The sequence below is a fragment of the Gossypium raimondii genome, chromosome 2 (genome assembly GCF_025698545.1).
Source record: "Gossypium raimondii isolate GPD5lz chromosome 2, ASM2569854v1, whole genome shotgun sequence".
NCBI classification, from domain to species: Eukaryota; Viridiplantae; Streptophyta; class Magnoliopsida; order Malvales; family Malvaceae; genus Gossypium; species Gossypium raimondii.
This window is the reverse complement of record NC_068566.1, coordinates 41,970,432-42,042,520: the sequence shown is the minus strand read 5'-3', so window position 1 is coordinate 42,042,520 and position 72,089 is coordinate 41,970,432. Positions and strand designations below refer to the sequence as shown.

General features: G+C 34.8%; 4 protein-coding genes across 4 annotated transcripts; 1 reads left to right on the top strand and 3 right to left on the bottom strand.

The window, feature by feature from the left end:
* Positions 1-19,727: 19,727 nt before the first annotated feature.
* LOC105789879 (chitinase 2) lies at positions 19,728-20,672 on the bottom strand. The gene has a single exon (XM_012617194.2). The coding sequence runs from the start codon at positions 20,670-20,672 to the stop codon at positions 19,752-19,754; it is 921 nt and encodes a 306-aa protein (XP_012472648.1). The 3' UTR covers positions 19,728-19,751.
* A 15,692-nt stretch (positions 20,673-36,364) lies between these two features.
* Positions 36,365-37,285, bottom strand: LOC105788873 (chitinase 2). Its single transcript, XM_012615938.2, has one exon. It carries the CDS (start codon positions 37,283-37,285, stop codon positions 36,365-36,367), a length of 921 nt encoding a protein of 306 aa, XP_012471392.2.
* Positions 37,286-47,927: 10,642 nt separating this feature from the next.
* Positions 47,928-50,377, top strand: LOC105788872 (actin-depolymerizing factor 2). Its single transcript, XM_012615937.2, has 3 exons — positions 47,928-48,110; positions 49,565-49,830; positions 49,933-50,377. Exons 1-3 carry the CDS (start codon positions 48,108-48,110, stop codon positions 50,081-50,083), a joined length of 420 nt encoding a protein of 139 aa, XP_012471391.1. The 5' UTR covers positions 47,928-48,107; the 3' UTR covers positions 50,084-50,377.
* A 1,408-nt stretch (positions 50,378-51,785) lies between these two features.
* LOC105788871 (putative pentatricopeptide repeat-containing protein At5g59900) lies at positions 51,786-55,054 on the bottom strand. Its single transcript, XM_012615936.2, has one exon. It carries the CDS (start codon positions 54,949-54,951, stop codon positions 52,219-52,221), a length of 2,733 nt encoding a protein of 910 aa, XP_012471390.2. The 5' UTR covers positions 54,952-55,054; the 3' UTR covers positions 51,786-52,218.
* Positions 55,055-72,089: the final 17,035 nt, after the last annotated feature.

Genomic DNA, 72,089 nt, shown 5'->3' with positions numbered 1-72,089 from the left:
TTCATATATTGTAAAATAGGTAGTGTCGGTATTAAAAAAGTAATGTGTGACTTAGACGAATCAATTAATGTTCTGCATTTGTCAATTTATAAAGTACTTAACGCGGGTCCTTTGAAGGAAATAGGTGTAATTATTCAGCTTGCAGATAGATCTGTGGTGCATCGAGAGGGAGTGTTGGAGGATGTTAAATGAGCTAATATTTCCTGCAGACTTCTACATTATCAACATGGAGGATGACAATTCAACTAATTCGTCTGACATACTTTTTAAGAGGCCATTCTTTAGTACCGCACAAACAAAGATTGACGTACGGACTGGGATACTCACTATGGAGTTTGATGGGGAAATGGTGAAATTCAATATCTATGAGGCTATAAACTGCCCTAGCATGATTTCTAATGTTTCTAATATTGATATAATCGATCCTTTAACTGAATTACACTTAAAATATCATAACAAAGATAAATTACGAACTATTCTTTGCAGAAGTCTAGACTTTGATGCCATAGAGGAACTAGGGGAGTGGATAACCTTGGAAGAGTCTGTTCGCAAAACAGTGGCTCATATGGAGGCACCACAGTTACAAAAAAATCAAGGTAAAATTTTTGAATTATCTCCTTCACATACTAAGCTTGTACCATATGTTTTGCATGCTCTATAATTGGAACTCAAACCACTTCCAAACCATTTGAAGTACGCTTTTCTCGGTAAAGGAAATATCTTACCGGTAATAATCTCGAGTAAACTCTCGAAGGTAGAAAAGGAAAACATGGTACGAGTTCTTAGATACTATAAAGAGGTAATTGGATGGATGATAGTTGACATTAAGGGGTTGAGCCCCTCGACTTGCATGCATAAAATTCAAGTTGTAGAGAATGCAATTCTTTAAAGAGAGGCTCAAAGGCATCTCAATCCGCCCATGATGGAAGTGGCAAGGAAAGAAGTTCAAAAGTTACTTGATGCTGGGATAGTCTATCTCATTTCTGACAATAATTGAGTCAACCAAGTCCATGTAGTACTGAAAAAAACTGGCGTGACCGTAATTGAGAATTTGACAGGTGAGATAGTTCCCACTAGGGGCCAAAACGGGTGGAGAGTCTGCATCAATTACAGGAAGTTGAATTCCTTGACTCGAAAAGATTATTTTCCACTTCCATTAATTGACCAGATGTTAGAACGTCTAGCTGGGAAGTCTCATTATTGTTGTCTTGATGGTTACTTAGGGTTTTTTCAGATTCCAATGGCACCGGAGGATCAAGAGAAGATGACATTTACGTGTCTATTTGGCATGTTTACTTACAGACGAATGCCGTTCGGACTTTGTAATGCACCAGCCAGGTTTCAGAGGTGTATGGTAAGTATATTTTCTGACTACGTTGAGAAAATAATTGAGGTGTACATAGACGAATTTACTGTGTATGGTGAGTCTTTTGAGGTGTGTTTGTCAAATCTTGCAAAAGTTTTGGAAATATGCTTAGAATTTAATCTTATTCTAAATTATGAGAAATGTCATTTTGTGGTGGATAAAGGATTTGTTCTAGGTTATATCATTTCTACGGAGGGAATTTCTGTCAATAATGCAAAAATTGACATCATTAACTCACTGCCGTACCCTACAACTATGAGGAAGATTCGTTCTTTCCTTGGTCATGTAGGTTTCTACGGCCCGTTCATTAAAGAATTTTCAAAAAATGCGCAACCACTTTGTAATCTCTTATTGATGGACAAGGAGTTCGAGTTTGACCAATCATGTAGGGATGCATTTGACACGCTCAAACATAAGCTCATTTTGACAACCATCGTTCAACTACCAAATTGGAATTATCCTTTCGAAATAATGTGTGATGCAAGTGACCATAGCGTTGGAGCAGTCCTTGGGCAAAGAATCGAGAAAGAACCACATGTTATCTTTTATGCGTCTAAGGATGCTGCCCAAAGCAGTTACTCGACTACTGAAAAAGAGTTTCTAGCTATAGTTTTCGCTTTGGAAAAATTTCATTCGTATTTGTTAGGGACTAATATTGTTGTTTTCTCTGATCATACAGCTCTTAAATATCTGACCAGGAAAAAAGAAGCTAAATCGAGGCTTATTAGGTGGATATTACTTTTGCAAGAGTTTGATCTCGAAATTAAGGATAAGAAAGGAAGCAAAAATTTGGTAGCTAACCATCTGAGCCGAATACCTCCATCGAAGGATGTCACACCACTTAAAGATGATTTTTCGGATGAAAGTCTGCTTGCTACTCAGACAATTTTCCCTTGACACACAGACATGGTAAATTACCTTGCTACAGGTATAGTCTCTTCTAACCTATCACAATCTGAAAAATATAAGATCAAATGTGAATCACGATATTGTGTTTGGGACGACCCCTACCTTTAGAAATACTAAGGTAAAATCAATTCTATCTTTTTGTCATTCTTATGTATGTGGTGGACATTTTGGCCCTAAAGGAACTGCACATAAAGTACTTGAATGTGAACTATATTGGCCACATATTTTTTATATGCATATTTGTTCCGTAAAACGTGAGAAAAGTGTCAAAAGGTAAGAAACTTGAGCCGGAAAAATGAAATGCCTCTAACCCCTGTACATATCTATGAAATATTTGATATATGGGGCATTGATTTTATGGGACCTTTTGTCTCATCATACGTAACATTTATAGTTTACTTTCTGTTGACTATGTGTTAAAGTGGGTGGAAGTAAAAGCCACTCGCCATGCTGACGCCAATACGGTAGTCGATTTTCTAAAGAGTTATAGCTTTTCCAAATTTGGCACACCGCGAGCATTGATCAGTGATTGAGGAACATGTTTTTGTAATAAGGTAATTGACACACTATGGAAAAAATACAGGGTAGTGCAACGAGTCGCTATGGCTTATCACCCTCAATCAAATGGTCAAGTGAAAGTGTCGAATCAAGAAATCAAGTTGATTTTAGATAAGATCGTTAAGCCAGATAGGAAAGATTGGAGTTTGCGACTAAATGATACACTGTAGGCATACTAAACAGCTTACAAATGACCCATAGGTATGTATCTTTATCGATTAATTTTTGGTAAACCATGTCATCTTCCTGTTGAACTAGAACATAAAGCATTTTGGGTGGTCAAGCAATGCAACATGGAGCTAGAAGCTACAGGTAAGTATCGTAAGTTACATATTCAGGAACTTGAGAAAATTTGACGAGAAGCGTATGAAAATGCCCAAATTTATAAGGATAAGATCAAAGTATATCATGATCAGAAGATAACCCGTAAACAATGTGGTAGGGTACAATGTATTACTTTATGACCCTACACTAAGAATCTTTGCAGGTAAGTTTTGAACTAAGTGGTTAGGGCCTTTTGTTATTACTCACGTATTTTCACATGGTGCAATCGAGGTTAAAAGTGAAGAATTCAAAAAAAATTTCAAGGTTAACGGATAGTGATTAAAGCCTTTCTACGAAAATTTAGTCCTCGAAGAATCGATTAAATAAATTTCCAGGTTGTCGAGCTAATGATGTTAAACAAAAGCGCTTTTTGGGAAGCAACCCATGTAATAGCCCGTTTTCAGTGAAAATGAAACAGAAGTTTCAGGACCACAAATTCGAGTCTGGAAAGAAAATTATTTAAATATTATTGCATGGTCTGCATTATGATAGGAATATCGTATGAAAATTTTCGTTAAGAAAATTTTACCGATTACATGTCTAATTAGATGGAAAAGACCAAATCGCATAAAATGCAAAAGTTGAGTTCTAGTAGCTATAGGTATTAAATAGCTATGGGATTCAAAATTTAAGGTCCTTATATGGTAAATAGACTAATTAGTGGACTTAGTAGATAAGTGTGATGGTTCATCATTGGAAATTTAAGAAAAGAAAATGACCATTTCATCATCTTTCCCAAATCAAAATGTATGGAAACCCTACTTAGAAGAGTTTGAAGGTAGCAAACTTATTTGGCTTAATTGAGTAAGTATTCTTGTCTCGTTTTTAGTAATTTTATATTTTTGAAATCGTAATCTAACTATCTCGGGATTAATTTGTAAAGTTATCAAGTACTAGGGTTTTCCATGGATGAGTATGCATGAATTATGAAGTTTTATGGTAGAAAATGAAAGGTTGTTAATAGATAAACAACTTTTGTAAAAGAAATTTTGATGAAATAATGATTTAGGGATTAAATTGAAAATATGTAAAATTCATGGAAAATTTTGAATTTTGTGAAATACATGGACTGCTATTTTGATATGTAGAAATCGGTTAGGCTTGGAATGAAGATTAAATTGCATGGATTTCATTTTCCGAGCCTAGAGACAAAATCGTAATTAAATAAAAGTATAGGGGCAAAATGATAATTTTGCCTAAGATGTGAATTGGACTGAATTGAGTATGATATGTATTAAATTATTGTTAAATTGATTCATATAGATCCAAATAGACCAAATACGGAGTTAGATCGAGGAAAAGAAAAAGCGTCGGATTAGTAGATTTTGCATACACGAATATTGTCGAGGTAAGTTCGTGTAACTAAATTGAGAATTTATAGGCGTGTTTACTTGAATTGTATGTGTGTGATTGTATTATTACCATGACTATAAAATTAGTTACATATCCAACGATAATCGACAAGTGATAAGTTCCGTTTGAACATTGGAAATTCGATGGATACAAATGACATTGTCATTAAGGGTTCTCGATTGGTTATGGTCCTGCATGTGTTGCAGACACACCACAGCTCAAAAGAGCGTCTCGTTATTATCCCTCATGAGCTTCCTGTTATATGGTTTTTGCGATCTTCCCGTTATATGGTTCTTGCGATCTTCCCGTTAACAACTTTTTGGAGCATCCTGATTGGTTGTGATCCTGCATGTGTTGTGGCCACACCGCAAATCTTATGAGCGTCTCGATATATGGCTCTTCGGAGCTTCCCGATTAAAGGCTCTTTCATGAGCTTCCCGATATTGGCTCGCTTAAACCTTCCTGATATTGGCTCGCTTGAACCTTCCCGATATTGGCTCGCATGAGTTTCCCGTTAATGGCTCTCCGAAGCTTCTCGTTACATGGCTTATATGAGCTTCCCATTATATGATTCAGAAGAGCTTCTTGTTTATGTGCTTGTATGAGCATTCTCGAATATGAATTGACAGATTTCAGATTTGTACACTTCGTGTGTACTACCCGGGTATCCTTCGATAATTTAAATGATTCAACAGGAAAAATCCCGATATAAAAAATATATATGAATTCAATGTGAATTATTATCTGTATATACATGAAATACATGGAAAATTGATATTTGATGAGCTCATACAAGTTTTTTTTTATATTCATGAAAAGTAAATGACTAACATGTTTAAGGAGGTTATGTGTGTTTAGGCTATTAGCCAAATTGCTTAGATGTTTTTGGATATTACCTTAAATGCAAATGTATGGTAAGTTAATTTCCTGTTATACGAACTTACTAAGCATTAACTGCTTACTCTGTTTTATTTCCTCTATTTTATAGTACTCGAAAGCTCATTTGGTTGGAAGCTTGGCGGAGATATCTCACATTATCCATCAGCTCATTTCGGTATATGTAACAAACTAATTTTTTGTTATAATGACATGTATAGGCTAAATTTGGCCAATGATGGCATGTATGTGTTTGGTTGAAATTAGCCATTGGTATGACTAATAATTGGTATAGTTTGATATGTACATATATATATAAAGCCTTAATATGTTTGATATGGATTGAAATGGTTGAATGATGGGAATCATATAGGTATATTGATGAATGAATTAAGATAGAACAATTGGTAAGATATGTATATACATATATATTTGTATGGTTATTTTGGCTTTGGTAAGTCATGCATAAAACTTGGTTTTGGCTTGATTTGAATGTTTTATATTGGCTTGTAAATGTGTTAAAATGTTAATGTAGGTTGGTGCCAAGTTGGGTGAGAAAAGTGGCCTTGGAAATGGCATATTTTCATCTACACGGGCAGAGACACGGACGTGTGTTTCAGGCGTGTGTGACACACGGCCTAGCACATGGGCGTGTGGTTTGGCCGTGTATCCCCTGCATCTTAAAAATTGAGAAATAGAATGCTCAAAATTATCTACACGGCCTAGCACACAAGCGGGTAGCTTGGCCGTGTGACCCCTACACCTAATTAATGCAAGTCAGTATGCTTACACAGCCTAGCACACGGGCGTGTGGCTTGGCCGTGTGACCCAAGTCAGAAAGCACCCTAAATTGGACAGGGGTTGGGACATAGCCATGTGCCCTACTTCAAATGCCCACACGGCCTGGCCACACGGGCGTGAGTCCCTTACACCTTGGAAAAAAATTTTGAAGTTTCGCAAAAAATTCCCTGAGTATCTAGTTTAGTCCCGACTTGATTCTAATGCGTATTTGGGCCTCGAGGGCTCATATAAAGGATGATATGATTGATTATTTATTGGTTTATGATATGAATGTGTAATGATATGAAATTATCTGTATTTGATCTTTAAATCCCGGTAATGCTTCGCAACCCTGTTCTGGCGACGGATAAGGGTTAGGGGGTGCTACAACCCAAATTTATTTTCATTTATTTAATTTTGAGTTTTAGTAAGATTTAGGTTGTAAACAAATAAATTTTTATTTAATCCAGTTAATTTGATGTTTTCAAGAACGTAATGGAGTTATGAATTTTCCAAAATTCAGATAATGATGGTAGCGTGGGCACGACATGCTAAATGGTGACAATTATTTACCTACAAATAAAAATACCAATATCCCTAACCTTTATAAAAACCCTAAAACCCAAATCAAATACCCAACCACCAACCCATTTAACCTGCCTACCCCATACCCAAATACCAACCCAAACCACACAATAAACCCAAAATAAGCCCAACACCCAAACAAACCCAAGATGAGAAAAAGAAAAAAAATGAAAAGAAAGAAAATTGGGCCGAACGCCCTAGCTGGCCCAAAGTAAAGAAAAAAATAGACAAGAAGGCCCAATCGGCCATAAAAAAAACAAAAGAAGAAAAGAAAAAAATTTTAAAACAACCAAACCCCCACTTTCCCTTCCCCATTTCCTTCATTTCTCTCCATCCTCTTCAAAACAAAAAAACCCTAACCCCACACCACACCGTCGTCGCCTAAACCATCGTCCACGCCATCGTCAAGTGTCTTCGCCACCATCATTGTCCACGGTTACCGTCGCGCATGGACTTCATGAACTACCATGGCCCGGTTTTTGAAACATCGCTCTTCTCCTTTCTCCATTCGCCGCTCCCTCACCACATCAACTCCGCGTCATTGTCGATCGGAATCCCCACCCACGCCGATCACCGTCGCTCCATCCTTCCTAAAACATCATCTCTTTTTGTTTATTCTTTTTCTCTATAATCACTAAAACCCCAAACCATCCCTCTTATCACCTTAACTGACACCATACCTAAAACCCTCACTGTCACCCTTAAAATTTTTTTGACCCAAATCATGCCGACAGTCGTACACTGCCGTCATTGCCGTACGCCACCATAAGCTGCCATCTTTATCGAATGCCACCGTATCCACTGTACGCTGCCGCCGTAGCAAGTAGAACCATTTATTCATGAAGCTTGTACGGAAACCATGGTTCAAACTCGAAAACAAACAGCCGTCAACATTTTGGCTTCACTCAATCAAAGTCAGCATCGATTTTCAGAACCTCCAGTCGTCGATTTAGCTGATGACGACTAAGAACCTTCTTCACCTCCTTGAAGACGAACGATCGCACTAATGAGAACTCGTCACTGATAAAGTCCGCCTCCGATCGAAACAGAACATTTGAATAGTAGCCCCGCTACTCCCGAAAGGTCCATCCCTAATCCTCAACCTATTTTACCTTTACTAACGATTATGCAGGTTACTCGGAGGAGATCGGGACTTCTAACGACCATGTCGAAGGTCCCTCAACTACGAACGAGCGTGTTTCTCAACATCGAACACGATCATCTAGTACTCAAGCCTGTCGATGACCGACACATGAGTTAGCAACACCTTCACATAGCAGTACTGACGTTGCTAGAAATTCAAGTACACCACCCGACTCCCCTAACGAATATGTTCGACCATCACGAGACGGTCAACGTAATGAACGAGGTCGTGCAAACACTATTCTTACCAAATAACGATTATGAAGGTTTATAAACTTTTCGACCTCGGAGCATCGCACAAGATACGACGACATCTGACAACGTCTGCTCCCAGTTTGTAAGAAAATCGATCTTTCCACTCTTGATATGTTAAACATTCGCGATTGATTGTCACTAAACTAACTCTAAATACAACTAAGGCAAACACACCGATCGAAAAATGGTATAGTTACGGTGAGTAGGGAATATCGTATCCACGAGGACTAAAAATACTAGTAATTACCATTTTTCTATTATTTAGCCGACAAATTAGAGTGATTGTTTTTAATCTAAAATTACTAAACTAATTTAACTAATAACCTAACATAGAATAAAATAGGAAAATAACCAAAGATACCAATGAGAGAGACAATACCCAGGAAAGAATCCACCTAGACTTCGCTTATTATTATGAATCTGAATTAAATAATTTATTCACTAGTGCCTTGATCCGTAGAAATCCCTAAATTATGTTAATATATCTTTCGAGAGTAAGAACAACTGACTCTAGGTTGATTAATTGAAATCTTTTTTCCAATTAAAACCCCTACTGTCGCATTAACTCGATCTATGAATTCCCCTATTAGATTTGACTCTAATCCGGTAGATTTATGTCGTCCTATTTCTAGGATTGCATGCAACTCCACTGAATTATGCTAGATTTATTCTTAAACAGGGACTTATCATGTAATACGCACATTAAAACATGAATTAATATCCTTAGATTATTAAAACATGAAATAATCATACATCATTGAGAACAAGAATCAAGTATTTATCATGTAAATCAGAAATCAAATAATAAGATTCATCATAGGTTTCATCTTCCCTAGGTATCTAGGTAATTTAGTTCATAATCCTAAATAGAAACATCTCAAAGTTAAGATAACAACAAGATATAAAGAAACCCAAATAAGCTTCTAAAGAAATTAAACAGAGATCTTCAGTCTTGAAGGAGATTCACTTCCGAGATGATTCCGATGGTGTTCTTCGAGTCTTTTCTTCAATCTTCTCTGTGTGCCCCCTTAGGTCCTCCTCTAATATGTACTTATAAACTTCAGAATGCTCAGAAACCCTAAAAATTAAGTGTTTTCACGTAAAAGAGAAGTAGGGTGCAAAATTGAAATGGGCTGGCACATAGGGGTGTGGCCAGCCCGTGTGGCTCACACGGGTGTGTGCCCAGCTCGTGTGGAAATGCCCAGGCCATGTGGATCTTGAAAACAACTCTTTTTGTCTAATTTTGGCCCGTTTTTCACTCCTTTCACTTTCCTATGCTCACCTAAGTATAGAAACATGGATTTAAAGGATTAGGAACATCAAATTCACTAATTTACATGATAAATCATCCAAAAACGCATCAAGAATGAGATTAAAAACATGTTACTTTTATGGCTTATCAGTGCTGTTGTGATTGGCTATTTTGATGCTATTGGTTGGAATTCATTTGCAAATATTTCATGTAGTGCATATTATGAGTTGATTTATGAATTCTACACCACATTTAGCTTCAATATTAATGCATTACGAACTGTTGAAACACAAAGCATTATTTGTTTTCGGTTACTTGGTAAGGACTTTAGGATGTCAATTTCTGAATTTAACATTGCCATGGGTTTCATCGACCCTAACAATATTCAATCTGATTCTTATCATTCTACTCTGTTAGATATTCAAAGTAACTTTGATGCTCAAGATGTTTATTGTGCTTTAACTTATTTTAGAAATCAACTTTATAATCCGAAGACCACGAAAGACTTATTGGTGCATGAGCATGCTTTAAGATATATTCATCGATTTTTAGCCTTTAGTTTTTCAAGACGAAATGTTTCGTCATCTGTTCTAACTAAAATTGAATTGTTTTTTTTTTTTGTGTGGTGTATGCATTCTGGATTTAAAGTTAATTTAGGATATTGGTTTGCATGAAAATTTCATGCTATTTTGTGATGTAATTGTCCACTAATACTTGGGTCATATATTATGAATTTAACCTCTCGACTTTTTCCCTCTGAAGTCGATTTCTTGTCCTCAACATGTGCATGTAGTATGGATAGCCTAGATAAATATTGTTTGGATTCGATGGGTTTGCTTGTCGGCACCCCTACTGTGTGTTATTTTGTTCCTCCAGGTACATAAACTACTCGCGACAATATGGTCTTTCGCCAACATCCACACTTCACTACTAAGGAGCAAGAAGAGCAACCTCTATCTGTAGAGGCACGTTTAAGCCGGATCGAAGCTTGACTTGGAACAATGGAAACCCAAGTCTCTACAATCCTTGACATCCTGCAAATTTGTTACCACCAACACTAACAACATCGTTAAAAGACACATGTGGAGTATTCTTAACTTTTCTTTTTACTTGTTATTTGAGCTGTTGTAACAACTCGATCTTAACCCTAATCCGACAAAGTGGTTTCGGGACCACAAATCCAAGTCAAAAAAATATTTTAAAATTAATTTTGATATTTGCAGTATGTGAATTACTATGTGTAAAAATTTTGTATAAAAATTTGATCGTTTGAGTGCACAATTTGATAAAAAGGGCTTAATCGCGTAAAATAAAAATTTAAGGGTTAAATTTAAAAGCACCCAATTGTTGTTGTCTTTTAAAAATAAGGGTTATAAATGGAAATTAGGTCATTTAATAGTTAGTGGGCTGCAATGGTCTAAATTACCCTTAAGTTATATGTTTTATAATTAATTAAACTAAGGTTAAAGTAGTCATTAAGTAATTAAAATATATATTAGTTAAAATAACTTAAGAAAAGATGATTTTATCATCTTCTCCAAGCCGAATGTTAAGCAAAAAGAAGCTCAACTATGGCTTTCTAAAGTTCGGCCATATCCTTGCTTAATTAAAGGTTCGTTTTTATTTGGTTTTTGAAAATTTTTACGTTTTTGAGATCGTTGCTTTGTGTACTACAAGACCCATGCTTTAATTTTAGAATTTGGTGTTGATTTTGTGATATGCCATTGATGAATGCTTGAGCTTTGTGATAGTTGATGATGAAATATGAAAGATATGTGAAAGATTAACATGTTTTGTCTTTGAATTTTTGGTGAAATTGAGTAATTAGGGCTAAATTGTGAAATTAAAATTTTGAGGGACTAAAATGTGAAATAAATGAAATTTGTGGACTTGTATGAGCACTAGGGACATTCAGCCCTTGTATAGTATGGGCAAATTTTGTGTATTTTGTGTTTTATGTAATAGGGACTAAATTGCAAAAAATGTAAATATTAGGGGTAAAATGGTAATTTTCCCATTTATGTGTTTTTGGACTAAATTGAACGTAATAATATTTAATTTATCTCATTTTGAATATATTTAGATCAAGAACCAAAGAAATCGGAGTTAGATCGAGGAAAAGTTAAAGTAAATCGACTAATCGTCCGGTTTCGATTTTACCTTGTCAGAGGTAAGTCTATTAGCTATTTAATGTCATAAAAATCAGTATATAGGTATGTATATGTGATGTATTTTGATGAATTATAATTTAAAATATGTTGGTTGAAATAATTAAAAGCATGAGTGAATTATATGCATTATTGTTACATGTTCGAATCATAGTTATATACTTATATGGTCATTTAAATTTAGTTAAAGTATGAAGGTATATAAGGATATACAATTATAAATGTTATCAAATTTAGTTGGAGTATAAAAGTTTTATATTTTTATATGTACAAGTTTTGAATTTATACATGTATATACAAGTATAAGGTATTGGTTTAATAAAAAGTATATATATATATATGTGTGTGTGTGTGTGTGTACTTAAGATTAGGAAATAAACATAGGTTTATATTGGTATAAAACTTTGTATTGGATCTATAATATGCAAATATACATGTATATGTCCTTGTATTGAATTCGGTATGCCATTTATACAAGTTTATATGAAGTTCAATTATGCAAATATGCATATATATATATATGTTTTGTAAAGAGTTTAAGTATGGAATTTATATATGTATAAGGGAGGTTCGATTATGTATGTATATTCATGTAAAAATTCTTGAATGGAATTGAAGATATGAAATTATTAGTTTGGAATATCATAAGGTGTTGAATGCATGATATTAGGTAGTATGCTTTAATGTATTAAGTTATATATATATATATATATATATATATATATATATTCGGATGTATAATTAAGTTATTGAGCTGAATTTGATGTACGAACTTTATATACCTATGTGGATTAAAGATATAGTTTATAAATTATTGAGTTGAATTTTTTGTGGATAATATATACAAATATGAGATATAACTTCTGTGAATTGAGATTTTAGGCTCAGTGCCTATCAGGCTTAATGCCGGTGAAATAATTTCAGACTTTACGTCTAGCAGGCTTAATGCCGGTGAAACATTTCAGACTATATGTCTAGCAGGCTAAGTCTTGGGTGTCTTGAATCGAGCTTTAAGTCTAGCGGGCTAAGTGCCGTGAATCTGTTTAAAGAATGTGATTAAGTGTACAGTTATATGATTTTGGTTATCTTTAATTGATGAGCATATATACCTTGACTAAGTGTGTTTAATGAATATGTACATATTAGGTCTATGCATTAGTAAAAATATAAATACATGTTTTCGATTTATGCGATCGATAAATGTATACGTATAAATATTAGGTATATGTATTTGATAAGTATCTACATATGCATTTGAAATGTATACACCTCTATTTATAATTATTTGATGAAGATGAATGCATTTGGTCACATGTATTGGATTTGTATTTGGTTATAAGTTTATTATGAGTATACATACAGTTGGATATGATATGTGTATAACATACATATATGCTCGGTTATATTCATTTGGTTGTAATGTTGTTTGGTATAAATATATATATTCAATTGAGCGCATTTCGACGGTACATATATTTGACTATAAATAAAATGGTCTGAGTACAGTAAATGTATAAATATTAATTATATGTGTTAATTGCAATCTCAGTAAATTAAATTAAAAAGTTATATTATTTCTATATATATATTTCATTATGCAATAGACTTACTAAGCTATAAAAGCTTACTTTGTTTGTTTATGTCTTTCTGTTTTATATACTTAAAGATCAAGCTTCAAGCTCGGGGATCGTCAACAAGATCATCACTCTATCTACTGTCTCGGTATTAAACTGTTTAAATTTTAATTATGGCATGTACGGGCTAGATAAATGTTTTGGAAAGTCGTACTTTGATATATTGTATATGAAATTAATAGTCATACGAAAATTACTTATATTCTTATGCTTTAACTGGATTGTAATTTTAAAGAGAAGTTTAAAATTTTACATGTTTAATATTAGACCTAGCAATTTATATGTAACGTTAAAATTATTGAACTATCTTGAATATACATTCTAAGTTATGTTTTGATTAGTAATGCCTCTTAACCCTAATTCGATGACGGATACGGGTTAGGGGTGTTACATTTGTTGTCTTTTATTTCATATAAAACATGCTTGAGGACAAGCACAGATTAAGTGGGGGTTGAAATGGTAAGTAAAATGGTAAATATGCACGATTTTTGTTGCATGTCTCTCTTTTGCATATGTTCAATCTTATGCTAGATTTATTCGATAGTTTATTTTGATACTGAGCCTCTAATCTCATTACTTAGTCAATTTGGACAATTAGGCAATTTCTAAATTTAAGTGTTCAAGTATCTAGATTAGTTGACAATTGTGTTTTAAGGTTGATATATGTAACTAGATTTTTCATATAAATTGATTGTTTGAAAAAAAATTTACTTGTACATAAATTAATAAATAAAATAAAAATAAATAAATAAATGAAGGCTCAAGTTATGAGTGAAAGTTTTGAAAATGTGATCGAATTTAGTAATCGGGGTAAGGTGCTTGGGTTGTCATTTCATCTCGCGTAAAAAAGTTTGAGTGACAAATCGAGAACTTACAAACATTCCGCTAACCGAGCCTAAAAAAAAAAAGACTTTTTGAACTAAGTAATCGGGATAGGGTGTCTGGGTTGTCATCCTAGTTCGCGTAAAAAGGTTTGACCATGTCTAAAATTTTTTATTACTACGTGATTAATTAATAATATAATACCTTGCAAATTTTGGATTCAAACTCAATTTAGTGAAATGATTTAGTTCACATATTTCAGTTTTATGACACTTGTTGATCAAACTATGTATTCTGAGCATTTATTTATTTTTGCCTATGTTGTTTGCATTGATTATGGATGCGGAAAAGAGGTCGATTTTTAATAAATTGTAGAATAATTTATAATGTTTGAAAGTAAATATGCTTGAGGACAAGCATGAGCTATGTAGGGGAGATTTGATAACATGTTAATTTGCATGACTTTTTGTGTTTAATTTGGTTAATTTTTGAATTGATCCCTATTGAATTAGTGTTTTTATGTTTTAATCTTGTCAGGGATGCAATTTGGACGCTAAGAGTAAAAAATGAGCAGAAAACGACCAAATTGAAACACAATCAATGAAAAGAGGCCGAATAAAAAATGTGGAAAAAGCCAAGGACTCATCAGATTCTTTTGACTTTGTAAAAGCCAAAAATAGAAAAAAAATCTTATTTTATTTATTTAATTTTAATTTTATGTTGAAGTGGTTAAAGCCAAAATTAGTAAATACCATGTGTATAAATAAGGCTTTAATGTACTTAGGAAAGACACATTTAATTTTACATATTTGATTTTCATTTGGAATTTAAGAGAAATTATTCTTTTTCTTCCAATTTGGGCATGAGCATTCTGTTACATCCATTTCCATTTCTTTGTTCTTTCAAAATTCATTTAATTGCCTTTCAAGTCCTTCCCTTTCCCAATTTCCTCCATTATCATCAAATCACCTTTCATAACCTACCAAGCATGATTAAGTCCATGCTTCACTAAATTCCATCTTAGTTTAGGCCGGTGTTCTTTCCAGTCGAGAACCATGAGATATGTATCCATACTAAAAATCCTTCCAATCAGTATTCACATTTTTCTTAAGTATCGAGATTGACAACTCATCCCTTAAAGTTAACTTGATTTCAAGTCAAAAAGTGCATGTTGGGTTGGAATCGTGTTTGCTGACAGTTGGAGAAACAAGTCGGTCGTGCTGTATTCGGATCTCCGAGAGCAAATCAAGGAAGAGGTGATCAAGTTTAAACAACCCACGCAGTTGAGGTCATTAATTCGAGTTGGGTTCTTCAGAGCGCAAGGTTGCCAGAATCTTGAATCGAGAACACATGTATCTCGGTTAGATAATCGGTAAGGGTTGGTTTGCAAGTCGTACCGGGACCAGCTACGAGAGGAAGAATTGGTGGTTAAGACTTTCTTAACTGCTATAACCAGCTTGTCCTTTGGAGGAGAAGATCAATTTTAGAGGATCGGTTCTTAATCTGGAACCTACCGAGTCTAGGACTAAGGCTTATTATCTCTGTTCACAAAAATCCAAATTTATTTCTCGATTTAAATTTATTTCCAATATTAATTAATTGTTTATTTACGCTGATTCGATTATTTACTTTCTAAACCTTTTCAAAACCCTCTGATTTATTTGTTTATTTTTTTTGCAGGTCCGTTTGGAGTCGTGGGCATGAATTTTGCCACGACTTTCGACACGACAAACCTTCTGTTCACAAGTTAAACGCGAAAGTTGATTATAACATCCAATCCCTGTGGACTACCCTATTACCACTCTTTAATACTATTTAGAGTTATTTTGTAGGAATTATTTTTGGTGGTTTCGATGCCCATCAGTTCAACTATGATTAAACTTAATCACTTTAATATTAAATTAATATAATATTTATTAAGATAAATATTAGATTAAACTTAATATTAAATCTTATTAAATTAATAGAATATTCATCTACAAGATAAACATTAAATTTAATTTAATATTAAGATAATCACTTTAATATTAAATTAATAAAATACTATTAAGATAAATATTAAATCTATTAAAATAATATTATTTTTGATATAGTTAATTTGAAATCAAATTCTCTGGTAGAGTCCTAGTAGGAGTGTAATTCTTCCATTGCTCAACTACTGAAGACCCATTGCCATTGACCATTCTTCAGCCATTGGAATGTCGCTGTCGTAGTTTTCGAAACTTCGAGCTGGTTTGATTTTTTTCTATTCGGTCTGAGCCAGTGCGGCCCGACCAGTCCGGTCCAGCAATCGGTTGGATCGTCAGCCTGGTTTCACATACCAAGCTTGGTTCGACTAGTTTTTGGGTCTTGGTCTTAGTTTTGGGCTCTTGGGCCCAATTTACGATCTCAGATCCAATTTTCAAGTTCAATTACCTATTGGTTCAATTGTCTGACTTGAAAATTTATTTACAAAAATATCATATTAATTTTAATTAATTTGATTAATTTAATTTTACTTGATCAAAATTAATTTTCTCAAAAATCATTTAGATTTTCCAAATTAATTTTTGAAGAAAATTCTTTAATCAAATTCTCTAGTTGAACAATTCTTACGACCGCCCAATTTAATTCCGCATAAAATAAATCGACCCAATTAAATTATTTCCAAAGTCATAGAATTTTCTTTTAATTCAAAAGCAGTTCAATCGAGCTTTTGTTGAGCTAGCGCATGGACCAATCAGGCATATACAATTAGGCTCTAGTAATTACAATTATATCCAGAAGCATTGTTCTGATAATTCACAATTACTTAATCATGGAGTCAGTTCACAAGAAGTACCATGATTGAAAACTCATTGTATACTCTTTACAAAAACAATTCATCTAATTGCTTTGTCTAATGACCTCGTCATGTGTGTATTACCTTCATATGATATCATTGATTCCATTAAGTTAAATTCATTCACTCAATATTGATTTATCTCTGTGGCTAACTAAAAATACGACAAAGGCAAGTGCACCTATCGATAAATAGTATAGCTACGGTGAGTAGAGATATTGTATCCATGAGGATTAAAAGTATTAGTAATTACTCTTTTTCTATTATTTAGCCGACAAAGGCAAGTACACCTAAAAATTGTGTTTTTTTTGCGTGTTTGGGAAGCAGGTTGCGAAATCGACACAGGTTGGAACGTGGGCATGTGTCTAACCCGTGTGTCTCAGATGGACGTGTGTCCAGCCCGTATGGCTCTTGAAATGTGCTCTTTTTCTTCGATTTTCGCTCCTTTTGCTCCCAAATGCTCACCTAAGTATAAGAACATGAATTAAAAGGATTAGAAGCATCAAATTCACCAATTTGCATAAATAACCATCCAAAAACACATTAAGAATGAGATTAAAATATTTTATTTTTATCATTTATCAATTACTAGACTAATAAGTTTTATATATTACACTGTAAATAAGCATTAAGGCAATTGAATGTATCAAATGATATAGAGAATACAAGAAAACGAGCATACTAGTATGAATGATAAATTGTTGAATTTGTGGTTGTCTGGTTGATTAGAGTTGTGAATATTTAGATACTAAGGGATAACTTGAGGCATTGTTTGGAATATTCAAGAGTAGTTTTGACAGTTGTGTTTACTTTAAAAAAAATAGTGATAGTTCTTTTGTATATCTACTCCTTTATGTTGATGACATGTTGATAATAACAAAAGATAAAGGAGAGATAAGAAATGTCAAAGCCCAACTAAGTGAAGAATTTGAGATGAAAGATTTGGGATCAGCAAAGAAGATACTTGGTAGAGATTCTCAAAGATAGAAAATCAAGTAAATTGTAACTAATTCAGAAGGGGTACATTGAGAAAGTTCTTTGTAGGTTCAATATGTAGAGTACTAAACCTATTAGTAATCCTTTTAGCAGCCCATTTCAGACTTTCATAGGCTTTGTCTCCACAATCAGATGATGAGATTGAGTACATGTCACATGTTCCATACTCTAATGCAGTGGGATCTCTCATGTATGTTATGGTTTGTTCACGTCCAGATTTATCATATGCAGTCAGTGCAGTTAGCAGATACATGGCGAATCCTGGTAAAGAACATTGGAAAGCAGTTCAGTGGATTTGAAGATACTTACGAGGTACTACTGATGTTTGTTTACAGTTTGGAAGAACTAGAGATAGAGTCATTAGGTATGTTGATGCTGTTTTGCTGGAGACTTTGATAAAAGAAGATCTCTCACAGGTTATGTATTTACAATCGGAGGTTGTGCAATCAATTCGAAAGCCACTTTGTAAACTACAGTCGCTTTGTCTACCACTTAAGCTGAGTACATGGAGATTACTGAAGCTTGTAAAGAAGCTATCTGGTTGAAGGGACTCTTTAGTGAACTCAATGAAGACCTTCAAATCAATACAGTATTTTGTGACAGTCAGAGTGTCAGCTTCTTTACAAAAGATCAAATGTTTCATGAGAGAACAAAACACATTGATGTTCAGTATCATTTTGTTCGTGATATTATTGCTCGTGGTGATATTATTGTGAGCAAAATTAGTACTTCAGAAAATCCTGCAGATATGATGACTAAGTCACTTCTTATAACCAAGTTTGAGCATTGCTTAGACTTGGTTGGTGTTCATTTTTGAAGTTAAACCCTTAAGGGGTTTTATGGAATAGGTGAAAAACTTGTTCGTTGAGAATTCGTGTCAAAGTGGCAATTGTTAGAGTTGTATGACCCAAATTCTAAGAGATTGCTTTCAAGTCAAGTTAAACAAAATATATTTTCTTTCTAAAAGATTTAGTATTTATAAGTATAATATATTTAGCATTTTTTAGTATAATATATTTGACTTTGATTAGAATTAGGTTTTTTCAACCTATAAATAGATGTAATCGAAACTTCTCTTGTAATAATTCGAATTTGACATAGTGAATTTTCTTCTCCTCTGCCCGTGGTTTTTTTTCCCGAAAGTGTTTCCATGTACAAATTTAGGTATTCTTTATTTTTATTTCTCTTTATTTTGCGATATATTGTCATTACCAACGTTCTAATTTTACAAGCTTCATTAATATACATCAAACTAGAGGTGTCCATGGCGGCCCGGCCCGACGGCCCGCGCAAAATATGGGAAGGTTTGGGTAAAAATATAGGCCCGAAATATGGGTTTGGGCAAAAAACGAGTCCCGTTTAGAAAACAGGTCGGGCCTCGGGCATTGCTTTTTTTGGCCATGGCCCGGCCCGGCCTGAATATAATAAAAATATATTTTTTTTAATTTTTTAATTTTAAAATATTTTTAAAATGTTTTTATTTTTAAAATAATTTTTTGGTGTTTATTAAAAAAATGAGTCGGGCCGGGCTCGGGCTTAGGAATTTTTTCCTAGGCCGGGCCTGGACAAAATTTTAAGCCATATTTCGGGTCAGGCCGGGCCCGAGCCAAAATTTTTTCTAGGCCCGGCCCATGGACAGCTCTACATCAAACGTTGCTTTTTAATACAAAGAAGGCTGCAGCTCTAGTATGGGTAGAGGTTATAAATACCGGGATTCAAACTCAAGACATGCTGGATGTCGCCTCTTAATTTTAGTGTGATTGCATGAATCAATTGGATTAAGCTCGAGTTAGCCACAGAAGGCTAATATCCCATATATATTTATACAACAGAAAGCTAATACACATATAATACACCACCTAATGCGAATGTTTAACTCATATTCAGTGCGTTAGATAACAGAGAAATACTAGTGGGACATTGCGAGTAGAGCTTGTGATTGCTTTTCATAGCGGAAACCATTTCTCTTAGAGTCATCTGCAGACCAAACAAATATCCCATGGAGTTTGTTCTCACTCCTCAGCCTACTGCAGGCAGTAAAGAAGCCGTTTTCCGGTGTCAAGCCACCGCTGCCGTCGCTTATAAAGCTGGCTAAAACCTTACCACCATTATAGTTAGAGCTTTGGGTGTTGAAGTAACTGATGAACTGAGAGACCGTTGTTCCTTGATCATAGGCGTAAAACTGGAAGTTGACATAGTCTATGAGGTCACCATAGCTTTGCCACAAGGCCTTGTAATGACTTTGAACATCATCATCGTCAAATGGAGCTATGGAAGCGAAAGAGATCACTCCATTATCCTTGAGGGTTTTTACGAGTTTCCCAATGCACTCAGCGAAGGTGTCAGGGTCAGCATTGAAGTGCTCATAGTCAATATCAATCCCATCCAAGTGGTACTCTTGGATGATATCTGTGAGTGAAGAAACTGCATTAGAAACCCAAGAATCTACAGAGGAAGGGTCGAAGTAAGCATAGCTATCTCCCACACTGTCCCCTCCTAAGCTCAAAGCTACTTTAATATTTGAATGGGTGCTCTTGATGGAAGAAACTTGGGAAGGACTGAGGTTATCAGAGTCCCAAAAGACATTGAACTTCCCATTTGTTGGAGAAGGAGAACCTGAGGTGCTGTCATAGTCTATGGCAAATGAAAGAATGAAGTGGAATTCAACGTTTGAATCAATGGGAACATCAGTGAATTTAACGTTGTTGAATTCAGCTCCTATGTATTCTCGGAAAAGGTCCGAGTTCTCGGGAGCTGCTTGGATTGACATATGGCAAGGGAAGAAAACTTGGAAAACGAAAAGGGCAATGAGAAGCTTAGACGACTCCATTGCTGCTGTGATGTAGGCTTGGAGTTGAAGAATTACTCTCGTTAATATATAGGCGTTAGAATGCAGAATACAAAGGTTTGAAGGCATAGGGAGATTAAAAATACAGCAATGCTTTGTTTGCCGTTGTCGTAATTATGAATCTGGGATATTTAATCACAACAAATACGCTACTATTTTGGTCCTGGAGCTGTATCACAAAATACCAGTAATATAAATGAAGCCGGTATCTTCTTGCAGGGTATGATAATGATGTTATTTTGTCTTGCTGCAGGGGTATGATAGTTAACTGATACAAGAACAGTGACTTGCCTTACCAGGCATGGGAGAGAAATCTGCAAATTTTGACCTTTGAATATATGTTTTATGTAGTATTTCAACAGTTTGCTGCTCTTAGATGCCATAAGAAAAGATTTCTGTAGATAGTATAAGAAAATATTATTGTATTCAATTCATTGGTTGACTTTTTATTATTATTTTGGCCCAGGAGATCTCCCACAAAATACCAGTAATATTAATGCGGCTGATATCTTCTTGAACCCAATTAGCAAGGCATCTGAATGTAAACAACAAATATTATTGTCACATACATATTACGTAAACTGTTACTTTGTCTTGTAGTCGACAGTGGTTTGCCTGACAAGGCATGTAAGAGGAATCTGCAACAATTGACCTTTGAATAATATGTTTTTTTAACCCAAATTCTTGGTTTCTAAAAAATATGTTGAACTTTCCATTTGTAGGTGATGGATGATTGTCATAAGCATAGTCAATTGCAAAAAGCTAGAGTGAAGTGAAATTCGACCTTGACCCAACATAAAATGCAGGCTTTTTACAGTGGCATTACTCAGCTTAGGCCTTGATCAAGCATATTACTAACACCAAATGCTACAAACAAAATACATACATAGATATTAAATTTCGTGAGAAAGAAAAAAAAATGAACAATTTATATACTAAACAAATGTAAAATAATGTTTTATAGCACATCAAAGATGCTCACCTGATTAGTTTCCATGCATAAAAAAGCTGGCTTTGGCCTTAAAACCCTTGTTTTTAACTGCCAAAGCCAACAGCAGGTATGCTACTAATCCTGCAAGCTGCCATTTTTATTCAAAAACCAACTTTTTCAACCCAAAAAAAGTAATAAAATGAAGGAGCTTATATATGCAATATAACCCTTCTTCTCCTTCTCGACATCATAGGGACATCGGGCTGTCCAGCCATAACCATAGGCTGAATATATTAAACAAGAGACAAAAATATGTTCGTCTTATTCAAAGGTATATAAGTACATTACAAGCTGTTCGGATTAAATTGGATTAAAAACGAATCGCTTTGCAAATTCATTTTGTCTGAACTCTTTGACTGATCTGATTCATCACTCTTTTCCTGCTGAGCTACATTAGCTTTCATAGGAAGATTACTAACAAATTCATTTTGTCTGGATCACAATCACTCGACATCTCAGTAACTCAAGAGAGACATTAGTTGCAGAGGCTGCAACTCGAACAAATTCATATTCAATTAGAAGTCCAACAAGAATAATACTTTTTCTTGATCAGAAATGCCAGTTCCAGCTGCAACCAGAACATCACAGATGTGTTTGATCTTGAATAAATATTCTTTGATAGACAGCTGCCCCTTCTTTTGAAAATACAGCAGGTGTCTCAGACTTGAAAGTTTAATACTGGAATGAGTTGTAAACTTACTTTCGATGGGCATAACTACATCATAACTAGTTTTGGCATTTAACAAGTACAGTAGAATCTCATCACATACAGTAGAAAGTAACCAGGAGGCCAGAAGCTTATCTCGCTGTTTATATAGCAAAAAATCTGGATTGTCAACCAGATTTCCCATCTGCATCAATCACGAATTGAGAAATATGACAAGAGGATTCTAACACATATTGCTGCAGCCCATACCCTTCAAGATGAGCATAATTTGATGTTTCCACAACAGAAAATTATTCTCAGTGAGCTTAACCGTGTCATGTTTGGGAAATTGCTGAATTCTTTTGACCAATCGATATGAACTTGCCACTCGATCTAAATTAGGAGCGTGAAGTCAATCACCAGCATTCGGGGAAGAATTTCCATCATGACCAGTGTAATACCCAATTTTAGCCCGGGCTCACAAAAAAAAATCAAAGTAATACCATTTGGCCCGATCGGAATTGCCCATTACTTGAAAAGGTTGAATGTCCATCTACAAGCTTATGGAAACATAATCTTCAGGGATATGCAATCTTAGATATGATATGCAATCTTAGATATAATATATAATCTTAAATATGATATGCAATCTTAGATATGATATATAATTTTAGATATGATATGTAATCTTAGAAGATATGATTTTGTAATCTTAGAGATTTAATTTGTAAATACCCTTTAATCTCAGCCGTTGATGTAATTGATCTGTACCGTTGGATTTGGGCAGGCTCAACTATAAATAGAGGTCTCTCCCTTCATTGTAAAAAAAGAAAAGGGGAGGAATAAAAAAGAGAACGATTGGCAATTTTTTAAAGGTGGCTTACTATTTTTTTCTTTTGATTATTTGTTACTTATTTACGATTTTAAAAAAAGGGAAAAGGTGATACCACTGCAAATTTTATTTAGCCCCTCCTCCTTTTAATGTTTTTGTAATTAAGTTTTTTTTATTTTTTTAATTTACCCTTTTATTTATTTTTATTTCAATTGGTCTAATTTGAACGGCGTTGTTTAGAGGAGAAGAGAAAATTGTCCTTCCAGCCCCTCCATATAATTCGAGCGTTCAATTAAGTCCTCCAGACTTTATTTATTTGCGAATTTACCCCGGATCTTTACTGGCGATCCAATTTAGTCCATTTTCATATTTTCTTTAAAAATCAATATTTTTGATAATGCAATTGTATTCTTTTAATTTTTATTTTATAATTCTCATATGCAATTATTTTTTTATATGTATATTTAAGCATGTATTTATGTTTTTTTATACTAAAATTTTCGCATACTTATATTTTATATACACATGTTTAATTTATTTATTTAATTTTAATATTATATTAATTGTTTAAAACTTATGTATTTTTTTTATGTGTGCAAGTATATTTTTTATTCGCTTATTAATTTATGTTTGCATATTTTATTATTATCTTGCCTATTTATTTGATATTTTGCACGTCATTATTTTATTTATTTATTTGTTTATTCATATTATTTCTATGAAATTGTTGTATTTATTATTGATATTTGTTTAAGGGGCATTCATTCACATATTCAACATAACATTACCCTATCTCTTATTTAACTTTAAAATAAAACGCTTCAAAATAGAGGTAATACTCGTATTTAGGATTTCTCAAGGAAATTGAGCCCTAACGTATTGAGTTTCGATTTTTTTTAAAATCTAACAATCGAGAATTTCTCTTTAATAAAAAAAATAAGAACTCATTATTGGGAATTCAACACGTTGTGTCCTAACGTATTGGATGTGACGCATTGATTTCTCGAAATGAATATTTTTTAAAAAAATAATAAAGGAAATAGTCCGAGTTTGGGATTTTAGAGGAATTGTGCCCTAACGTATTGGGCCGCGATTTCTTAAATCTTGAATAAATGGATATTCTTTTACATTTTTTATTGCACTAGTATTTTGCCCTAATTCATTTTTGGGGAAAATTAGAATGTCGTGCCCTAACGTATTGGGTGTGGTATTTTATTTCTCTGAAATGATAAGGGTCTTAATACGTAACGTTTTAAGTTTTTTGCTAAGGATTACGATTTTCAAATTTTCGACATTAAGACATTAATTAATTAACTAGGTACCAATTTTTGGGTGTAATGAGGGTGCTAATCCTTCCTCATAAATGTGACTCCGGACCGTTTTCTAAAATTTGTAGACCAAAGTCATTTTTAGGTGACCCAATCACACATTAATAAAAGATTGGTGGCGACTCCCAATTTTTATTTTTTAAAGTCGACAACCTAAAATTTTTGTTTTTTTCAAAAAAATGGTTTCGACAGCTTGGCGACTCCACTGGGGACTTAAGAGAGTCGAGCCACAAAGTTGATTAATTATTGTCTTATAGTCGAGAAAATATTTTTTATAAAAAAACTCATGACATCCTTCATTATCTTCTTGTTTAAATATTGTTTGCATTATACATTCCATAAGCTGAACAATTTTACCCTTTTAAGTGGGAGTGAGAAGCTATGCCTTCGTGAGGTTTTCACCTCCGTGTAGGGTAGTGGATTGCTTCCGGGATACATCCGTACCTATGTCTTCGTGAGATTTTCATCTCCGTGCAGCCATAGGGAAATGTATTCCCCTGAACTGAACTCGGTCCATATGAGCTTATAATGGGTGAAGATCGAGGAATCTGCTGGTTCGGGTACCTTTGCCCTAGAAGCCGAACTTCATATAGTGAACTTTAGGAATCCACCTTAGGAGAACTATACTAAACTCTAGTAGATATCCTAGTAGGTGTTTTACTCTTTCTTGATTATATTCTATGTTTATATTCGATACTGACTTTTTGTGTTTTATTTTGATTGCATGACATGACATTTCATCTCATCATAAAAAAGGAGGTGTTGATTCACGTTCAGTTGCTAAATAGAGAGCTTGTCATAAGGAAATGGGTTTCTTGATAAAGTGGATGACAATATGGTTGTCCGAATATGGTCCAAGAACACGTGATAAGAGAAGGATGATAATTTAATGGAAGACTACACGACTATGGCTCTGTTGCCCAAGGATTCAAGATGACAAAGATTATTTGAGAGCTGTTGAACCTTCTTAAAGAGAAGCCAACGAGCATCACGAGGATGAGTGAGCAACAAGTTACGACTTGGATCGAGCAAAAAAGGAGATAGAAGAGACGTTTTTTAAAGAGTTCGTGAGATTTATCTTAATACTCGAGTGAAGAAGAGGATCGAATATCTCCACCTATGAGGGCAATGCCATATAAATATCCATTTTATGTAAAGAGATTTGTTTTCTAGAAAAGTTTTCTAAATGGAATTGAATCAGAATCAACGTCTCTTATGCATTCATTTCATGCATTCGCATTACATGATATCATAGCATTAAAATTCTTCAAAAATTCTAATTAATTTAAATCACTGCTCAATTAATCTGGAAACCAACCAGCCTACTAAACACCGCTACGGTACTCGATCGAAAACTAAGGATATGGATCAAAGGATGGAAAGACTAGAACAATCCCAAAAGGAAATGCAGGAGCAGCTTCAAAAGCAAATGAATGAGCAGCAAAAAATGATAGACAAAATGATGGAATCTCAAAGGAGTATGATGGCTCAGTTAACTCAATGGTTCAACAAGGGAACTGATAAAGGAAAAGGTTCTGTGCTCAATGTTGAAGAAGGAGACAATGAGAGACCTGTCTATCCTCCAGACTTTACCTCCCAGCAAGTTGAGATATACCCGCGTAGGTCCTCTGTTACCATTAATCCTCAGCAATTTCAGGGTGACGCTGCAACACCAATGAATCTTCAGGCAGGATTAGGCTCTAACCCTGGAGCCAACCTTGTTAATCCTGCTTCCCTAATTTCGATGAGACGGCAGGAAAGGAGAAAATGAATGATGAATTGCCAAGACAGCTAGGGGAAAAGTACAAATGGCTGGAAGAGAAATTTAGAGCGATGGAATGTGCAGAAGGTTACTATGGGATGGATGCTAAAGAATTGAGCCTGGTTCCGGATTTAGTACTCCCTTACAAATTCAAAATGCCAGAGTTTGAGAAGTACAATGGAACTAGTAGCCCCAAAGCTCATGTTACCATGTTTTGTAGATGGATGACTGGGTATGTTAATAATGACCAATTGCTGATACATTGTTTCCAGGATAGCCTCGCAGGGGCAGCATCCAAGTGGTACAATCAATTGAGCCGTACCAGTTAATTCATGGAGAGATCTAGGCGTTCTTAAAGCAGTCTGACCATGTGGTGACATGGTACTGATAGAATTACTCTGCGAACATGGAGAAAAGCACGGTGAAAGTTTCTGCAATAATACGCAGAGATGGAGGGAGGTTTCCGTCTAAGTTCAGCCATCTCTTCTAGAAAGAGAGATGGTGATACTTTTCGTTAATACATTGAAGGCCCCATTCATGACACATATGTTAGGGAGTGCAACAAAAAGCTTTTCTGACATAATCATGAATGGTGAAATGATTGAAAGCGCCATAAGGAGCGGAAAGATTGATGCTGGAGGAAATAACAGAAGGCAAGCCTCAAAAGAAAAGGAAAATGAGGTGAACAGTGTGAATACGTATGGCAAATCGATTGCTAATCAACAGAGTTCATCAAGACAAGAATTAGGTATGAAGCCAGGTACTGAAAAGCTCCAGTTCACGCCAATTCTAATGTCGTACAAAAAGCTGTATCAAAGCTTATTCAATGCGCATGTTGTTTCTCCTTTACATGTGAAGCCTCCACAGCCCCCGTATCCCAAATGGTATGATGCAAGTGCACAATGTGATTATCATGCAGGAATTACAGGGCATTCTATAAAAAATTGCATTACCTTTAAAAAACTGGTTGAAAGGCTTATCAGTATGGGCGTTGTCAAATTTGGCGATTCATCCAGTGCAGAAAATTCGCTACCCAATCACATTTGACAATTGAGTGAATGGGATGTATGAAGAAATGTTGAGAGGTGTTCACATCAATGTCATTTTTGAAGACAATTTACAAGGGTCCTTGAAGATATTTGTCCTTATCAACTTAGAAGTGTTCTAAGTAATTGAACTGCGGAAGAAATTTCTGTAGTTTTTTAGAGCTTATTTAGAGTAATGTTCAGAACAATTTTGTTGTTTTTAGCCTAAAAATGATAAAAATTCCTTTGTGAAATAGGCTCATGTCTGAACGTTATTATTCTAATAAAATACATCTTTGCATTCATTTTTTGAGCCAATATATTTTATTCTTTTTAAATAATTATTCTTTCATTCTTTTGGATTTTCTTCCACATTCATAATTATATTGTACAAATAATCATTCTTAAATTCGTACATTCTTTGTATATTCTTTTGTACTTACTATAGGTCCCTGGATATCAACGACATGAGTGACGCTGCTGCAGACTCAGAATCTCCTTTTGAGCGAGACATGTGTTTAGAGGGATCTCATGACTTTGAAGATGACATAGATTGTAGCCTATTTTCGGACCTGTTAAGAATGGTAGAACAAGTCGAGAAACAGATTTTACCCTACAAAGAATCATTAGGATACTTGACTTCTCCATATGTGGGGCATAAAGGTCATTTGGTCAATCTAGCCAAAAGAGTCTGACGATCATTGATTCATTTTTGTGGTCGTTAATTATTTTACTAAATGGGTGGAAGCTGCTTCATATGTCAATGTCACAAAGTCGACAGTTAGCAAATTCGTGAAAAATCAGTATGGAACGCCAAAAGGATCATATCTGACAATGTACTAAACAACAGCACAATATCAAAAGTTTGCAGTCTGTTCATGATTAATGCCATGTCGCCAAAAAAGGGATGACAAAAAAAAATCTACCAGGGCCATGTATTTCTCTTGGGTCCATTGCGTTTTGCCTATTGAAGACAAGATTCTTTTTTTCTGAGTTTTTGGATCCAATACCGATTGAGGAAGAATGTTCAAAGTTATCCGTCATGGTCAAATGCGCCAAAAGTAAATGATGCGAGCTCACAAAAAAGGTCCGCCCTAAAGAATTCCTTGAGAGGGACCTGATATTGAAGAAAATCCTTCCCATACAAAAAGAACTTCATCCCAAGCTAGGAAGGACCTTATGTGGAAGGCCTTATCCGGAAAAGCATCAACTTTGATCAGAAGGGATAACAAGGACATGCCTAATCCTACGAGTTCAGATTCGATAAAAAAATATATTTCAAAAAAAAAAGGGAGAGGCCAAGGTGAAAATCTGCAAAGGACGCCTTGAGACCAAAGGGGATTTGAGTTGAAAACCCGAAAAGGGCGGCTCAAATATTGATCAAAATGGAGCATGAGGTGATTAGAGCAACTCGAATCTTGATCAGATTGGGGCATGTGGTGATCTAGTTATATCTAAATCAACAGGAAAGAGTAGGCAACATCTTGGGGCATTGGCAGAGTACTGTCGATCTCCTAAACACATGTCAAACTCAGAAGGATCTTCAAAAAGTTTGTACAGAGAAGTTCAAGCTGCGATATCTGGGGCACCCAATTTTCATACTATTGAATTTGTTATTCTTGGAATACTTCATTCTTTTCAAAGATACACATTCCCAATCAATTTCTTTGTTATCTTTTTTTTACTATAATTTATTCTTATCCCTTGTTATGACCTTTTCGTAAGCATGTTGCATTGGAATAATGATCAATGGACTAATAAAACTTTCACAAGGGAAGTTTTGCATATTACTCTAGAAGTTTCTAAATAATACAGGAGCCTGAAACAAGACTATTATTTAGAATGCACCAGGTTTAAAGGTTGGAAATCTGAAAAGGAAGAGTCTAAACTAGGACTTTCGCTTTGGATTTTGTTGTCAAAAACATTGGTTGAACAAAATAATAAGATGCCGTGTTGATGACTAAGCCTAAATCAACAAGCAAGTAATGATCACCAGGCAATAGAAAGAGGTTGCCTCGGGAAGAGAGCCTTCATTTGCACATGAGCCTTTGGTACGACACCCTGGGAATAGTGTAAGAGACTAGAAAGATTTAGATCCTGTATCCTTGAATTGTGATAGGAGAGGATTGAAGAAAAGCCATATACTCTTGGGTTACAGTGGGAGAACGATGGTATGAATTTTTGCGCCCAAATGAATTAAACTTGGAGGTTCACAGTGGGGGCCAACCTGGCTAAATGTTTCTTCAGAAAAGCCAGTGAAGCAAGAAGGCGTTGTAGCACGCCAGTCACAAAGCCTTAATAAACTTCGAGTAATGACAACCTAAGCGAGATCATTCTCGAAAAAATAAAATTTTGTATTCATGCAAACACCATTCACACATGTCTAGTTAGGAGCATTTGATGCATTTTGATCATGCCATCCTAATCATTAGGCATAATTAGGTTCATTATACAGGTCATGTTCCCCAGAGAATAGATCAGTGAAAATAGCAGATCTTGCCTTCCTGCATCGACAGCAAAGCAGATCGAAAACAAAGCATTGCCTTCCTCGGTTGTAGTGGAACAGGTTAAGGATAGCAGATCTTGCCTTCCTGCATTGACAAAGAAAGCGAGATCGAAGATGGCGATTTACCTCCACGTGGTTCTGAGTGGAGTACATTGAAACCGATAATTCTACTTCCCGGACACCGATGGAATAGATTGAAGATTTCAGATCTTATCTCCCTAAGCAGTAGTGGAGCAAATCGAAGATGGCGGATTTTACCTCCCTGTGGTTATAGTGGAGTACATTGAAGCCAGTAATTCTACTTCCCTGGACAATAGTGGAATAGATTGAAGATTTCAGATCTTATCTCCCTAAGCGATGAGTGGAGCGGATCGAAGATGGCGGATTTACCTCCCCGTGGTTCTGGTGGAGTACATTGAAGCCGATAATCATATCTCCCTAGTCGTGATGGAATAGGTTGAAGATTGTAAGTCCTATCTCCTTGATATTGCAGTGGAGTAGATTGAAGCACCAATTCTTATACATTTGAAGATGCAGTAGGATGGAATGTGGCTGCTTGAAGAAGAAGAGCACTAAGATCCAGCGTGACTAAGCAAAAATTAGCCATTTCTAAAGTCTTTGCTTCGTTCCTGTTACACGACAACGAGCAAAGAGGGGCAGCTGTAATACCCAATTTTAGCCCAGGCTCACAAAAAAAAACCAAAGTAATATCATTTGGCCCGACCGGAATTGCCCATTACTTGAAAAGGTTGAATGTCCATCTACAAGCTTATGGAAACATAATCTTCAGGGATATGCAATCTTAGATATGATATGTAATCTTAGATATAATATATAATCTTAGATATGATATGCAATCTTAGATATGATATATAATCTTAGATATGATATGCAATCTTAGAAGATATGATTTTGTAATCTTAGAGATTTAATTTGTAGATACCCTTTAATCTCAATAGTTGATGTAATTGATCATCAGACTGTTGGATTTGGGGAGGCTCAACTATAAATAGAGGCCTCTCCTTCATTGTAAAAAAGAAAAGGGATGAATAAAAAGAGAACTATTGGCAGTTTTTTAAAGGTGGCTTACTATTTTTTTCTTTTGATTATTTGTTACTTATTTACGATTTTAAAAAGGAGAAGGTGATACCACTTGTGAATTTTATTTATTTTATTTAGCCCTCCGCCTTTTAATGTTTTTGTAATTAAGTTTTTTATTTTTTAATTTGCCCTTTTATTTATTTTTATTTCAATTTGGTCTAATTTGAGCAGCGTCGTTTAGAGGAGAAGGAAAATTGCCCTTCCACCTAGACTGTCCATGGTAGGCCGGGCGAGTTCGGCCAGACCCACAAAAAATTTCAGCCCGTTTACTAGGCAGGGCCGGCCCATTGAAATATGGGCTGAGATTTTGCTTGAGCCAACCGAAGAAAAATATGGGGCCTGAGAGCCCGGCCCGACTTACTGCTTTTAATTAAAATTAAAATTAAAATTATTTTTTAATAAAATTAAAACTAATTGTTATTAAAATTAATTGTTAGTAAAATTATCAAATTATTAATTGTTAATTGTATTAATTGTTGTAATAAAATCTAACATTTGATTAGTAAATTTATCAAATTATTAATTGTATTAATTGTTGTAACAAAATCTAACATTTGATTAGTAAAACAAACTTGATGTTTTATTATTATTATTTTGTAACACTAGTTAAGGAAATGAAAGTAAATAAACTTAAAATAAAAATTATTATATTTTAAAATAAAAATATATATTTAATATTTTTGGGTGAGCGGGCCAGGCCAAAAAATCTTACTGAGGCTGGCCCATTTTTAAACGGGCCTAAAATTTTGCCCAAGCCCATATTTCGGGCCTATATTTTTACCCAAACCCTCCCATATTTCGGGCGGGCCGTCGGGCCGGGCCGGGCCGCCCGGCCCATGGACAGGTCTATTCCAGCCCCTCTATGTAATTCGAGCGTTCAATTAAGTCCTCCAGACTTTATTTATTTTAATTTACCCGGATCTTCTTGGCGATCCAATTTAGTCCATTTTCATATTTTCTTTAAAATCAATATTTTTGATAATGCAATTGTATTCTTTTAATTTTTATTTTATAATTCTCATATGCAATTATTTTTTATATGTATATTTAAGCATGTATTTATGTTTTTTATACTAAAATTTTAGCATACTTATATTTTATATACACATGTTTAATTTATTTATTTAATTTTAATATTATATTAATTGTTTAAAACTTATGTTTTTTTTATGTGTACAGGTATATTTTTTATTCGCTTATTAATTTATGTTAGCATATTTTTATTATTATCTTGCCTATTTATTTGATATTTTGCACGTCATTATTTTATTTATATATTTGTTTATTCATATTATTTCTATGAAATTGTTGTATTTATTATTGGTATTTGTTTAAGGGCATTCATTCACATATTCAACATAACATTACCCTATCTCTTATTTAACTTTAAAATAAAACGCTTCAAAATAAAGGTAATACTCGTATTTAGGATTTCTCAAGGAAATTGAGCCCTAACGTATTGGGTTCCGATTTTTTTGAAAATTTAACAATCGATGATTTCTCTTTAATAAAAAAAAATAAGAACTCATTATTGGGAATTCAACACGTTGTGTCCTAACGTATTGGATGTGACGCATTGATTTCTCAAAATGAATATTTTTTTTAAAAATAATAAAGGAAATATTCCGAGTTTGGGATTTTAGAGGAATTGTGCCCTAATGTATTGGGCCGCGATTTCTTAAATCTTGAATAAATGGATATTCTTTTACATTTTTTATTGCACTAGTATTTTGCCCTAATTCATTTTTGGGGAAAATTAGAATGTCGTGCCCTAACGTATTGGGTGTGGTATTTTATTTCTCTGAAATGATAAGTGTCTTAATACGTAACGTTTTAAGTTTTTTGCTAAGGACTACGATTTTCAAATTTTCGACATTAAGACATTAATTAATTAACTAGGTACCAATTTTTGGGCGTAATGAGGGTGCTAATCCTTCCTCATATGTAACCGACTCTCGGACCCGTTTTTCTAAAATTTGTAGACCAAAGTTATTTTTAGGTGACTCAATCACACATTAATAAAAGATTGGTGGCGACTCCCAATTTTCATTTTTTAAAGTCGACAACCTAAAATTTTTGTTTTTTTCAAAAAAATGGTTTCGACAACCAGAATCTACTTCTGGAACCATTAAGACTGATCTTTCAAAGATTGAACCAAGAAAGATTATCACCACCAAGAAACAAAGTAAACCTCTCTACTCAGCCAAAAAAAGAGCTGGCACTATTACCATGTTTAAATCTTCCACAATGAAAACTGTTGGAACTAAGAACAAAGATGAATGAAAAAATGATAGAAGCTTGAGCTTGAAGGCTTGATGCGCAAACAAGAAATTTTTTTTTTTTGCTGAGAACTTTGAGCAATTTGCTTGAGTAATAAATCAGAAAAATGAAGAAGAATTCTGAATAATATCATTAACATTGAATTGAGGCATAATGTCAATACATATACCAGTCAATAAGCTGGTCAACATGAAGCAAAGTTACCTAAACATCTACCTAACTCCACTAAGTAGCATTGTAACTTGTTAAACAAAACTTGCACACTTGGTAAACTCAAACATCAACAAATTACATCAAGTACATTAACAACTTAGTTCTAATCTAACTAAGTTACAAAATATCATTTGAAAGTAACAAAATGAACAGCAGCATGAACTTCAGCTGCAACTGCTTGGCTCGGGCAGCTTCTCTGCTTCTTGTCTGCATGCAGGCCAGCTTCAACAAAAACTCAACTAAAGAAAACAGGATCTACTTCTTTTATTGATTAGAACTCTAATAATCCCAATAGGACCGAGCTCACTTATTTATACAAGAGTTTGGATAATGTATCAACCAAGAACTTAGTCTAACAACTTGATCCTAACTAACTTCCAGCTGATGCATTAACAAAAAGTAAACAGTTTACATTGACAACAACTTACCTGAATTCTCCCTAACGACTTTAACTAATGGTCGAGCCAATCCTTAAGTTCACTAAGGATGCAAACTTCTCTATCGCGTCTGGTTTTGTTTTTCATTTCAAGACGCATTGTTGGTTTCGTACCTTATTTAGTTCGCTGAATACTCATCAAAATATTATATTGGTTTTACAATTGATGTCAACTTAGGTAGTTTTCATGGATTTTGTTGCCAAAGCCAACATCTTTTGCAGGGAAACTGATTCAAGTGAGCATATTTGATGTGCTTTAAAAACATTGTTTTACATTTGTTTAGTATATAAATTGCTTATTTTTTTTGGGTTTATTTTGTCTTTCTTTCACGTTGCTCAAATGCATGCAGGGTTTTTTCGCAGTGGCATTGATCAGCCTAGGCTCTCATCATACATACTTATAACACCAAATGCTACAATAAAATACATACATAGATATTAAGTTTTATGAGAAAGAAAGATAAATAAACCAGAAAAAAAAATGATCAATTTATATACTAAACAAATGTAAAACAATGTTTTTAAAGCAATGCTCACTTGAATCAATTTCCCTGCATAAAATGTTGGTTTTGGAAACAAAATCCATGAAAATTACCTACGATGATAGCAATTATAATACCGGTCTAATATTTTGATGAGTAATCAGCGAACCAAATAAAGCACAAAACCAACAATACATCCTGAAATGAAAAACAAAACCAGACTCCGTAGAAAAGTTTGCATCCTTAGTGAACTTAGAGTTGGGAAATTCAGTCGCCTTTCTCCGAGGAGTGGTGCATTAATCACCTGGGTTCCATCCCAATACAGTAACCGGTCCCTGCATGCGACCACGGCCTTTTTCATTCTAATTTCGGAATATGATTCAGTATTTCAAAGCCAATATACACATGAAGTACATAACTTCTTTCCATTACACGATGGGGGGGCCTATCACCATCAAGCGTAAACTGAAGACAGCAAGACAAATAAATAAGTTAATCTTATTAAAGGACAGCATAATCAGATAGTGTTTATAAGCAAAATCATCGGGAAAACAAAAAGAGAGGCATAGAAAAGATGTTACAAATTGCTCGCCAATGTGCCTGTTGCATCCATTGCATCGGACATTCACCGCTGGAAAATTAAAGAGGGACCTACGGATCGATATAGGATCGCTCTTCACATTTACACTACAAATATCAAGCAACCGCAATGATTAGTCTATAATATTTATTCTACTCTATTACACAATGGAATGTAATGAGACAAGTATCTTACGCATTGTGGCAGAGAAATCTATTCACCCTCCCTTCTACCTGAAAAGTTTGTTTCAAAGTAAGATGACAACTTATAAAGATAATATATATATATAATGTATGTATAGGTGTATATATCTGCTCACACGATGATTCTGTAAATAAACCTCACATGAACATTTTGAATCTTTATAAGGCTTTCAAGATAAAAAGCTTTAAAGTAATGTGCTTCCTCCCAATCATTCTTTGCTTGTACAGCACAACAATCAAGAACAAGCAATCCCATGAATAACAAAACCAAGAACTGAAGTTCCAGTAGTAAAAGAAGAATCTTTATATATTCATAAGAGAGAAAGAGAGAGAGTTATTACAGTAGTGACTAGTGACGACGTTGTCCAAGGTGAGGAGGTGGTTTCTGCAAGTGCGGCATAAGAAGAAACTATTTCGAGTATTCAATCGATATCTGACAGGGTTTGTGGCCATTGGAATCCAAGAGACAAGTACTTTCAGAAATTATTTGAGCCGTGTCCAAGAAACACCCATCGTAATATTATAACGTCCAGATTTCAGAGGGAGAAGAAAGCAGCGAAAGGGTTCTTGGATGTGAGTTTGGAGAAATGGGAATGGTTTCAGCTCATGGATTTTATATAAACAACAAGAAAGCAGATAGATTGCTTCTTTTCCAGTTGTAACTGTCAAGATTGAAAGGGACCAGCTGAAATTATAAACTACAATATATATGGGTTAATATTAAAATTTATTCATTTTTTATCAGTAGCTTGTATAATTATATAATTATAATGACTAGAAGAAGTGGAGAAATGTCTAAATCAAACTATATACCACAAACAGCTGGATTATATAATATAAACGAGGGATTACAAGCCTAGAATATATAAACTATGTACTACAATATATACGGTATGGGATAATGTATGGTCATGCAAGCTTAAGTAGCTCTACAGCTTTATGGCTCAAAATCTAGTTGATAGTCTTTTTCTCCACCGTTGTGTATATCAGAATATTGACATTCACATTCAGCTTCATTAATATACATCAAACGTTCCTTTTTAATACAAAGAAGGCTGCAGCTCTAGTATGGGTAGATGTTATAAATACCAGGATTCGAACTCAAGACATGCTGGATGTCGCCTCTTAATTTTAGGGTGATTGCATGAATCAATTGGATTAAGCCCGAGTTAGCGACAGAAGGCTAATATCCCATATATATTTATACAACAGAAAGCTAATACACATATAATACACCCCCTAATGTGAATGTTTAACTCATATTCAGTGCGTTAGATAACAGAGAAATACTAGTGGGACATTGCGAGTAGAGCTTGTGATTGCTTTTCATAGCGGAAACCATTTCTCTTAGAGTCATCTGCAGACCAAACAAATATCCCATGGAGTTTGTTCTCACCCTTCAGCCTACTGCAGGCAGTAAAGAAGCCGTTTTCCGGTGTCAAGCCACCGCTGCCGTCGCTTATAAAGCTGGCTAAAACCTTACCACCATTATAGTTAGAGCTTTGGGTGTTGAAGTAACTGATGAACTGAGAGACCGTTGTTCCTTGATCATAGGCGTAAAACTGGAAGTTGACATAGTCTATGAGGTCACCATAGCTTTGCCACAAGGCCTTGTAATGACTTTGAACATCATCATCGTCAAATGGAGCTATGGAAGCGAAAGAGATCACTCCATTATCCTTGAGGGTTTTTACGAGTTTCCCAATGCACTCAGCGAAGGTGTCAGGATCAGCATTGAAGTGCTCATAGTCAATATCAATCCCATCCAAGTGGTACTCTTGGATGATATCTGTGAGTGAAGAAACTGCATTAGAAACCCAAGAATCTACAGAGGAAGGGTCGAAGTAAGCATAGCTATCTCCCACACTGTCCCCTCCTAAGCTCAAAGCTACTTTAACATTTGAATGGGTGCTCTTGATGGAAGAAACTTGGGAAGGACTGAGGTTATCAGAGTCGCAAAAGACATTAAACTTCCCATTTGTTGGAGAAGGAGAACCTGAGGTGCTGTCATAGTCTATGGCAAATGAAAGAATGAAGTGGAATTCAACGTTTGAATCAATGGGAACATCAGTGAATTTAACGTTGTTGAATTCAGCTCCTATGTATTCTCGGAAAAGGTCCGAGTTCTCGGGAGCTGCTTGGATTGACATATGGCAAGGGAAGAAAACTTGGAAAACGAAAAGGGCAATGAGAAGCTTAGACGACTCCATTGCTGCTGTGATGTAGGCTTGGAGTTGAAGAATTACTCTCGTTAATATATAGGCGTTAGAATGCAGAATACAAAGGTTTGAAGGCATAGGGAGATTAAAAATAAAGCAATGCTTTGTTTGCCGTTGTCGTAATTATGAATCTGGGATATTTAATCACAACAAATACGCTACTATTTTGGCCCTGGAGCTGTATCACAAAATACCAGTAATATAAATGAAGCCGGTATCTTCTTGCAGGGTACGATAATTATGTTATTTTGTCTTGCTGCAGGGGTATGATAGTTAACTGAGACAAGAACAGTGACTTGCCTTACCAGGCATGGGAGAGAAATCTGCAAATTTTGACCTTTGAATATATGTTTTATGTAGTATTTCAACAGTTTGCTGCTCTTAGATGCCATAAGAAAAGTTTTCTGTAGATAGTATAAGAAAATATTATTGTATTCAATTCATTGGTTGACTTTTTATTATTATTTTGGCCCAGGAGATCTCCCACAAAATACCAGTAATATTAATGAGGCTGATATCTTCTTGAACCCAATTAGCAAGGCATCTGAATGTAAACAACAAATATTATTGTCACATACATATTAGGTAAACTGTTACTTTGTCTTGTAGTCGACAGTGATTTGCCTGACAAGGCATGTAAGAGGAATCTGCAACAATTGACCTTTGAATAATACGTTTTTTTAACCCAAATTCTTGGTTTCTAAAAAATAGGTTTTTTACACAAATAGTATAGAAAAAAAAAAACTAAAATAGGATGTCAGAAAAAAAATTTACCAAAATAGGTTACTTTTTCATTGGAGTCTATTAGATAGGCGCCAATGAATAAAATAATAATTTTTTTTTTGAATAAAATATAATTTTATACTTTTCCGGGTTAGTATATAACCCGTATAATACATAGTATTGGCGCCAATGGTGGTGCCTACCTGGGAGGCACCAATGGTGGTGCCTACCTGGGAGGCGCCAATGTTGGTGCCATTCTGAAAGGCGCTAATGCTATTATTTTTCTCTATAAATACCCCCAACACAGACATAAATTTTACTCCAGAAACGAAAGAAATAAGAAGGAAGGAAGCAGAAGAAAAGAATGAAGGAAAAGAAGAAAAAAATTAGGTATTTTGGTTTTTCTTTTTAAATAGGATGTAGAGTATTGTTAGTAATTTTATTATTTGAAAGTTATTTTGTCATGTTATTAATTTTGTTAGCTTCTGAATGAAAAATTTTGCATTAAAATTTTTATGTAATTTGTTTACATTTTGAAACTGTTTTAAGAAATTTAAAATTTTTTTTTACAGATCTAGTATTGAAAATGGATAATCAGTTTTTTGTATGCGTTTATTTCGATGGAGAAATTTTGACAACAACTGTGGGATGTATATTTGAATGTCGCAAACAAGTAGCAATGAGATTTGATAGAAATATCTCGTTTGATGATATGAAGGAAAAAATTAGTGAAAAAATTTATAGACGTTGTGGGAGAAGGATATCAAAAGTTTTCTACAAGTTTCCTACAAGTTTCCAGTTTCAACAGATCCAATAAAATTTACCGAAATAGAACTTGTAGACGATGAAGACGTGGAGACAATGGTCGCTCTTTATTGTGAGACTGAGAGTAACAAAAATGCACCGATTCAGTTATTTGCTGAGTTAGCCAGTGTGGAGGCAACTGAAGATCCCACTCCATTAGGTGAAGAAGATGGAGTTGAAGTGCCGTGTATGGTGGTTCCGGTATCGTATGTTGATAGTCAATCACCTATACATGGGATAAATATTGATCTTAATGCTGCAGCCGAGATTGATGTGATTGGTGATGATGTATACTATAGTAGTGATCCTGTTGATTACGAAGTGGATAGTGAGAGTGATCCCGACGCAGACGAGGTCCCAGATGATATTGACGACGAAGGCGTGAATGAGGATGGAAACGTTAATCGTCTTCGATTGAAACCAGATTCGTCGATTGTGATACACAATAATCCTGGGCACACATGTCTCGGATAGACCCGTCTGACAAAGACAGTAAATTGAGTTTTGAGTACCCGAAATACCACATGCTTACCGAATGGGCGATATTCTGATCCAGATGAGTTACGCGTGGGCCAGAGATTTGAAAGTAAGGAACAATGCATGTTTGCGATTAAGCGGTATAGCATGAATATATTAGTAGATTACAAAGTCATCGAGTCTAAACCAACATTATATATTGGAGAGTGTTGGAGTTCGGTAGAAGGCTGCAATTGGCGGATACGAGCTGCATTTATGCAGAAGTCGCAGATATGGGAGATACGAAAATTTGTTGGGCCCCACACATGCACTTCAACACGTATGACAGAAGATCATCGAAAACTTGACTCCAAAACTATCTGTACATGCATCATGCCAATGGTGAAAGACATGCCGACCATTAAAGTTTCGGTACTGATTGCTGAAATACAAGCACGATTTCAGTATCGAGTATCATACCGGAAGGCATGGATAGCTAAATAGATGGCAATAGAGCAATTGTACGGAGATTTCGATGCATCGTACAATGAATTATAGGGATGGATAGCCGCCATGAGGGAACACGTGTCGGGGACTGTAATTGAGCTGCAGACACGATCTTATTACGGGCCAAATGACCAACTACAATCGAGAAAAAGAATTTTCCATCTGATGTTCTGGACTTTTGGTCAATGTGTGTGCACATTTCCCCACTGCAAACCATTTGTGCAAGTAGATGGAACCTGGCTATATGGAAAATACACACAGATCTTACTTCTTGCGGTTGCTCAAGACGGCAACAGGAACGTACTCCCGATAGCATTTTCCATCGTCGATAAGGAGAACATGGAATCGTGGAAGTTTTTTCTTACCAACTTGCAGAGGTATGTGATTAGCAATGATAATATTTGCATCATTTCTGATAGAGGGAAATGATTAATTGCAGCCATTAGGCGTTCTGGTGTACCATGAAGATCTGTTTACTGCATCCGGCACATCGTGGCTAACTTCCAGCGAGATTATAAGAATGCAGACTGGAAGAGACAAGTTGTGAGAATGGGTAAAGAATTACCTTATCTTTTAAATATAAGTTTTAATGTTTTAGAGCAATACTGTAACTTAAATTTTTTAATACATATGCAGCGTACGAGCTAGAGCCACACATTTTTCGCCAAAGAATGGCCTGACTTGAGAGTGACATGGAGGGTCAAACCAACACATCTTTCCGGCAGTGGCTGGGTACCATGGAGCCGTGGCAATGGACTCAATGTTTTGACGAGGGCTTTCGTTATGGTCAAATGACTACAAACTTAGTGGAGGGGATCAACGCTGTGTTATTAAAAACACGACATCTTCCAATTTCATTTGTCTTCTCGGCAACGTTCTACAAGTTGGCTACCTTGATGCCAAGAATGGGTCAGCAACAAGTGAACCAGATGGAGGCGGGACATGTCTTTGTCGAAGGCATTAGGGATGCAATGGTTGTAAACCGTCGAATGGCGAGGTCGATGACAGTAGAAGTATATTCACGACATAATGAAACGTTTCGAGTTACAGAGACCATCGGTTGTCGACCCAGTATACCACCTAGGTCCTACGGAGTTGATCTCCGAAATAGACGGTGCGATTGCAGGAGGTTTCAAACACTTCATTTTCCACGTGCACACGTCGTGGCAGCTTGTGCTAAAGTTGGGCTCAATGTAGAACAATTTATCGATGAAGTGTACACCATCGAACGCATGTTGCGTGTATGGGAAAACGAGTTCCCCATGCTTCCTGACCTATCTACTTGGGAGGTACCTCCGACGACCTTCGAGATAGTCCCAGACATAAGGTTGCGTAGAAACCTGAAAGGTCGTCCGCAATCATCCAGAATCCATAACGAAATGGACATTAGGGAGAAATCTGACGGGAATTTGTGTGGCGTATGCAGATTACCCGGTCATAATCGGAGTAAATGCCCTCTCCGAAACTACCATGTTGGACAATCGTCTCAATCGGGTAGAAATTGATATGTACTTCATTACATAAATATGGTTTGAATCACAAAATTGTCTACAATTTGTTGCAGTTATGGAGACATTTTTAAACCATTATAATTTTATTTAGATAAGAACTAGCAGTATGAGGCATCCGCCTATGTCAACCGCAGAAGGATTTGTTGTCCGACAAAGTTCGCGATACAGCATGGCTAAAACTGCGGACCCCCAACTGTATGAACGAGTGTTATGCAAATTGGATAATAAAGGTAAGTACATCAAGTGAACCTTACTGTCGTTTGCATCCGGCATGAGTACACCCCCTATAAGGTGCATAATGTAAGCTCGAACAGCCTGCATCACCTCCCATTCATTAGCAGTACTTGGCAAATGCTCAAAATTGGCATGTAGCCATGAAAATCTCAAACTGGTAAATTTCGCCTTACTTGGCGAGCGTCCAAGTAATTCATTGCAAAGGGTAGCCGGCCTAGAGATTGAACTTACGCCCGTGACCGCATTCCCGTCTATGGGAAGCCCGAGCTGTACTGCAACATCCTCTAGAGTGACGGTACACTCTCCGCACGGCAAATGAAATGTGTGGGTCTCCGGACGCCATCGCTCGACTAAAGCGGAAATCAAGTCGTATCGCAGATCAAAAGTCCGAATCAATGCATCGATCCAACCCGCTAACTCTAAGTATGGTATTAGGCGTTCATCCGGTGAAACCCTACACTATTAACACGGCCCTTAATGCATGATACGGACCACGACATTATTAAATTAGCAAAATAATTAATACAATATAATTTAATTCAACAAATAACATGAATATCAAAATAAATTTTATTACCATCTCATTAATAATACTTGATATGTGATTATTATTAATTAGAGAACCCATTTCTGCAAATCTATAATAAAAAAATGAATTCATTAATTTGTTTCAAAAATCAATAATTACTGTTAAATAAATACAAAATCAAATAAAATTTAATTATATAAAAGTTACATTATATAAAAATTAAATGAGTTAACAACAATTATATGATTAAAAAGCCGTTATAATTAAACTTTTAATAAAATGATTTTAATTTTTTATAATTAAACTTTTAATGAAATGATTTTTAATTTTTTATAAACTTTATATGTTAAATTCACCAAATACTAAACTAAACACAACAACTTATAGCTTAATCCTAAATTACTAATAAATTAAATTTTAAATAATTACAAACACAAAATTTATAACATAATCTCAAATTACTAACAAATAAATTATAAAATAATTATAATATTCATACAAAAATTACAATATTACAATATATCCCACATTACAATATTCATACAAAATTACAATATTACAATATTCATACAAAAAATTACAATATTCATACAAAATTATAATATTACAATATTCATACAAAAAATTATAATATTCATACAAAGTTACAAAATTACAATATTCGTACAAAAAATTGCAATATTCATACAAAACTATAATATTACAATATTCATACAAAAAAATTATAATATTCATACAAAATTACAATATTCATACAAAAATTTACTAATCCAAAACTATAAATACAAATTTAATTATAAAATAATTACAATATTCATACAACATTACAATATTCATACAAAAAGTTAAAATATTCATACAAAATTCTAATCTAAACTATAAACACTAAATATAGATAATTTATAATTAATAATTAATAACAAAAATTCACAATATCTTCTAAAATATATCCTAAAAATTCACAAACTATAAACTTTTAAATTATAAACAAAATTATTTATTAAAAAAATACATTACCTTTTTTTCTTCTTTCTTCTTCTTCTTCTCTTCTTCTTTTTCTCTTTCTCTTCTTCTCCTTTCTCTCTTTTTTTTTTCTCTACCGTGTGGCGTTGGGATCATTTGCAATTACTTATAGGCAAAAGAAAAAAAGCATGAAGGGACAACACATGCAGCAGCATGCAGGGGCTGCAACGGTGGGCAGAGGGCACAATTGGCGCCTCTCCATGAGGCTCCTTCATTGGCGCCTACTAGATAGGCGCCACCCGACCCGACCCGACCCGGCCGTATTTTAACCCGTATTTTTTTAAAAAAATATTAAAAAAAGTATAAAATTATATTTTATTCAAAAAATTTATTATTATTTTATTCATTGGCGCCTATCTAATAGGCTCTACTGAAAAAGTAATCTATTTTGGTAAATTTTGTTCTGACATCCTATTTTAGTATTTTTTTTTCTATACTATTTGTGTAAAAAAACCCTAAAAAATATGTTGAACTTTCCATTTGTAGGTGATTGATGATTGTCATAAGCATAGTCAATTGCAAAAAGCTAGAGTGAAGTGAAATTCGACCTTGACCCAACATAAAATGCAGGCTTTTTACAGTGGCATTACTCAGCTTAGGCCTTGATCAAGCATATTACTAACACTAAATGCTACAAACAAAATACATACATAGATATTAAATTTCATGAGAAAGAAAAAAAAATCAACAATTTATATACTAAACAAATGTAAAATAATGTTTTATAGCACATCAAAGATGCTCACCTGATTAGTTTCCATGCATAAAAAAGCTGGCTTTGGCCTTAAAACCCTTGTTTTTAACTGCCAAAGCCAACAGCAGGTATGCTACTAATCCTGCAAGCTGCCATTTTTATTCAAAAACCAACTTTTTCAACCCAAAAAAAGTAATAAAATGAAGGAGCTTATATATGCAATATAACCCTTCTTCTCCTTCTCGACATCATAGGGACATCGGGCTGTCCAGCTATAACCGTAGGCTGAATATATTAAACAAGAGACAAAAATATGTTCATCTTATTCAAAGGTATATAAGTACATTACAAGCTGGTCGGACTAAATTGGATTAAAAACGAATCGCTTTGCAAATTCATTTTGTCTGAACTCTTTGACTGATCTGATTCATCACTCTTTTCCTGCTGAGCTACATTAGCTTTCATAGGAAGATTACTAACAAATTCATTTTGTCTGGACTCACAATCACTCGACATCTCAGTAACTCAAGAGAGACATTAGTTGCAGAGGCTGCAACTCGAACAGATTCATAGTCATTTACAAGTCCAACAAGAACAATACTAACTTGTTCTTGATCAGAAATGCCAGTTCCAGTTGCAGCCAGAACATCACACATGTGTTTGATCTTGAATAAATATTCTTTGATAGATAGTTGCCCCTTCGTTTGAAAATACAGCAGGTGTCTGAGACTTGAAAGTTTAATACTGGAATGAGTTGTAAACTTTCTTTCGGTGGTCATAACTACATCATAACTAGTTTTGGCATTTATCAAGTACAGTAGACTCTCATCACATACAGTAGAAAGTAACCAGGAGGCCAGAAGCTTATCTTGCTGTTTATATAGCAAAAAATCTGGATTGTCAACCAGATTCCCATCTGCATCAGTCACAAATTGAGAAATATGACAAGAGGATTCTACACATAGATATTAAATTTTATGAGAAAGGAAAAAAATGAACAATTTATATACTAAACAAATGTAAAATAATGTTTTATAGCACATCAAAGATGCTCACCTGATTAGTTTCCATGCATAAAAAAGTTGGCTTTGGCCTTAAAATCCTTGTTTTTAACTGCCAAAGCCAACAGCAGGTATGCTACTAATCCTGCAAGCTGCCATTTTTATTCAAAAACCAACTTTTTCAACCCAAAAAGAAGTAATAAAATGAAGGAACTTATATATGCAATATAAATCTTCTTCTCCTTCTCGACATCATAGGGACATCGGACTGTCCAGCTCTAACCATAGGTTGAAAAAACTAAACGAGAGACAAAAATATGTTAAATCTTATTCAAAGGTATATAAGTACATTACAAGCTGATTGGATTAATTTGGATTAAAAACTTATGACTTTGCAGCTTTATGGCTTTAAAACGTAGTTGATAGTCTTTTTCTCCACCATTGTTTATATCATATATAGAGCTTCATTAATATACGTTAAACTTTCTTTTATAGTACAAAGGAGGCTGCAGCTCCAGTATGGGAACAGTTTATAAATACCAGAATTCGAACTCCACACAGCTGGACTCAAGTGAAATTCGACGGTACTTGAGTTTATAGGCATATATATCAAAGACCATGACCAATGTTAACTACATCAAATGTATGCAGGGTTTTTTCATAGTGGCATTTAATCAGTCTAGGTACATATTCCTCACACCAAAAGTCACAATAAAATTCCTACATAGATATTAAGTTTTATATATTAAACAAATGTAAAACTATATATGTTCTAAAGCGCGTCAAAGATACTTGAACAGTTTCCCTGCACAAAATGTTGCCTGGCTGTAAAATCCTTATTTTAACTGCACAATCTCATTCAAAAACTAACGAAGCCAACCTCACATTTACAGTACGTTGATGACCATTCGGCCCTTAGACCAAAAACAGAAGCTAAAATGAAAAGAAAAAAAAAACCAGCAACACTTGCTTTTCCTTGTTGAAATTGCATTCCTACTTTGCTTAGAATTCACTATTCGTTGTTACAGACTGGATTGAGTGTGAGAGCATAAGTCAACCGGCTTCCGTTCCAATACAGCAACTCCCCCCTGCAAAGCCACCATTTTCATATTCAACTTATATAATAAATTTTATGTCAAATGAATACTTAAAATTATTTCAAGAAAAATCCATTTCTATAACAAGAAAAATCAATTTTAAGTAGTGACTAAATTATATAAAATTAATGTAAAAAAACTAAATCGATAGAGAGATTAAAATAATAATTAAACAAGAAAAAACTTACGGATTCAACATAAACTTTTGTTCTGTGCTCGACCCTATAGGCAGCCGGGGCAATCCAACTCCAGCCGTAACGCCCGTAACCTGAAAATAGTAAATGAAAGACAATTTTATGTTAAATATATGCAACCACAAATAATATATAAACAAAATCAATAATTATAAAATATGATTGATTTACATAGGACGGGAACCAAATGTCTTAATAGAAAAAGTTAGAATGATTAATTTTGTCGTTAATCTTTGTATTTTGTTGATTTTATCTTACTTGGTTGATATTAATCCATATACTTTTGAATTGGTCAATTTTAGTCTATATATATATATATATATATATATACATTTTATTTTAAAATTTTAGTTTTAACCCAAATGGGTAGTACTTAATTTCGTTATTAGTCTTGTACTATCCATAAAGTTGTAGATTTGATCTATATTTTCAATTTGATCATTTTAGTCCTTATACTTTTCAAATTTTGAAATTTTAGTCTTGACATAAACGCAATAGTTAAATCCATTTTATCAAACTATAATGACATTACACGTATGATTATATGTTTTAATATTTTTCTTTTAAAAGTAACAAAACTTAATGATTTCAATAGCTACAATTTGATCAAGATTTAAATTTCAATTTTAAAAAGAATAAGAATTAAAAATTACCAAATTAAATTACAAAGATTAAATTTACAACTCACATATAATAGAGGGAGTAATAACAAATTTTAACCAAATGAAAGGTATAGTTAGTGCAAAAAAACTTACTAATCTCTCGCCAAGGTATTTGTCACATTGCTTGCAAAGCACATTCATCATAGCGGAAGGATAGAAGACAGATGCTGGTCGGGTTGGAGGTTGTCGAATTGATAGCTTACAATGAGACCAAGGCCATGTTGCAAGAATTTCCACCATGACCAGAACCTACTTCTGGAACCATTAAGACTGATCTTTCAAAGATTGAACCAAGAAAGATTATGACCACCAAGAAACAAAGTAAACCTCTCTACTCAGCCAAAAAAAGACCTGGCACTATTACCTTCTTCAGTTATAAGAACCTCGCAGGAAACTCACGGCTAAAAACCAAGCCTTTTTCAGTTATAAAGATGTAAAGGATGGTTACAAAATAGAAACTGAATGAAGGTTACTATACAATATCAATATATTGGATTGACATGAGCATTATTGTCAAAGTAGGTGAATGTAAGTTCGAGTGCGCTGAAGATTGTATTATCCTATTATTTATGGATTGAGGAGTGTCGTGGATAATTCTAAATATTGTATCAAAAAACAAATATAATCAGAATTTATAATAAAATTGTTAAAAATAATAATCATACAATGTATAACATTTGATTAGTTGATCTTTGCTGTTCATAAGAGAACAGAATTTTACATCCACCCTGTTTAGATTTGGTTTAACTAAAGGATTTTGATAGTGCAAGAAGAAGCCTGGCATTCATAGCCATGAACCATCATTTTGAGCAGTAATGTCATTTTTACCTATAATAAACTGGCACATTATTTTTATTTTATTTTTTTACTTTTTCAATTAAAGTCATAGTTATAATTCATATATATGCCAACCCTTTTTAAGGGTACGTTGGGCTTGCTTTCCGAGATATATTTGTATTGGGCTCATCTTACTATGTCTATGTGGGAAATCCAAGTTCTTTCCGTGTCGAAAAAACCGAGTAGCCGACCGCGAAAAGAACCTTGTATTGGGGGCAAATCAAACATTTTAACTTAATACACGTGTCTTTTTATCAGTGGACAAGATACTTTTTCTGTCTTCGTTGTCTCGCACGATCTCCATCATGATATGGAGCGGAGTGGAACCCCAAAAAGAATATATAAATAAATAATTAAAACCACTAAAATATTTCACTTCAGCACAAAAAAGAAAGGAAAAAAAATTCAAAAAAGAACTAGAAATTTATTATCGCTCACAGTCTCTTTGAGAAAGCCCAATAATTCCCTCTCTCATTTTTAATTTTGGATATTTTTGTTGCCCTAGATTTTCTCTCTGTAAGCTCTACCTAGAGAAGAAGCCATGGTGAGTTTTTTCTTTTCATTTTTTTAATTTTTTTCTGCTATTTTCTTTTCCATTTTCAGTTCAAGTCTTTGTCTTCGATCTGTCTTTCTTTGACTTGAGTAGAACATTTAAATTTTTTAGATCTGATTTATTATTTACATTGAACGTAGAACTCTGTGTTTCTGCTGATTGGCATAGTCTGAATCTTTTTTTTTTTTTTGGTTGTTGCTGGATTTGCTTTTTGGTTTAATGATGATAGTTATGAATGTTTTCATGCTTCGATTATTGTTCGATCTTCTGCTCGATGCTGTATTGACGTTTTGGATTGTTAAACTTGAACGAGAACTTATTATAGATAAAAACAATGCTTAACTTAATCTTCATGGATCTACTATTACGGTTCCTTTGAAAATTTGGTTTTGAACTCATATATTAATAAGCGTTATAACTTAAATATGTTTAACGGATCAATACACTATATAGATTTTGAGAAATTATTATAGATAAAAATGCTTAACTTAATCTTCATGGATCTACCATTCGGATTCCTTTGAAATTTTGTGTTTGAATTGAGATATTAATAAACGTTATGATTTACAATGCTTAACGAACTGTTTATCGAATTGTAATGATTTTCTTTTTCTTTCTAATCCATTATCTTTTTTAGCTTTTGCTTTCTAATGGATTCATTTTGATCATTTTTCTAGTGTCCATCGCTGATAGATGACGTTTTTTAAATTTAAAAAATATTGTTTAATTCATTCTTTTTTATCCCCACAAGCGGATGTGCATCACTGGTGAAGCGATTTCCTATTGATGACCTGTGACATGCCATCTCAACTACTTTTATTATTATTGGTGTTGTTGCTGCTTGACTTTATCACAAAGAAAGTAATCGGATTCATCTCTTAGAGTGGCCCCAGTTGGTTAATACTCTAAGATTGGGATATTGCATTTACACCTGTTAAATTTTTAAGAATGTTGTTTCAAAATTTATGGTTCATTGTCAAAACAGTGAAAAAAAAAAGTGGGATTGGATCAATTTGGTTGACCCGGTTGTTTTGAGTCATTGATCCGTCTTTATGTTCTTTTTTCTAAATGGGAGAGAGAACTCAAGAACATATGATTTTTTTTTTAATTAGCCTAATTATGATTTCATTTCTTGGGAATTCTAGCCAATGGGAGTGATCTCGAGTCCAACCTTTGTAAACACTGTTTGTGCTCTCTTTATATATATCTGGTTTAAATCCTATCATGTGTGGGCCTTGTCTAGATTTATTTTGGTCTATGTTTAGAGATATTCCGGTTATCAATCCATTGTACAGTTATTGATTCTAATTACAGTTATTTGGATTTATATTATTCGTATATGTAATTGTTATGTTCTTGTATTTGTGCCCTCAAAAAAATAAAAATAAAAAATTGGGTCATTGTTGTATGGAATCTTATGTATTCCTTGAACCTTTCCATTACAGGCTAATGCAGCGTCTGGAATGGCTGTGCATGATGACTGCAAACTGAAGTTCCTTGAGTTAAAGGCCAAAAGAACATACCGCTACATAGTATTCAAGATTGAGGAGAAACAGAAGCAGGTTGTTGTGGAAAAGCTTGGTGAGCCAAGTCAAAGCTATGATGATTTCACTTCAAGCCTCCCTGCTGACGAATGTCGGTATGCTGTCTATGATTTTGACTTTGTGACTGCTGAGAATTGCCAAAAAAGCAGGATTTTCTTCATTGCATGGTATGTGTTATGTGCTTAAAACTATTAGTGCTTTTGCCTATTATTCTCAAGCATTGTACATTCTAGTCATTGCTGTTCATGTTTTTTATTGTTTATTTGAAGGTCTCCTGACACCTCAAGGGTGAGAAGCAAGATGATTTATGCAAGCTCAAAGGACAGGTTCAAGAGAGAGTTGGACGGTATTCAAGTAGAGCTGCAGGCAACTGACCCGACTGAGATGGGACTTGATGTTATTCGAAGCCGTGCCAACTAAATTGGCATCTCCAAGTGGCAGGAATAATGGAGATGGTAAAATGCTTTCTGCTTTTGTTTCAAGTGAAATGTTAATAGTTTGGTGGGGTGGTATGATTTTGGTTTGTTGTTTAGATGTTATATCCAAGTCTTTGTCTAGAACAAGTTTAGCAATTTCCATTTGAATCTTATGATTCTGTTATGCATGTCTCAAAGTTATCGGACGGGGTGTCTTACAGTTGAGTCGATAAACAAAAGTCTCATCTTCTTCAATAGTATATGAAGCACTCCTTTTTGAGGGGTTTTTTCCATTGCATATCAGGTTGGTTACTCATACTCGTGAATATTGCGCAAGCCCGATGTGATATTAGACCTATCTATTTTAACACGATCTCAAAAACTCAGCCTAATCAATCCTAAAAATTGATAAAACTAAAAATACTCTTCACAATTTTTGTATTTTTATTTTTAGGAATTTTATTTTATTTTTAAAATTTAATTTAGTTGTTAACAATGTTAATACTTGAACTGGAATTTTAAAATTTGAAAATGTATGACTAAATGTCTAAGAATAAAATTATATGAATTAAATTTCAAATTTACAAGGAGTATAAGAACTTATATCATATTTTTCAATTTAATGAAAGAAATTTAGAATTTGAATTAATCTTAATCTTGATTATATATTATATTGTTTGGATATTTAAAATTAGTAAAAGAAAGGAAAGTGAATTAATTTTAATTATTTTTGTTTGACTAAATAGTAGAAAGGAAAAGAAATCATTAATTATAATGAAATTTTACACTGATGACGTTTTTATAAAATTATTTTAAAAAGATAGAGAGGGTAAAAGGTATTTTACGTCTTAATTTTTTTCTTAGTTTTCCTTTCCTAGCTTTCTCCAAATTAGGGTAATTTCAATTTTATGATATGGTAGAATCCGTAGCTTTGATTATTAGTTTTTGTAATTTGTAAGAATTATGGATTTATTCTTTATACTATAATTTAGTTATTTTTAATTTTTATATTTTTCAAATTTAAAAATTCCTCATCAAACAATAACTATTAAATTCATTAAATTTTGCTATTCCTAAAATCTAATGCAACAAACATATTATCATATGTACAATGAAATATCAACTTGTTATTTATGCATATTACTCAATTAATAATTCAATTAATGGTTTAACAACATACATTTGTGTTAAGACTAAAATTTCAAATTTTAAAAAGCAAAGGAAATTAGAATGATCCAATTAAAGAATATAGATAAATCTACAACTGTACGAGTAGTACAAGATTAGAATTTGAATTTAATCAAACGGATTTAATTATTACTACTTGGGTTAAGACTTAAATTTAGAACTTTCAAAAAATATAGGCACTAAAATTAACAAATTCAAAAAGTACTAGAACAAAGCTCATTTTCACATTAAATGCCCCAAAGTACTAACAAAAAGGGGAAGTGAGATCCTTGTCGTGCTTGTTACTTCAATGGTTAAATATGCTACTAGTCCTTGTATTTTGATAAAATTTGAGCTTTAGTCTATACTTCAAAAGTTAAAAATAAATCCTACTTTTCTAATCTAACAATCTCAACCCAATCATCAACTTTGTTTGCATATTTGTATCAAAATTTATCTATTTAACATGATTATCGTGAAATAAACATGTTAACAAAATTTGCCAGAAACTACTAACATCAATAATGATTGGACTAGGATTTCAAACTGAAAAAGTAAAACGATTGAATTTTTTTAACTTTTAAAGTTCAGAGACTAAAATTCAAATTTTGTAGAAGTACAGGGACTAACTACATATTCTAACCTACTTCAATTTACAAATGATCAAATTAAATGGTAAAGATTTTATTATCATTGAACGAATGGTAAGGCTTTAGGTGAACTCTTTGCCATCCATCAGCCATATGCCACAATCTTCTCAGTTCACAAGGTACCCTATACAAGAAGACTAGTAATCTTAATCTTTTCCAGCTATATCGGACCGAATCTTTGCCTAAACTTCGTCCAACCGCCTTCAGTTTCGAAGATAACCAAGTGTAAACCATACTTTCCATTAAGGCAACCCCCATAACAACAGGTCCCTGTTCAGTTTCCCTTATAATTTTGTATCGTTAAAACCATTTTCCAAGAAGATTACTGATCGACATTCTCATACGAATTCTTCGAATGATTTCCACGAGCAAGAATATCATGTGTAACCTTACTTGGCTTAACACCTCTTCTGAACATGTCATCGCGCAATTCGAATGCCTTGTTCAGTTCTCCAGCAACACAACAGCCGTGTATCAAAAAATTATATGCCAATGTATCTGGCATTATACCCTTATTTAGCATAGAGTCCCACAACCGAATAGCTTCGTGTAAACTACCTCTTCTACAGTGCTCGTATATTATAGTTGAATAAGTAATACAATCCGGGAGAATACCGTTGTCAGCCATTCCAACTAAAAGCTCCATAGCCTCCTCAAGTCTTCCTAACTTGCAAAAGCCACGGATAAGTATATTGTACGTGACTGTGTTAGCTAAAACTCCTTTAACAATTGCATTGTGAAGCTCTACAGCTTTGTCCATATTCCCTTCCTCGGCAAGCCGATCGATGAAACATCCATATGTTATCTGGTTCGGGAGCAAATTACTAACCAGCATTTCTTTACAAAGAAGCTCAGCTTTATCAATGAAACCAGCCTTACATAAGCCATTTATCAGAGCAGTATATGTAACAACATTAGGGATGCATCCTTCACCGATCATAATATCCCAGAGCCCGAAAGCCTCCCTAAGATTTCCCACTTTACTGTTTGCATCTATCATGCTTGTGTATATCACATTGTCAGGGCTCAATCCTTGATCGTCCATCTCCTTTAGGAGCACAAGTAACCTTCTTGTATCATGCTGTTTTAGAGTTCCATCAATAAGTATGCCATAACACACGAGATCCATATCAATGCCTCGTGCAACCATCTCACGACAAGTCCTCAATGCGTCCTCTATTTTCCCTTCCTTGCAATAACCATGTAATAGTGCACTATAACACATCTCATTCAACTTACGGTGATCTCTGTGAAGACCATCCAGGAACTCTTTGGCTTCCGACACTCTACCAACAGAACAAAGACCACTTATTAAAGATCTATAAGTATACGAATCAGGCACAAGACCTTTGTCCACCATTTCGCCGAACAATTCAAAGGCTTTTACCATGTTACCGTCCTTGCAGTATCCCTCAATTAGAACATTATATGTCACCTCATTTGGCATAATGTTTCTCTCTACCATTTGACCAAACAATCTAACTGCCTCCACCATCATATTTGCTCGACAAAGACCGGATATAAGAGCAGTATATGTATAAGTGTTCGGAGCAATTGCCTTCCCTGTCATCTCATGATATAGCCTAAACGCCTTATGCAATTTTCCTTCATTGCAATATCCACTCAACAACGATGTGTAAGTAATCACAGTTGGCTGCAATCTGTTGTTAATCATCTCATTGAAAAAAGACTCTGCTAAACACAAATTCCCTAACTTGCAGTACCCACTGATCAAAGAATTATAGGGATAGACCGTCACTTTTATTCCCGCCTCTCTCATTTTACTAAGAAAGCTAAGTGCAATATCCATTTCACCTCTTCTACAAAATGAATCAATCAAAATAGAGAAAGTAACATCATTCGCATGCAAACCCTTGCTTTCCATTTCATTGTAAAGCAACTCGGCTTCATCAAATTTCCCATTTTTGCATAATGAATTGATCAATGCATTGTAAACAAACAAATTAGGTGCTAACCCAATTTCCCCTACTTTCTTTACCAAACTAAGAGCATCTTCAACCTTCCCCTTCCTCCTCAGCCCCTCAACCAGACTTGTAACTACGGCTTCACTCGGAACAAAACCCAACTTTATCATCTCATCCATCAACTCTACGGCAACATCAAATTGTTCCAATCTGCATAAGCCAAGGACTAACGTATTATACGTGATAATATCTGCTCTCAATCCCCGTTTAACCAATCCATTCTTAACCTCAACTGCCTCCCACACCCCATGATTCTTACAAAGCCCATGGATAAGCACATTGTACACCACCACATTCAACTCGGCCACGTTCGACTCCATTTGATGAATCATTTCACAAGCTCTAACAAAATCCTTCGATTCGCAAAAACTTCGGATCACCACCGTGTATATAAAAATATCAGGCCTAATACCAGCTTTCACAATCTCATCAAACACTTCCAAAACAATGCCAAACTGTCTAATTTTCGCTAAGTCGTTCAAAAGAGCACTTAGGGTCCTAATTTGAGGCAGCAAACGACAATCAAACTTCCTCATTAATCTAAATACCATTAAAGCATCAAAAGCTCTCCTATTCTGCACATAGTGTTGGATCAACAAATCAAAACCCAAACTCGAATGGAACTTACATTTCTCATGAGCCTTCCAAAGAGCTTCAAAGGCCTCACTCGGACTCAACCCACGAAGCAAAAGCGTCTGCAAAAGCGAAGAGGCGGGCCAAAAGAGATTAACGTTGAGCAAAGCGTGAATCAACACGCAAAACGACTCGGCCGAGTGGTGGAAGCCTTTGTGAAGTCCTAGGAAGTTAAAGAACCGTAAAGCTAACCTCGGGTCGTCCAAGGTTTGGATCAAGACTTCCTCGACGTGGTGGGTCTTCAGGAAAATGGCGGTGTTTAATGCGACCTTCCAGCTTTGCCTTCCACGCACAATGAGTCTGAGATCGGAAATTATTTGAGCGTCTTTGGCTTTTTCATCATTATCTTGAGGGGAAACTTTGGGTGTAGCACAAAATCTCTGTTTTGAGAAAATGATAGGAATTTTGAGAGGTCGATGAGATGGGTATAGCTTCATTTCTTCCTTTCTGGGTTTCCACCATGGATTTGGAGGAGGCTTGCAAAAATGGGAGCTTTGATGAGAGAATTCGGCTTTCAGTGGGGGAGTTTGCTGCGATGGTTACGGGTCAACCCGGAATGAACAAAAATATGGATCTTGAGATAGTGGGTATTTAGTCTAAGGTTTAATTCTGCTATTTGTCCTACAACTCCTCAGTCTTTTAAAATTTAGTCCCTCTATTTTGGATAAAGTAACATTTAATTTCTAACTTGATAACTCTTTTTTTTTTTGTCTACATTAGTCTCAAGTGATAGATTTTTCCAATTTAATCAATAAACTTGAATTTCCTTGTTATCGTGATACTCTGAAATGTGTCACGTCATCTTTGAATTTTTTAAAATTTCTTTATAATATTTTTATTTTGTATTTATTAGATTTTATATAATTTTTAGAATTTTAAGTAATGATACGACATAATCTCAAAAGTTAATGAGAGACCAATTTTTAACGTAATTCAAGTTCAAAAACTAAATTAAGAAAAGTTATCAATTTCAAAACTGATATGAAGGAAAAGAAATTAAAAACTTCATTTATTAAGTTTTGATTTATACCTTTATTTTTAATTCTAAACTTTTTGTATTTTTCATGTTTGTTTTACAACTCATATTTAGAGTTTGGGGTTGTCTCTCTCAACAATATTAAATTCAATGATCGAATCAACATCTCCACTAATACAATGTGTCTTACCATCACATTCAACACTTATTGATTTTAATTCTAAACTTTAAATATTAAAATGATATATATTCAAATTTTAAAAAAAAATACTTACAATATTATATTCTAAGTAAATATATTAAAATTTAAAAATACAAAGAAAATAATATTTAACCCATTAAAGTGATGACCTAGTGTCACGGACTTAGAGTTTTATCACGGATCCGTGCGGCCTTAGGCAGTTTCTTTGCTTAAAAATGCCTAAGTCAGCCTAACTTGCAGTGATAAAGGATTCAACAGTAAAAACGCCTAAGTCAGCTTAACTCGCAACGATAAAGGATTCAACAGAATTCCCTTAAGGTTTCCACGAAGAACAGCAGAAGAACGAAGTGAGAACGAGCCTTGAAAGATGAACAAAAGCAAGAACACTTGAGAGAAAAGTTTGAGTGAATACTCTCAAAATTCTTATTAACAACTGAATGAATTACAATGAGTAAAGAGGTCTCTATTTATAGTTGAACCTCCCTAAAATCAACGGTGTAAATCACAGTACATCAATGGCTACCATTAAAAGCTATATACAATTAGAACTCTAAGCTTACATAATCAGCTATATACAATTAGAACTCTAAGATTCCATAATTATATCTTCTAGATCACTTCCCATTTATACCGGGCTCTTGAGATGGGCTTTTAATCTCTACAGGCACCGGGCCAGTTTGGTTGGGCCAAATGACCTCTCTCGAATACGATGGATCGCACAAGTTTGTCATGGTTGCGTGCTCTCATGCGCAACCCATGACATTCTTCCCCACTTGTTCTAGCGACACCCTCGTCGCATCCTCCTTATGGAACTGGTCAATCTTCCCTTAGAACTGCCACAATGCCTCGGCAGGTTCCCAACTTGCTTTGCTATCAGGAAATCCCTTCCATCGAACTAAGTACTCATGCCGTGGTCGGTGGTACTTTTGTCTAATTACTCGATCTGCCTCAATGTTTTCGACTTCACGATCATACGACTCATTTACCCCCATCGATGCTCGTTCGGACTTGCCTCGATTCAGATCATCTTGATCCTCATGAAATGGCTTAAGCATGCTTACATGGAAGACTAGGTGGACTTTAAGTTTTGCTGGCAACTCAAGCTTGTAGGCCACCTTGCCTACTCTCTTCACAACTTTGAACGGCCCTTCATACATTCGCACAAGACCCTTGTGCAAGCCAGTATATCTCAAAATCAGGTGTAGTTTAGCAAGGACTGAGTCACCCACTTCAAATTGTACATCCCTTCGGTTCTGATCGGCTCACTTCTTGCTACGCTTACTTGCCTTGTGTAGACAAGCTCTAGCCAAATCATTCTTCTCTTGCCGATCTTTTGCGAATTGATAGGCTGCCGGATTTGTTCCTGTATAATGGGTCACAACAGCGTTGGGTGTGAGTGGCTGTTGACCCGTCACTATTTCAAATGGATTTTGATTCGTCACCCCACTTCGCTGCAAGTTGTATGAAAATTGGGCCACATCCAACAATTTTGGCCAATCCATTTGTGTGGCACTCACATAGTGTCAAAGGTACGTCTCCAACAATGCATTTACTCGTTTAGTTTGCCCATCGGTTTGTGGATGCATGCTCGTGGAGAAATTCAAATCTGAGCCCATTGACTTGAACAACTCCGTCCAGAACCGGCCCGTAAATCGCCCATCTCGATCACTGATAATAGACAGTGGCACTCTCCAATATTTCACCACATGTCTAAGGAACAACCGAGTTGCTTCCTCAGTAGGGCACTCATTGGTTGCCAGAATGAATGTTGCATATTTTGAAAACCTGTCCACTACCATAAGAATACTCGCAAACCCGTCAGACTTAGGCAACCCAATAATAAAATCCATGGATAAACTCTCTCATGGCCTCTCCGGAACTGGCAAGGGTTGAAGCAAACCGACTGGAGTCTTTAACTCAACCTTGTCTTGTTGGCACACTAGGCAAGTTTTCACATAGGTTTCCACATCAGCGCCCATGTGAGGCCAGTAATAACGATCCTCCAAAAGCGACAACGTGCGATGCATCCCTGGATGACCTGCCCATTTCGAGTCATGACATTCATTCATGACTTCCTTACGGAGTTTCCCATTATGGGGCATATAGAGGCGATGCCCATGAGTGTATAACAGCTCCCCATCAAGCCAAAATCTTCTCGTTTTTCCTTCTTTGGCAAGCTCAATCAAATTTTTGGTCGTGGGATCATGGGACAATCCCTCTCGAATGCGTTCCAACAAAGAACCCTCAGGTTGACTAATTGCTGCAAATTCTATCTTTTGACTGAGTGCATGGGCCACAATGTTGGCATTTCCTGGTTTATACTCCATTGTAAAATCAAACTCTGCTAGTAAAACCTGCCAACGAGCCTGCTTGGGGGACAACTTTTTCTGGGTTAGAAAATAACTATTGGCAATATTATCGGTAAGGACCACGAACCTGGAACCCAATAGATAGTGTCTCCATGTGCGCAAGCCGTGTACTATCGCAGTCATCTCTTTCTTTTTGACCGTATATCTACTTTCCGTCTCATTAAGCTTTCGACTCTCGAAAGTAATTAGGTGCCCATCTTGCATCAATACTCCCCCAATAGCATAATCTGATGCATCTGTGCGTACCTCATAAGGCTTCGTAAAATCCAGCAAGGCAAGTACGGGTTCCCTCGTCATTTCTTGCTTCAGTTGATTGAAGGCCTTCTCACATTCCGGATTCCAATCCCATACCTTCCCCTTTTTCAACATGTCCGTCAAGGGAGTGGTAATTCTAGAGTAGCCTTCTATGAAGCGTCGATAGTAATTTTTCAACCCAAGGAAAAATCTCAACTCTGTTACCTTGGTTGGAGGCTCCCACTCTGAAATGGCTTGAACATTACTCTTATCCATTCGGATCTTACCACCTCCCACAATGTGGCCTAGAAATGCCACCTCTTGTTGGGCAAATGAGCATTTCTCCTCCTTGATGAACAGTTCATTTTCCCTCAAAGTTTGGAACACCTCCCTCAAGTGTCCTATGTGCTCTTCAAGAGACTTGCTATACACTACAATATCGTCAAGGTAAACAACCACAAAACGATCAAGAAAGGGTTGCAGTACCTTATTCATTAGGGTGCAGAATGTAGCCGGAGCATTCGTGAGTCCGAAAGGCATCACAAAGAACTCATACGAACCGTACCGTGTCACACAAGCTGTCTTTGGTTCGTCCCCCTCGGCTATCCGAACTTAATGATACCCCGATCTCAAATCTAACTTGGTAAACCATCTTGCACTACCAAGCTGATCAAACAAATCTGCAATAAGAGGAATAGGGTATCTATTCTTCACAGTGATCTTGTTTAGAACTCGATAATCGATGCACATTCTCAAGGACCCATCGTGTTTCTTTTGGAACAACACTGGCGCACCATATGGGGATTTAGATGGTCTAATGTATCCCGCATCCAAAAGTTCATTCAATTGTTTTCGCAACTCTTCTAATTCTGGCGGTGACATACGATAGGAGGCCCTTGCTGGCGGTACCACATTGGACATTAACTCGATTTTGTGGTCCACCTCCCTCTTGGGGGGTAAACTTTTAGGCAACTGCGCAGGCATTACATCTCGGAATGATTGCAACAATTGACCCACTTCTTTCGGGGTCTCACTAACAGACTCAGCGGTCCCTTCGATCTTCAAGGTAGCTAGATATGAAACTTCATTTCTACGTACACCTTTAGCAAACTGAATTGCTGACAGTGTTTTTCCCTCACAGCTTCTTTTCCTTGTCACTTTCACCAGGCATTGATGTTTCGCGTCTGAAATCACCATGTAATTGCTCGAATGGGCAATAAGGGTATTAACCTGATCAAGGAAGCTTAGTCCCACCACAAAATCATAATCATCAAGTGGTATTACCTTAATGGATACCTTCCCAGACCATTTGCTGAGTTGAAAATCCACTCCCTTTGCAACTCCCTTGATTGGAACACTTTCTGAGTTCAATGTTTTGATCCGACTCACTTCATTTTCTATCTTGAGGCCCAGTTTACAAGCAGCCTCCTCGGATATGAACAAATCAGAAGCGCCTGTGTCAACGAGCGCATTCAATTTTCTATCGGCCATAATGATGTCTACAAACATTAAACCATGGCTCATTCTATCTTCGACACCCCCTAGTATCGAACCAAGATTATTATCCTCCACATCGGACTCCCCCTTTGCTTCCATGGCCGTGAGAGCGGCCTTCTTTGGGTAGTCCTTGATCATATGTGGACCGTCACACTGAAAGCAACTTATAGGCCCACTCTTTCTCTTGTCCCAAGGCTTCTTTCCATACCCGTTCCTAGTGGGCCTTTCTTTATCTCCCCCACTATTACCCTTTTGATTAAATCTTAGCTTAGAAGAATTGGGATTATCTTTCTTCCCATTAAATTCAGCAAGCGATTCTGCTACTGACATAGCCTTAGTAAGTTCCTGAACTCCTCGGCGTTGCAACTCTTACTTCGCCTACGGTTTTAATCCGTCCATGAAGGAAAAGAAGGCATATTTCTCCCCCATATCTGAGATTTGGAGCATAAGCTCGCTAAACTCCTGCACATGCTCCCTCACAGTGCCTTGTTGCGCAAGCTGGTGCAACTTTACCCGAGCCTCATCCTCGGCATACTCTAGGTAAAACTGTGCTTTGAACTCACATCGAAACTCCTCCCATGTTTCAATTTCGGTCCCACCACGTCTCACATCAGTGGGCCTACGACGCCACCACAACAAAGCAACGTCAGATAAATACATTGCAGTAGTAGTTGCCTTAGTGACATCCTCCGTGATGCCTTTGGCACAGAAGTATTGCTCGATTCCCCACAAAAAGTTGTACACATCTCTTGCGGACCTTGTTCCCTTGAACTCATTGGGCTTGAGAACATCAATATTGGGCTTGGGTGCGACAGCCGCTAACCCACCATTACCCAAAGCAGCCTTGTAGATTGTGATTTCACCCTTGAGCTCCGCAATCTCTCCCTTCAAGGCCGTCACCATAGCCTCAATGGCATCATCTCTACCAGTCAACTGTTCCACATTATCTGTCACATACACTTTGAGCTGCTCCTGCATGGACTACAATCCATCATGGAGCCTATCGTCGACATCATCAATCCTCTCCTTGATATCCCCTGCGAAATTCTCGAGAGTGACGACACGATCCTCTAAAGCTGACAATATGTCCCTCGAGTGACTGGCTTTCCTTGCCCTCCTACGGGTCTCCATTCCCTCAACTTCTTTCGACATCTTTCAACGGTAGTTATGAACCTTAGCTCGGATATCAACTGTCACGGACTTAGAGTTTTCCCACGGATCCGTACGGCCTTAGGCAGTTTCTTTGCTTAAAAACGCATAAGTCAGCCTAACTTGCAGTGATAAAGGATTCAATAGTAAAAACGCCTAAGTCAACTTAACTCGCAACGATAAAGGATTCAACAGAATTCCCTTAAGGTTTCCACGAAGAACAGCAGAAGAACGAAGTGAGAACGAGCCTTGAAAGATGAACAAAAGCAAGAACACTTGAGAGAAAAGTTTGAGTGAATACTCTCAAAATTCTTATTAACAATTGAATGAATTACAATGAGCAAAGAGGTCTCTATTTATAGCTGAGCCTCCCTAAAATCAACGGTGTAAATCACAGTACATCAATGGCTACCATTAAAAGCTGTATACAATTAGAACTCTAAGCTTACATAATCAGCTATATACAATTAGAACTCTAAGATTCCATAATTATATCTTCTAGATCACTTCCCATTTATATCGGGCTCTTGAGATGGGCTTTTAATCTCTCCAGGCACCGGGCCAGTTTGGTTGGGCCAAATGACCTCCCTCGAATACGATGGATCGCACAAGTTTGTCATGGTTGCGTGCTCCCATGCGCAACCCATGACACTAGTAGGTCTAACCCACTTAAACTCGGGCCTAAATAGAATTTGGAATTTTGGATTAAACTAATAATATTTCCAACATAATCATGATGATCCACCTATATAGAAATACAAATCAAGATTATAAGATCAAATGTATAGAAAATTAGAATAGCTAGATTTAAGATCCTTCTATTTAAAAGTGTCTCGTTTCTTTTCACTTGGCTTTTAAAACTTGTGTAGCAATGCTAAAGTTTGGTAAAAGTATGCATGTTTAGTATTTTAGTGAGAAATTAATTAATTCAATTGATAATTTTTAATCATTTTCATGATTTACCTTTAGTAAAGGGAGGAAATTTTTTTTTCTTATTTTTTATAAGAGTATTTACTCATCTTTTTAATAGAGTAAATTAGAAGAAAAAGCTTATTTTAAAAAATAATTAAGGATTTAGGTAGTTTTTCTCATATTTAGGGAAATAGGTCAATTTTAGAGAGAGAAATAGAAAACGCTTCCTGCAGGATGCATTTTCTATTTGTAAAAAATTGTTTTTTGTGTGTGTGTGTGTTGGAAATTTGGTGAGAAGGTGTTTGTGTTTGTATTTGAGGTAGACATTGTGATAGTTTTAAGGTATGAATGAGTTAACGGTGATGTAATGGCACTTAGAGACCCACATATTTCGTCTGTCGTGTGGGAATTGAATCATCACCTTAAAAGTCCATTGCATTGTAACTCAGGTCCCTAGTTCACAATGGTTATATGGTCATGGGTTCAAAAATAACTAAGGCTCCCAATTGATGGTGGTTATGTAGCCATGGGTTGGAGTATAACTCGATACCCCAGTTGGCAATGGTTATGCGGTCATGGGTTCAAGTTTCGTGATTTCGGAAAATGATTTTACATAAGTTTAAGATCATAATCATAGGAAAAAGCAAATGGGCTTTCTAGTATAATCAACTTTTTTTTCTCTACCTCTACCAAAGTAGTATCATTAACATCATTGTCCAAAACTTGTGACAGAGACGATAAAGAAAAAGCTAAAACTCGAGTTGGGATAGCAACAATTGTAGTTATTAATGAGTTTTTTAATCACAACAATCGCTATTGTCTCAAGTTGCATTTCTACTTTTCTCCAACGTCAGAGCCACTCCTCCTGAAAGTTTTTTTACTCCCAACTTTGTCACAGGTTTCGATAATAGGAAGATTAAGGATACTACATTTGATGGAGATGGAGAAAAAGAATAAGTTGATATATTGAAAAGTCCCTTAATTTTTCCCTATGATTATGATCTCAAACTTATATATAGGGTTTATAAATCATCCTCTTCCGGTATCATGAAACTTGAACTCGTGATCGCATAACGACCGACAACTCGGGGGTTGAGTTATACTTCAACCCGTGAGCGCATAACCACTGTCAATTAGGAGCCTTAGTTATACTTCAACCCGTAACTGTATAACCATAGCGAACTGATAGATCAAGTTGCAATGCAATGGACTACAAAGGTGATAGTTCTATCCCCACACAATAGTTTTACCTTGAACTCAAACATACCTTAAAACTATCACACAATCTCCCTCAAACATAAACACAAATAAATCTTTCCCTCCAAAAATTTCAAAACTTAAAAAAGCAATTTAGAAGAGAATTTTTTATTTTGTAAGAGACAGTGGCCGAGAGAGTTGATGAAATAGGGGAGAGCAAAACCCCCCATTTATATATGCAACCAAGAGGAAAAATTTTAAAAAAAACTGTGTATGAACCAATGACTGTCCAAGATTCTCTATAACACCTCGAACCCGTATCTGTCGTTGGAATAGGGTTATGGAGTATTACCAAAATAAACAAATTAAATACTAGAGGTGTTTATAGGCCGGGCCAGGACCAGAAAATTTTTTTGGCCCGCGTCCTAGGCCCGGGCCCTGCCGGAAATATGGACCTAAAATTTTGTCTAGGCTCGGCCCGAGAAAAAATTTCTAAGTCCGAGCCCGGCCCGGCTCATTTTTTTAATAAACACCAAAAATTTATTTTAAAAATAAAAAAATAAAAAAAAAGTATTTTAAAAATATTTTAAAATTAAAAAAATAAAAAAATCTATTTATTATATTCAGGTCGGGCCGGGCTCGGGCCAAAAAAGTGGTGCTTGAGGCTCGGCCAGTTTTCTAAACGGGCCTCGTTTTTTTGCCCAAACCCATATTTCAGGCATATATTTTTACCCGAACCCTCCCATATTTCGGGCGAGCCATCGGGCCGGGCCAGGCTGCTCGACCCATGAACACCTCTATTAAATACAAACATTTCATATTATTATTTAACATTCATGTCAGATATTATTCATAAAATCCCTTATGAGAGCTCTCGAGGCCCAAAATATACATTAGAAACAAATCGGGACTAAATCGGAAACTCAAAGAATTTTTCACGAAATTTCAAAATTTTGCAAGGTGCAGGGGTCACACGCCCGTGTGGTTCACATGGCCAAGTGACACACCCGTGTCTTAGGCCGTGTGGTAATTGAAGTAGGGCACACAGTCGTGTCCCCAACCCGTGTAACTCTCTGGCTTACAATATTTTTAAGTGCAGGGGTCACACGGCCAAGCCACACGCCCGTATGTCAGGCCGTGTGATCAATTCTGAGCATTTTATTTTGAAATTTTAAGATGCAGGGGACACACGGCCAGAACACACGCCCATGTGCTAGGCCATGTGTCATACACGGCTGAGACACACGCCCGTGTCTCTGCCCGTGTGGACAAAATAAGGTCATTTCCAAGCCATATTCCTCACCCAATTTCATATTCCACCTACATAAACACTTAAAGACATTCACTACCAATTCAAGACATTTAAACCAAGCCAAAACCAAATCTTATGCATGATATTTCATCACATGTATTCTTATACTCAATCTTACCTAATTGATTAATTTTACATTTATGCTTACTTTATCAATTATGTTATCTCCATCTATTCATTCATATGCTTACCATCATTAATCCATTTCAATTTCACACATCAATCATGTTAAGGCCATGTATATATACACATTTCAAAATATACCAAACACAAGTCATACCAATGGTTAGTTACAACCAAAATATTTAAAATGCCAACAATGGCCAAGTTAACCTATACATGCCATTATAACCAAAATTAATTTCACAATTGTACCGAAATGGGCCGGTGGAAAGTGTGAGTGATCTTCGCCAAGCTTCCAAACCAACGAGCTTCCGAGTACTATAAAACAGAGGAAATACAACTGAGTAAGCACTTAATGCTTAGTAAGTTCGTATAACGGGGAATTATCTTACCATTCATTTACTCATACAATAAATATGCATAATACATCCAAAGCAATTTGGCAATTAGCCTAACACATATAACCTCAACAAACATGTTAGTCATGTATTTCATGTGAATAACAAGAACAAGGATGAGCTCATCAGATATCAAGTTTCCAAGTATTTCATGCATATACAGATAATAGTTTCATTTTGATTTCACATGTTCTCATGTCAGAATTTGTAACAGCCCGATTTTGGGCCTAGTCGGAACATTGGTTTCGGGACCACAAATCTGACGAGTAAAAATTTATTTTTTATTATATTTTTATGGTCTAAAATTTTATTGGATAATTTATGAAAATTTCGTTCAAAAATTTCGACGTTTGGGCACTCAATTTAGCCAAAAGGACTAAATTGTAAAAAGTGTAAAAGTTGAGTTCTACATGTTAGAAGTGTCCAATTGTTATGAAATTTTAAATTATAGGTCCTTAAGTGGTAATTAGACCATTGGTTACATTGTGGACAAAAATGGATATGAGATAAGTGAAATAGGAAATTTTTAAGTTAGGGGTATTTTGGTAATTTGGTAATTAAAATGTATTAAAAAGACAAAATAGGTCAAAAATCATAATCTTCAAGCCTTGGCCGAATTTCACAAGGCGGAAGCCATTTCTAGGGTTTTCAAGCTTCCAAGCTCCATAGTAAGTGATTCTAAGCCCCGTTTTTAATGTTCTTTACGTTTTTGGAGTCTCGGTAACTTGATTTAGCTTATTCTAGCAATAATTTAATCTAGGGTTTATATTTGGAAAAATACCCATAGGTGAAATGTGTTTATTTTGATGTTTTATGGTAGAATATAAAGCTTGAAATTATGTTAAACAACTTTTGCTAAGCGATTTTAAGTGAAAACAAGTAAAACGACATAATCGGTAAAAATACCTAATGTTCATAAGTGTTAGAGTGGGAATTTGATGTTGACATAGAAGGGAAAAATGTTCATCATGTCATAATACATAAGAATAAGGGATGAATTTTAATTTCTGAGCCTAGGGGCAAAATCATAATTTTGTAAAACTTTAGGGGCAAAAATGTAATTTTTCCAAAATATGATTTTTGGACTGGATTGAATAATGTGAGTGTTAAATAAGTTAAATGTGTTATTTTAAGTCAAGAAAAACAAGAAATTGACTTTGATTAGTGAAAAAGAAAAGAATGAGAAAAAGTGAGAAATTTCCCGATTGAACATTCAGAATAAAAAAAGATACGAATGAAGTGAAAGAAATGATCACATGTGTGGCATGGACTGTGTGTAGGCCATTATGTGAAAGTGAAAGTGATGGTCACGTGTGTAGTACTATGTGCAGGCTACTACGTGTACCAAAATGATAGGTCGCATGTGTAGTACTATGTGCAGGCTACTATGCGTACCGGATAGCTTCGATCACGTGTGTAGTACTATGTGCAGGCTACTACGTGTATCGGATAGTGATGGTCACATGTGTAGTACTATGTGCATGCTACTATGTGAACTAGTATCATTAATTATAAGGTGGTTGCTATGTGTTGATCCCACCGGATATCATTGATTACAAAGGGTGGTTGTTGTGTGCTGAATCCACCGTGTATCTGTTATTATTCTGAAGTGTTCATCGAGAAATTGACTAAGTGAAAATACATGAGATCATGTAACGGTTAAGTGTGATTGAATGATGAATATATGTGTGGAATTGAATTGAATAACGATTGAAAGTGAAAAAGTGAAATTATGAAAAAGTAAAATTAGCAACAAAACAGTTTTGGACAGTAACAATAGTGTGACTTTGAAAAACCACCAAAATTGTGGAAATTGAATTAGAGAGTGAATGAGATATGAAATGAAATCTTAAGGAGTCTATTTTTACATAAAAGAAACAGAGCAAGCAAAACAGTTATACATTTTGAGATATTTGAATTTTAGTGAGGCTGGGTCGGATTGATTTCGGAATCCCCTGTTTTTACTTGGGAAAATAATTAAAAATTTTAAAAAACATAATTGCAAGTTATAATTTATATGTTTAGAATCCTTAATAAGTCTATTTTCAAAGGAAACAAACAGAAATATCATCCGAATTTTGTACAATGAGATAATTCATTTTTAATGAAGAGAGGTCAGAGATGTTGAGTAGTGAAACAGGGGTGATTTTAAAGAATAAACTGTACTAATTGGCCAGGCCAAAAATTTTGAAAATTTTATGGTAAGAAGATATGTCAGTCTAGTTTCGGGGAAAATTAACGGAACTTAATTTGGAGCTCTGTAGCTCCGGATAAAAATAATTTAGTGACTGTAACTCGACTAGACAGCTTTGAATTTAAATATAAGTGAATAGTGAAATTATGTATAATGCTATTTAAGCATGTTTTATACATAAAGGATGTGGAATGGAGAGGAGGAGGAGGAAAATTAATTATATATATGAATGATTTGTGTATAATTGGTTATATGCTCGATTATAATCGATAAACGTTAAAATAGAAATGATGCTTACTTTTGCGTATTATTGATCATGATTTAAGCTCATATGGGAAAATAAAGTTTCATAGTATGTGAATGTGGTATATTTGATATATGATTTGGTATGAAGTAAGGCCATGAATGGTTTATGGATTAACTCATGTTGGTAAGTTTGATACATGAATAAATGTTGAACTTGGCCATACTTATGATGCTTACGCTATATGTTTATTTGGCTAACATGTATAGTGTACACGCTTAAGCTTTGGCCAAGTGGTTGCTGAATTATTCTACGTTAAATTTATAAGTTATGCATTGAAATGGTAAGTGCCTAGATGGGAATATGCTTGTGATCATGGAAAGGGTGGTAATGTTTAAATTATGTAAACTTACATGAAATGGTTTATTATGTGGTTAATTCCAAAAAGAATTATGTTTAAATGTACTAGCTTGTGACTATGGTTGAATGATATGTTATTGTTTTGTGTGATATTCGTAGGAAATGGGTGTGGAAAGGAAATGAAATACTAAGTTCATACTTGAAGAATAAAATGACGAAAAAGGGGATGATGAGTTGATTTGATGTTGTTATTTAAGCGTAAGTGATGTTTTCATTGTAATACTAAGAATTTTATAAATGTGTTAATGAATGGTATAATTGATAAACGTTGAGTTAGATGGTGAATACGTATTAGTATTGAACTTAACGATATTGAAGTGTACATGAATTAAATGGAAGTTTCTAGTGATATGATTTGAATTAAAAGAATTATTGTGGTATTGAAATATATATATTGGATTGAGAAATTGATTTGAATTGTGAACATGAAAGATTGTGAATTGAATAAAATGGAAATGAAGCATTGAATTACATGAGTAAGTATCGGGTCTCGTAGGCCCTATTTGTTATGAATATAATATTCTGAGGATATGTTGTAAAGAATTATAAAAGCATGTTAAAAATTTGAAGAATTTAAATTTGAATGAATTTTTGTAACCCGGTTTAATACGTTTACATGTGTAAGTGTTCTAGTAATGCCTTATACCCTATTCCGGAGTTGAATACGGGTAAGGGGTGTTACAGAATTTCACCCGTTGAATCATTTGAATTCTCGATAGATACTTGGGCAGTACACATGAAGTGTACAATACTATAAATCTGTCAATTTATATCTAAAAGTGCTTTTATGAGCACTTAAATAGAAAGTTTTCTCTCAAGCACTATAACGGGAAGTTCATTGAGCCTTGTAACGGGAAGCTCACAAAGAGCCTATAATGGGTAGCTCCAAAGAGCAATTAACAGGTAGCTCCAAAGTACAATTAATGGGAAACACCGAATAGCCATATAATGGGAAGTTCACAAAGAGCCTTTAATCGGAAAGCTCTCTAAGAGCCATATAACGGGATGTTCATAAGAGCTGCGGTGTGCCCACAACACATGTAGGGTCACAACCGATCGAGATGCTCCGAAGAGCATTTAACGGGAAGCTCGCAAGAACACTATAATGGGAAGCTTGAAAGGGCTTGTAACAGGACGTTCTTTCGAGCTACGGTACGTTCGCAACATATGTAGGAACACTACCATTTCGGGAAACAGAACCCTATATCCATCGAATCTCATTATCCAAACGGGACTTATATATTTATCAGAGATTTTCAATTATGAAATCAATTACATACACATATATGACATTTACACAATTTACATATTCAACACTTAATATAAGCATATAAATATACACAATTAAGTTACACAAACTTATCTCGACAATTGTCCGTGACTTGTAAACTACTAATCCGATACTTTTTCTTTTCCACGATCTAAGTCCGTTTTTGATCTATCTGGATCTAGGGGTGTTCATTCGGTTAACCGACCCGAAATAACATTAACCGAATTAACCGACCTTTCAAAATCTTTAACCGTTAACCGAACCGAAATTTTTTCAAAAAATTAATCGAACCAAATTTTTTGGTTAATTGATTGGTTAACCAAATTAGCCGAAAATTATATGTTTTTTTTTGGTTAAAAATTAACCGAATTAACCGAATTACCCGAATTATCCGAATTACCCGAATTAACCGAATTAACCAAATTGAATCACTACATAATTAAATTATTTTTAGACTTTTAGACTTTAGTTTTAGTCTTAGTTTTAAAATTTTATTTTTATTTACTAAATTATTTGTAATTTAATTTTATGATTGGGTTGGGTTGGGTTGGGTTGGGTAATTGGGTTGGGTTGAATACTTGGGTTTAGATTGGGTTTAGGTGAATAGTGGGCCTATTTATATATTATAATTTTATTTATTAATTTTTTCGGTTAACCGATCGGTTTCGAACCGAATTAACCGTTAACCGAAAAATCAAAAAATAATTAACCGACCCCCGACCAAAAAAATTCGGTTAATCGACCGATTAACCGAATTCGGTCGGTTAACCAAATTTTTTCGGTTTTACCCGAATTTTGCACACCCCTATCTGGATCTATACGAGTAAATTTAACATCAATTTAATACAATTTACATTCAATTCAATCAAAATCACATCTTAGGAAAAATTATCGTTTTGCCCCTATACTTTTAATTAATGATGATTTCGTCTCTAGGCTCGGAAAAATGAAATTCATTCAATTTAGTCATTATTCCAAGCCTAGCCAATTTTTTTACATATAACAATAATAGTCCATAAATTTCTCAAAATTAGAAATTTTCCATGAATTTTACAACTTATCAATTTAGTCCCTAAATCACGTTTTTATCAAAATTCCCTTAACAAAAGATGTTTATCTATCAACAACCTTTCATTTTATACCATAAAACTTCATAATTCAACTATATTCATCCATGGAAAAATCCTAGAACTTTGATAACTTTGCAAATTAATCCCCAAAATAGCTTAATTAAGCTATTACGATCTCGGAAACATAAAAATTGCTAAAAATGGGACAATAATTCATATCTACTTAAGCCAAGAAAGCTTGCTTGAGCTCTTTTCTCTTAGCTAGGATTTTCATAAAGAAATTGGGAAAGATGATGATAAATGATGATATTTTTGGTTATTTAATTATTTATCATCTTTTCATCTTTTTCTTTCCAATTTCATCCTTTTCTTTAATTAAATTTCCATGGATGAATCATCATCCTTATCTACTAACTTCTCTTAATGGTCTATTTGTCATATAAGAACCCCAAACTTTGAATTCCATATCTATTTGATACATATAGCTACTAGAACTCAACTTTTGCATTTCATGCAATTTGGTCCTTTTCATCTAATTAAGCATCAAATCGGTAAAATTTTCTTAACGAAATTTTCATACGATTTTCCTATCATAATTTAGACCATGAAATAATATTAAAATAATTCTATTTTAGGACTCAAATTTGGTTCCGAAATCACTGTTCCGATTTCATTAAAAACGGGCTATTACATTCTCGGGATAGGATGTCTGAAAATTATTCTAAGATTCTCGGATTCAGAAATTTTTCATGGGTTAGGATTACGGTTGAAAATGGAAGAAAAGAAAACGCCTCCTGTAAGAGACATTTTCAACTGAGGTGGCAGAAAGGACGCTAAAAGCGCGCCTTGTGAAATGCATTTTCAACTGAGGTGACTGCCATGTAGATTGAAAGAGTGCCCTTTTATAATTTTAAAAAATTCCATTTACATTTTTTAATTCATTTGAGAAACTGATTTTAATTTTTGTTAAAATGACATTCTAGCTTACTCTTTACCTTTTATACTATGTACACTTAACTCCTGCAATGTTTTAATTATAAAGACAATTTCGGACTTTAAAATTATCGTTTAAAGAAATTGAATTTTTAAAAGCAATATTTTACTATTATTGAAATAATTAATTAACGTCCTACAAATAATTTTACATTAATTAATACGTAATTTGTAATATATATGTAATTTTAAAAGTTTATTAGCTCTAAATATAACGTCATTTTTATTGCAATAAACATACGATTATGAGTTATAATAATTGTTGAGGATATAATAAAGTGATTTTCAATGGGTTAAATTATATATTTATATGATATGATTACTGTTCATTAATGTGATATTGTAGATATATTTCCATGCATGTCGACACGTATTTTCTAGATGTGGGTTCGCTTATATGGTGGTGCGAACTTATATCGTGCGATCTCATAAAAGTTTGAATTTTTAAAATCAAAATTTTGAATTTTTATTCGTTTAAATTTTTGAAATTATAACTAAGAAAATTGCCCACAAATCCCTCTATTTCCACATTCTTTGAAAAGTTTGAATTTTTTTTATAATTTAAATACATTTTTTGAAAAGTTTTTTAAATAGTTATTTTTGCTTCTTAAACAAATTGTTTACTTTAGTCGTATCTGCACTAGCAAATAATTATCCTTCTTCCAAAGGTTATTATTCCTTGGTGGTATAAAATAAAGCTAATTAAAATATTGTGCATAAAATCACATAATATTTTATTTATTTCTATTATAAAATATTAAAATTACTTAAAAGTTAGACCTTATTTAATAGACCATTACAAATTTAAATCAATTAAAATTAATATTTTCAATGATTTAATTTTTTTATGTTTGTTTGGTAATCTAAAATAAAAACAATTTGATAGAACTTTTCTATTAAAAAAGTGTGGAAAATAATAAAACTGTTTATCATTTAATGGAGAATATTTTCAATTAAGTCTATTTTATTTTTTCTTTTTAATATTATATTATCCTATAAAGACTTTACATTTAAA

What these genes read in the sequence shown, in the direction of transcription:
- LOC105789879 (XM_012617194.2), bottom strand. Translation starts at nt 20,672, where the DNA reads ATGGAGTCGTCTAAGCTTCTCATTGCCCTTTTCGTTTTCCAAGTTTTC.
- LOC105788873 (XM_012615938.2), bottom strand. Translation starts at nt 37,285, where the DNA reads ATGGAGTCGTCTAAGCTTCTCATTGCCCTTTTCGTTTTCCAAGTTTTC.
- LOC105788872 (XM_012615937.2), top strand. An exon ending in AGGATTTTCTTCATTGCATG is followed by an intron (nt 49,831 to 49,932) that starts GTATGTGTTATG and finishes GTTTATTTGAAG; the next exon opens with GTCTCCTGACACCTCAAGGG.
- LOC105788871 (XM_012615936.2), bottom strand. Translation starts at nt 54,951, where the DNA reads ATGAAGCTATACCCATCTCATCGACCTCTCAAAATTCCTATCATTTTC.